General features: G+C 42.7%; 1 long non-coding RNA gene and 1 pseudogene across 2 annotated transcripts; both read right to left on the bottom strand.

The window, feature by feature from the left end:
* Nucleotides 1-12,470: 12,470 nt before the first annotated feature.
* LOC147965234 (protein FAR1-RELATED SEQUENCE 5-like) lies at nucleotides 12,471-52,349 on the bottom strand (annotated as a pseudogene).
* Nucleotides 52,350-62,867: 10,518 nt separating this feature from the next.
* On the bottom strand, nucleotides 62,868-63,695 carry LOC147965235 (uncharacterized). 2 transcript variants are annotated; one of them, XR_015607392.1, is made up of 2 exons: nucleotides 63,295-63,695; nucleotides 62,868-63,151 (listed from the first exon to the last, which is right to left on the bottom strand). It is a non-coding gene; the product is annotated as an uncharacterized LOC147965235 (long non-coding RNA). The 2 variants fall into 2 exon arrangements; XR_015607391.1 differs by having other exon boundaries at nucleotides 62,868-63,176.
* Between the last annotated feature and the right edge of the window lie 8,394 nt (nucleotides 63,696-72,089).

A 72,089-nucleotide genomic window follows, 5' to 3' on the forward strand; every position in this document is an offset into this window, starting at 1 on the left:
TCATTAAAAACTGAGAATTACTATCAAACGGTACAAAGAAAAATAAAACAATATTAACACAGTGGGCCGCAGTGCAAAACTAATACAGAGGCAAAGAACAAAGATATTGTGTACACAATCATGTGCATCCATGCTATCTGGACCAGTCGCCAAGAAGTACTTCCTCACACGGGAATCCAATTGACCTCTGAAAATCTTGTCCTAAAATAATGTAGACAAAACCAACATATGAAAATAAAAAAATGAGACAAAAAAGTTTTAACTAAAATGATAAGGAACAATACAGAAAAGAAAGCACTATATGGTTGACTTACACAAACCCAGTACGGCAGGATGAGTTTATCCGATCCCTGGTACTTCGCACGTAGACAGTAGAGTGCAACCTCAGCCACATTAGATCGAAGCATTCTGCGAGGAGCAAAAGATATTGTGAGATCCTCAACACAAGCTTCACACTCCTTGTTTTGGAAACATAATCATTGATCTAAAACAAAGCAATAGAAAGTAAAAGAAGTTCAGCTACGTCACAACAAGCAGTTCAAAAAGGCCAGAAGTTCAGCACCAGAGAAGTAAAAAAAATTAAAAGTTCAGCAACATAGAGTAAAGAAGTTCACGTATGAAACCACAGGCAGTTCACAGGGGGTAGATGGGTGTAAAATATTGACCACCTGCACTCACCTCTTGGAACGATCATTCTTAAGCCTAGTTACACTAAAATAAAAGTCATCAACCTTCTTTCGGACGATAGCAAAGTCATTATCTGCTCAACAAAAAAATAGAAATTAAGAGCAACATTCAAGCACATAGATTCACCACAGTTCAATTAATAGCAACATTCAAGCACAACATTCAAACACAAGCACATCTCAGCTGCTACACCAGAAAACATCACAACACATGCATTACAAACCTTCCCAACATAAAAAACATGTTCAGTTAACTTTATTTACAACCCACACGACAAAGCATTAAACTAGAAGTTCAAATTGCACCACACAGGCAGTTCACAGGGATATCATGGATAAAAAAACAACAAAAGGGAAGGGGATGGGGAAAGAAGAGAGACGCATGCTCCTCTCTTTATGGATTCTTGCCTAGACCAGTGGCAGCACAGGAATGATCAACCTCCTCTCCATAGCTATCACTGTCAGTCTCTTCATCGTCATCTCCAGTAGACATTGCAGCCTCATCGGGAAGGACACCAGCAGCAACTGGAGCAGCTGGAGAATCAAAAATAACAAAAGCCATTGGTTCTCCTGCACTAGGAAGAGCTAGAGAACCAGCATCAACAGTAATTGATGGCTCTGCTGCAGGAGACTTCTCCGGGCCTGCAGCAGCACTACCACCGGTCTCAACAGCAGCCTCGGCGGGATCTTTCTCCAAACTGATATCTCTAGCTATCTTGCCCTGCTCAGCATCATTAACCTCAGTTGTCTTGCCATGATCAGCATCAGAAACCTCGGCACCAATGGATGACTGAGGTTCAGTCGGGTCCACCCCGTCGTAGCAGCCGGTGCCTGACACAGACTTGTCTGCAACCTTCTCTGGAGGAACACTACCATCATCATTTTGTGGCAAGAACAGAAAGTCATTACAAAGGGCCACATAGTGATAAAATTTCACAAACAAGTAAAATAAAAAAATGAGACAAATGGACAAGAAAAATGGTACCTTATTTTCACTGCCATGAACCTCATCAACTAATACATCACTAGCAGGAGCAGGTTCATGCACAGGGGCAGCTTCATGCACAGGTAAAACATCCTCCTCAACCCTAGCACCATCATCAACAGCCTACAAAACAATCATGTAGAAAACAAATACCTAATCAGCAGAAGTTCACATTACATAATCAGAGAAGGTCAGCTATCACAACTGACACATAATGGAAGTCCAAATACAGTAAACATAGCAGGTATGATATCAAACTACTCTAAGATACAAAATGGAACAAAAAGGGCCAATCATAGAAGTTCAGGTGCTGTAGCACTTGAAGTTCAAGTTCTATAAACAGAGAAGGTCACCTAGGAAACACTAGTACTAAAAAGAAAATGTTTACAACACATGAAATCAATAAGGGTCGCCTATGACTAAAAACAGTAATAGCTGAAAGCTAACAATGGACATTAGTCTAAACAAATATCAAAAGCCAACATAAACAAACCTCTTCGGTATGCTCCATGTGGCCTCCTTCATGACCCAAACGAAGAGAATCCTACCTCTGAATCTGTCTCACAACAACACTTGCCTCATTTTCAAAAGGCTTGCAACGAGCATCCTGCATTTCAATAGCACAAAGCTAGTCTGCAGGTGGGAAGTGCTCTAACGAAGCTCTTCAAGAAATTTAGCTTCAATTGACAAGACCTCCTTCAAAAACTCAGCACCAAATCCGTGTCCGGGAGGAAGAATCCCATCAACGCGACTAAGATGCTCAACGGTTGAAGGAACACGGGCCAACTCCCCACAAACAGTTTCGGGAAGACCGTCAATCCTAACCAGGGAAACATTGGCAGCTTCAAACAAACTCTCGGAAGACACGCCACCTGCAGCACTCACACAGGCAGAAGAACCTCCTGGATCTACAGGGGGCACCAGTATTAACATCCCGAGAGAATTCAAATCTCGGAGAAGTTCCACTACCTAGGTCGGCGGCATGAGGCATAGTAAGAACAGGACGTTTGATACGCCTAAAGAACACAACCTCAGCCTGTGTCTTCCACTGCATACAAAAACAAAAGTCAACGCGTCAGAAAACAAATGAAGGAACATGGGAACAAAAATATAGAAGACAATACCAGAAGTTCAAGTTAAACTACACAGGAAAGAATGAAGCATATAAACACTCATAGGCAGTCTCCCAAACACCCAGTTGGCTGGGTCATCATCACCCTTCTTGACCAAGTCAGCCGCAGCAAGCTCAAGAAGCTTGACCTGATCCATGAAATTGATGCGAGGGGTCCTCAAGTCAATATTAGGCATCTTGCCAATGATAAGGCAATCCAGATACATAAGAAGCGGTGTGATGGCACAGCCTGTGACAGCTTTTCCTCTGCTAGTACCTTGCTGATACCTAACAACAGCACTTCGAATATCATCAACAACCAACTGGCAATAGTCCATATCTGCCATATCCTCAAACACAAGATTCTCAGCCATTGCTGCCTCCCTAGACACTCGTGTAGATGTTCCAGGGATAACCACCTTCATGAAAACAATCAGGTAAAACACCTGCAGAGCAAGATCATCCTTCGTCTCATCCTTCACAAGTTTCGCGAGGATATTCCGCAGATCCTTTGTCTTGATGTCATCACTCCTAGCGTACCCAAGCTTGCCCTTCAACCTCATAACAACATCATCAAACCCATCATTCGAGGGCCTAGGAGGGGTACGATTACCTTGAGGGAATCCAAACAGATGGTGAATAGCATCACTTGTAATACGCAGAACCTTGTTCGCCTCACCCATGTCCGGAATCATGGTTGTAGGGTCAATCCTCATGTAGATGTTGCCCATCAAAGGACGAGAAATGTTGGAATCAACCTTCAAGTCAAACACACAACCAAAACCAGCCTTGATAACCCCCGTCTTGTGCCTAAGTTGTAGCATTTTCGCACACGTCTTGACCTCTCCTAGTGAGCAGCGAACCGTCTTGTTAAAATGTTTCGCCTCACCTCCTCCTTGGCCACCTTCTTCGGGCGCTTTGCCTCCTCTCTTCCTCCTCTCAAGCCGCTCCACAAGCTGATACGGAAAAAAATGCAATGACAAGGAAAAAAAGGCAGAACAATAAGATACACAAGCTTCACCAAAATTCCACTAATGCCTACATACGCAATACATTTTAGAAGTCCAACTATGTCTACATAGGCAGTACAACCATGTATGACCACAAGTTAACATGCTTTCAAAATGTTGGAAATTTTCAAAGCAGAAGTTCAACCATGTACACCAAGGCAGTAATAAAACATGTATTTCAAAAGTCCAACTATGTCTACATAGGCAGTACAACCATGTATGACCACAAGCTAACATGCTTTCAAAATGTTGGAAATTTACAAAGCAGAAGTTCAACCATGTACACCAAGGCAGTAATAAAACATGTATACCAACAAGTTAAGCTAATTTCTTCATGTATATATCCAGAAGTCCAACTATGTACACAAAGGCAGTAATACCATAATAGCAAAGCAGATCGGCTAATTTATTCGTCTATATGGAGCAGAACGTCAACTATGTACGCCAAGGCAGTGCTAAAGACACAAAAACTACAACAATAGCGTCAAATGCTCTAAAAAGCGGTAAACATGAGATATTCATACATGATTAGCGGTAGCATCATCATCGTCATCGTCCTCGTCATCAGCGTTGAAATCAACATCATCATTAACCTCTGGATTAACACGAGAACGCCTCTTCTCACCCTTGTCGACCTTTGCAGGTGCAACCTTAAGCTTGACGCCGCATTTCTTCCCCTTACCAGATGCACCAGCACCAAGCGGAGAAGGTGTAGGCGCGGCAGTGGCAAGCACACGAGGACTACGGCGTGGCATACCACCGAGGCCTAGCCCTTCATCTTCAGCAAGTTCTGCAGGCCTTAAAACACGTGGGCTCCTCCGAGGACTAACTTCACCAACTAAATGCTTCCTCGCAGCGGTCTTCTTGATTTTCTTCTTAACAGGGACAACCATGTGCTACCTCTTGAGCACTGTGTTGGTTTTCCCATGAAGAGGAAAGGGTGATGCAGCAAAGTAGCATAAGTATTTCCCTCAGTTTTTGAGAACCAATGTATCAATCCAGTAGGAGGCCGCGCACGAGTCCCTCGAACCTACACAAACAAATAAATCCTTGCAACCAACGCGATAAGGGGTTGTCAATACCTACACGGTCACTTACGAGAGTGAGATATGATAGGATAATATTTTTGGTATTTTTATGATAAAGAGAAATAAAAGCTGCAAGTAAAATAAATGTCAAAGGAAATAACTAAGTATTGGAAGATTAATATGATGGAAGATAGACCTGGGGGCCATAGGTTTCACTAGTGGCTTCTCTCAAGAGCATAAGTATTTATGGTGGGTGAACAAATTACTGTTGAGCAATTGACAGAATTGAGCATAGTTATGAGAAGATCTAGGTATGATCATGTATATAGGCATCATGTCCGAAACAAGTAGACCGACTCCTGCCTGCATCTACTACTATTACTCCACACATCGACCGCTATCCAGCATGCATCTAGAGTATTAAGTTCAAGAGAACATAGTAAGGCTTTAAGAAAGATGACATGATGTAGAGGGATAAACTCATGCAATATGCTATAAACCCCATCTTGTTATCCTCGATGGCAACAATACAATACGTGCCTTGCTTCCCCTATTGTCACTAGGAAAGGACACCGCAAGATTGAACCCAAAGCTAAGAACTTCTCCCATTGCAAGAAAGATCAATCTAGTAGGCCAAACCAAACTGATAATTCGAAGAGACTTGCAAAGATAACCAATCATACGTAAAAGAATTCAAAGAAGATTCAAATATTGTTCATAGATAAACTTGATCATAAACCCACAATTATCGGTCTCAACAAACACACCGCAAAAGAAGATTACATCGAATAGATCTCCACAAGAGAGGGGGAGAACTTTGTATTGAGATCCAAAAAGAGAGAAGAAGCCATCTAGCTAATAACTATGGACCCGTATGTCTGAAGTAAACTACTCACAGTTCATTGGAGGGGCTATGGTGTTGATGTAGAAGCCCTCCGTGATCGAAGCCCCGTCCGGCGGAGCTCCGGAAAAGTCCCCAAGATGGGATCTCGTGGATACAGAAAGTTACGTTGGTGGAATTAGGGTTTTGGCTCCGTATCTGGTAGTTTGGGGGTACGTAGGTATATATAGGAAGAAGGAGTACGTCGGTGGAGCAACGGGGGCCCACGAGGGTGGAGGGCGTGCCTGCGGGGTAGGCGCACCCGCTACCTCGTGCCTTCCTCGTTGATTGCGTGACATAGGGTCCAAGTCCTCTGGATCATGTTCATTCCGAAAATCACATTCCCGAAGGTTTCATTCCGTTTGGACTCCGTTTGATATTCTTTTTCTGTGAAACCCTAAAATAAGTAAAAAAACAGCAATTCTGGGCTGGGCCTTCGGTTAATAGGTTAGTCCCAAAAATAATATAAAAGTGTATAATAAAGCCCAATAATGTCCAAAACAGAATATAATATAGCATGGAACAATCAAAAAGTATAGATACATTGGAGACGTATCACCGTGCCATCAGTGCCACATGGCACGTCTTCCTCAGCAACAGAGCAATGCCCAACCGTGAGCTCAGCAACATCAAGAGATTCAGGAACATTAGAACCTTGCTGAAGGTGGGTTGCGCTCTTCTCATCAAAATCTTCTTGCTTCTTCCTCTTGCGTTGGTCCTCTAGAAGAAGCTGAAGAGGCACATCCTCAGGTTGCGTGATAGGTTCAGTGCCATCAATAGACTTTGACTACGTCTCTGACATCTGAAGAGAGGACAAAGGATCTGGAACGGAATCACAACCTTCGACTGATGGAGCACCCTGCTCAGCAGCAGCAGTGTTTCCTGATAAATCCAACTCAGATAGAACACCGTTGATGGTGTTCACAACTTCCTCCTCTGTGGACACATCTGCAAGAACACAAAAAAGCAAAGAAAAAAATAAAAAAATCAGGAACAAAGTCAAAAACACCCGACGGGAACAAGTTAAAAAACATGGCTCGAGAATTTAAAATGAAAATAAAAGGAGTTGCACATACTAGGTGAAGCAACAGCTGCAGAAGCAAGATCCTCAAGTCTTGAAATATTCTCAAGGCTCGAAGCAACCTCAGCAATCATAGTCAAAGGAAAATTGGGTGATTTAGCCGCATCGGATATTGGAGCATCAGTATTAACTTCTGAAGCTCCATCTTGATCGCAGGCATTTTTTCAGAACTTTTCAATTCATCACCAAGTACAAAAAATGCAAGTAAAAGGCAGTTGAGTTCTCATCCGCAATCCTACACCAAAGGGAGTCCTACTTATACATCAATGTACAATACCCATAAGTTCAACAATACCTAACAAAGCAGTAAACACAATGAACAATCAACAATTTACATACTAAATGTAGAACAATCTACACCAGAGGGGTTACATATGAGATGAATGTACAGAAGTTCAACAATATATAACAAAGTAGTAAAACAAATGCACAGAACAGAAGATCAACCAAATTTCATTACAAACAAGCAATATTTAAAACAAGTAGTTCAACTATGTGAACCAACCAAGTAGCACATAAAAAATATGTAGCATGAGCAGAAATACTTTTTCACACGCAAACTAAATACCAATACCATGAAAATGATCACACAAAAAAAGAAAAGATATACACTATAAATATGAAAACATTTGGGAAGTCCAACAACACTTGGTGACATAGTTCACCAGCAATTCTACAAATAAAAATCAATCGACACTCTACTAACTTAAACTAAGGGTAAAATGCATACACATCACCTCTGCTAGAAGTCCACACTTTTAAGAATGGGCAGTCCAACAAGACAACCAAGTGAAGATATGGGCTGACATATATAACAAAACTTTAACTTAAAATACAAGATGCAACTACATTAAAATACCTGGAGAAGGTTTTGAAGCCATGACAACACAACCCACTTGATAAATGTTACTCCAAACCCTAGATCAACCTACAGAAAACAGAGGAGAAATTACATACAATTACCAAGTACAGAATCATACAACAATACAAAAAAACAACTAAGTCAAACCCTAGGTTGAAACAACTAAAACACATCAACAATTATGATAGATGAACAGAAACACATCTAGGCAAGCACAACAAAAAAAGTACTCATAAACTAATGAAAGCATGTCACAGACACAATCTAAACTACGAAATCAATAGCACTAATGCATTTAGATGCATCAAATCTAGTATCAACCATAGCACCACACCCTTCTTACATGCGTCTAACTGGTGAAATCACTGAAGGGGAAAATGAAATACACACAAGTCTGAAGGAAGAAATAGCACACAAGCATCTCACAGATAAATCTGACCACGGGGAAATGGAATCCACCCACCACAAGCACAAGAAACCTACCTAATCTCCAACCCAACCATTAGAACAAAGGGGATGAGGCGGATGCGAGAGCACAGAAGAAACAGAGAGCACTTGTCAGATCTGGCGAACACTAAGAGCAAGGATTGGGGGTGGGAGCATTTGTACCTCTCCAAACTACCCCCGCATGCACGAATCTGGGGCGGTTCTTCCACCCCCACGAAGCCACACGGACTTTGCAACCGCGCGGGCAGTTGCCGCCCTCGCTTTAGAGCAGAACAGAGCGGGTTGCGCGAGGGAGAGCGGGCAGCGCGAGGGAGAGCGGGCAGCGCGAGGGAGAGCGGGGCATGGGGGAGAAATAGGAATGTCACGGGCGCCGGCTACTGCACGCACGACCGCGGGGGATGGCGGCGGAGAAATCAGGGGGAGTTGGAGGCAGCGGAGCGACGGAGAGGGAGAAGAGAGCGAGCGAGAGGGAGGGGGGTTTTCTGACAGGTGGTGGCGAGGGAGAGAGACACTTAATGGCTCTCTGTAGTGGGGCGTTGCAGCATCGTGGTAATTACATTTTTACCCCCCCCCCAACAATTTAAAAAGCAAATGCATCTATTAATAAATGAATGCACTGTTTGAATGCATCTATTTTAAAAGTTAAGATCACATAATAAATCTGCTGGTATCATTAAAAACCAAAAATTGGTTGCAAGCACAAAGTTCAAGTACTCTACTAAGGGAAGAAAAATACATACACAAATAAGCACCTACAAACAAGAGAAAGAAGTTCAAAAAATAAAGAACAGAAGTTCAAGTACACTAATCAGAGAAGTAAAGGCATATGAATAAATAAACTATAAGAAACAAAAAGAAGAAGTTCAAGTACAAAAACAGATGAATTCCATATCTAACTAAAATACACAACTTAAAAACAATATAGAAGTTCAAAATTCAAATACACACAAAGTACACATGCGGCTCGGCCTCGCGCTACCGCATTCCTACGCGCTAGGTTCTGACAGGACGCAATGCGGTTATTCTATTTCCACCCCCACCGCATGCACCCTAAACCCTAAACCCCTAAGATAGATAGTGGGGTCACGGATGTGATGGACTTGCCTCCGCATGCGATAATGCGACACGCCGCGTCGTCTCCTGCTCCGGCTTGTTCCTGTCTTGGTCTCGCAGGGGGCAGGAGGGGGGTCGTGACCCCCCCTGCTCGGCCTCGCGCTACCGCATTGCTGTGCGCTAGGTTCTGGCAGGACGAAGTGCGGTTATTCTCTTTCCACCCCCACAGCACACACCCTAAACCCTAAAACCCTAAGATAGATAGTGGGGTCATGGATGTGACGGACTCGCCTGCTCCGGCCCATTCCTGTCTCGGCCTCACAGGGGGAGGGGAGGGGGTCACGACCCCCCCCCCTCCCCCCTGCTCGGCCTCGCGCTACCACATTGCTACGCGCTAGGTTCTGACAGGACGAAATGCATTCATCAATGATTTAAAAAAAATTAAATCCAAAAAAAATTATCAAAAATTACTGGAGAAGTTCAAGTTGTAAAAGGGAGATAGGGATGAAAAGAAGTTCAAGTTGTAAAAACATAGAAGTTCGGTGTTTTGAAAAAACATCAAATGAACATGTAGAAAAACAAATTACACAGAAGTAAAAATCTTGTAAGTTCAAGTTAAACACATGCTGAAGTTCTACCACTGTTCGAAGTATGCAAACATGTTACAAAAAAATAAAGTAAGGTATGCATGCATATTTGGGAATAATCCCATAGTTGCCCATGGAACAAACTCAAACCCAAATTCAAAAAATGAAAATTACAAAAAAACAAAAAGAAAAAAGAAAATATAGAGTGCGATGCTGCACCGCCTTCCAATGTGGAAACCAGAAAGTTCAATCACTGGTACCATAGAAGTCCAACTACTACCACAGAATGTGGATGATCCAAAAAACTAATCCCGAAGACAGAATAAATATAAAAAAGATGATCCGTGTGTCTATGGACCATCTCCACATTTACATATATGAGTACTCTGAAAAACAAAAAAATGTACACAAAATTTTTATAACAACACCAACTGAACAGATTGTATTGCAACATCACCTAAAAAACATGCATAAAAACGACGGAAGTTCTAGCAGAAAAGGTGCAGAAGTCCAACTCGTAAGACAGACAGTACAATCTTTGGAAAAATACACACTGTCGAATTTTTTTTTTAGATTCAATCACTTGGGTGACTACGCCTTCTTAGTGCGCGACCTCGAACGATATCCTACTACGTCCTAACATCAAAACGATAAAGATGCCAAGTTGTCTCATCGAAGAACCGGAACCAACACGGGCAGACACGAGATCCAATCGCCTGATTTCAGGGGTGTATTCACCTGGCCGATCAAATTAAAAATGCATGAACGATCCAATCTCACTACTGCAATCAAATTCGCCCTCTATGTTCACAGAAAAACAACAAATCCATAGAAGTTGCGGAAACCACTCTCGCGGACGAAGAACACAGAACCCGAAATCAAATCCATTGAAATTAATGACAAATTGTCCATGAAACTCGTACCTACACCAAATTCCCATCATGTTAGAGGTTCTAGAACATCCAATGAATGCATTAAACTTGTAAACAGACACAAGTTCATCGGCCCCGAGAGTGAATCCGCCAAAATGCAAAATTACGATTCAAAACGAGCATTTAGATGCAGGTATGGGTATCTGGATTACAGTCACATCCCATACAACACTACCGACCAGAATAATTCACGGCGGAAGCCACGGTTGCGAAGATAGCCAGAAGTTCGGGTTTGTACACACGGAAGTTCAGGCACGTTACTCGGGAAGTTCAGGTTGTGATCAGAATATTATTCTGATCCCGTGATCAGAATGGTGTGTGTGTGTATAGGTGTTGTATCCTATGGATCCACATATGTTTGTGAATCCTTGCATCCGCTTCTGGTGAGCCGATCGATCAAAATCTTGTGTCTCACATGTGTCTGCACTCCTTTTGCACAATCACACCCGCATCCAGCCCAGGTGTCTCTGTGAATTTTCCAAAAAGGTCCTCAGCCCATTACTCCCCAATCCCCAATCGTATAGCTTCCGATCTCTAATCAACGTTGCAACCTACACCGCGCCGGCGGCCACGGCGGCCCAATCCCAGTAGCAGGCAAAATATGTATCTACACGTGTGGTTGCTGCGATGGTGCCGACAGCCTGCCGTGTGGGTGGCCGTCGCAACGGCAACCTCGGATGGAGACCCATATTGATTTCCGTTGCATCGGCAACCTGGGACGGCAGCCTCGGACATGTTGATGACCATCGCATCGGCAGCCTGCGCCGAAGGTCCGCGCACAAGGCGGCTACATGCCGGCAGCGATGGCCTGTCATGGAGACAACAGCAGGTGACCACCACACTCTGGCTACCGCCGCGAGCAACACGTTTGGACGAAGACGGTGACCATGACATCCCGACGATGATGGCGATGGCGACCTCAACAGCACAACCCCGTAGATGACCACCACTACGACCACATAGCTAGTTTTATTTAGATGAAACCCTCTTGCCGATTGTAGTAGCAGTTCATGTTGTCTGGAATGCAAAATTCATAAATACTGAATGTCATTTCTCTGGATTTGTTTTTCAGAAAGTTGGGAGAGAGAGACATAGCAACTGCGCAAGATCATGTGCTGGCTGCCTGGGCTAGAATGGACAGTATATCTTGTACTAAAAATGACAATATAAACATGTTTGCTAGAATGAATGAAAGCTTTACTCTCCAGAAAATAGTATTTTGACTTTCCAAGTCTGATATGCTGCGAACACACTTCTACACCTGATAGATGCTAGATCTACTATTAAGCAGCCAACATCCCAAGCTGATGAGTGGTTGAATTGAACACTACTTGTACAATAGAATAAATGGATGAGCTATTAGTTTGACAAAGTTTCCTATACATGAAAGTCTCATATGTGATAGCAGTTGCTCCTTGCTATAAATCAGAGCATGTCTCCCTGGTATAAAAAAAGCAGAGCATACTTATAGTTATGTGCTCTATGGTATAACAAAACTAGAGCATGTTCAGTGTTATGCACTGCTTGGTATAACAAAACCAGAGCATGTTCAGGTTTATATGGTCCTTTTTTTTGCGGGTGAGGTTTATATGCTCCTTGGTATGACAAAATTAGAGTTGTTCAATATATCATGGTCTCCTGCTACTTGGTACACCCCAGTGAACTCAACACTGGTCAAAGAAAATAAGAGAAAGACAGTTTGACAGAAGACATATTCTCTTTGAATACAAGAGTTCAGTACCTTAAAAAATCAAATAACAACTCAAAAGGTGTATAAATTCATGAATTTTGAAGACAATCGAGGGCCATCATGGAACACCATTTCCCTTCACCTCTTGCACAATCTCAACCCATTTTCCTTTAAATTTTTTGCTAGGACAATAGCGACTATCATGAAATACTATTTGGTTGCACGTCTTGCACAAGCATGCGACCTTTAGCTTGGCTTCCTTCTTCTTATTTTTCTGATCCTCCTGACTCGTTTCCTTTCCATTTTTTATTCTTTTGCATTTCCCCACAGTACGAACTTGTTTAGTTGGCCTCGTACTCTTCTTGTCTAGTGTGCTTCAGACCTGATGCAGGAACCATTTCATCTAAAGGTGCTTCAATTTTCAATACACTTGATGATAAAAAGTCCATGCCTTCATCCGAGTGTTTCGCGTTTTGAATTAGATCTTCCAACTTATTGCGTACAATCGAAATCTTCTTCTTCGTAACATCATTCAAGGAGTCGGTGGCCTTCTCTTCTAGTAAATTTCCATGCTCATCATAAACATTCTCCCTGTAAATAAAAGAAAATTATGCCAACCATTAGATTTCCAAATAGATATGAATGGCAATTGTATAAACTCTTATACCATTTGCATCGCTTCTCCCATCTTTTCATAATGTAGTAGGATGGAAGTACATTTTGATTTTCAACTCTCAACACCTGGATAATATGGCGGCATGGGATTCCAATTGCCTCAAATAACTTGCATGAACAAGTAGCTATCACCGTTGTCGTGTCGCACTGAACTTCCCTAATCTTGTGGGATGGACCTTTCAAGGTCACAATTTTTACTGCTCCATCTTGTGAAATGCCTTGAACGCAACAGTGGTCTCTTGCTGCAACAATCTCTTTCTGAAATCTCTCAAATACTTCATATGTAAACACTTCCTTACCTTGTTTTTCTATTTCCCATGGTGTCAATAGTTGCGGCGTCCTATGAATGCTTGAGTTGTCTGCAATCAACTCCTCCTCGCGTTGGCATTCTAATGTCGTGTCAAACCTGAGCCAGAACTCAACAAAAGCAAGCTTGTGATGAATGAAACGGTTAAAAATGAATTTGCACTTTCAGACCTTGAAGTGGTTCGGAGAATGCCCGCCAATGGTATGTCCATAAAGTAAGCAGGTATCCATGACTCACGAATGCTAAATCTATTAGCCAACTACTCATTCTCCTCCAGGTGATAGTCTGAAATGATGGAATTCCATTGCAACTCAAACTCGCCCGGAATTTCTGAACCCCATACACACGAATTCATCCTCTCCCTAAATTCAGGTTCTTCTCTAATCACTGGTTCAATCTTCTCAGGAACTTTCTCCATTATGTGCCACATGCATAACCTATGCACAATGTATGGAAATACTTCATCCATTGCATTCTTGACGCTACAGGCTTCATCTGTTATGATTAGTTTAGGTGCTGCCCCACCCATTGCTAGAAGAAAGGTCTCAAACAACCAAACATATGACTTGGCCTCCTCATTCGGCAAGAATGCCGCACCAAAAACACACTTTGTAAGTGATGATTGACCCCTGTAAACGGTGCAAAGATCATGTTGTATTGATTAGTGGCGTATGTAGAATCAAATGATACCACCCCATTAGCACCGAAATGACTGTAATTCTTCCTACTCATGGCATCTGCCCAGAACAGATACATTAAATTCCCCTCTTCATTTATAACAAAATCATAGAAAAAGGCTGGATTGACTTCTTGCTTTCTAGCTAGTTGGGCAACAAATATTTGAGCATCGGCGTTCTTGATTTTATACCTGAGGCCACGGTAATAATTTTGCAAGTCCCTCTTTGAGAATCCAACATTCGGAATCCCTCCTTCGTTGACTTGAAGGAGCATGTATGCTTGGCATGTACCTATGCTTGCTTTGTGGCAAGTGTATAACGTATTTTTTGCCCTCTCACTAACTCTACGATTCGATCTGATCAAGTGAAGTTTATGTCACGCCCAATATGCGACACTATCCTAAAGGGACTCGAAGGTCCCACCAAGGATAGAACCGCATATTGACACGCTTTTGCAAGGTGGATATCATTACATTGATCCATTACATAATAGATAGGGATACATACAAGACATACAAATGCCGCAAGAATACATCAATACATCATATATAGAACAGCATCTGACTATGGATGAAACACAAACAGAAGCTCAAACGACATCAACCCTACTAGCCCAGGCTGCCGACTAGGAACCTAACCCAAGATCGACGAAGAAGAAGAAGAAGAAGAACTCCAAAACATGCAAAAATCGCTCTCACGTCATGATCATCGCATTACCTGTACCTGCAACTGTTGGTGTAGTAATCTGTGAGCCACGAGGACTCAGCAATCCCATTACCCTGGGTATCAAGACTAGCAAAGCTTAAAGGGATATAGAAAGGATAAGTGGTGAGGTTTCAGCAGCGACTAAGCAATGTATGGTGGCTAACTCATGAGTACAAGAGTAAGATGAGAATCTACGCAAACGGTCATAAACTAGTGATGATCAATAAGCGATCCTGAACTACTTACGTTCAAACATAACCCAACCGTGTTATCCTCTCGAACATCCCCGAAAAGAGATAGTCACGGTTACGCAACGCAGTTGGTGTATTTTAAAAGAGTTTACTTCAAGTCCTCTACAACCGAATATTAACAAATTCCCATCTGCCACATAACCGCAGGCACGGCTCTCGAAAGTTTAAACCCTACAGGGGTGTCCCAACTTAGCCCATGACAAGCTCATGATCCATGGAGACAATCCTCCATCGCGGGACACCCGATCAGACTCGGAATCCCGGTGCACAAGACATTTTCACAATGGTAAAAACAAACCAGCAAGACCTCCCGATGTGCCGACAAATCCCGATAGGAGCTGCACATATCTCGTTCTCAGGGCTCACCAGATGGGCTAGACATCGGGTTGGCTGAGACCCTGGTTGCCCAGGGGGGGCGGACACTCGAAGGAGCACTGGCCCGGGGGGTTGATTAAAAATCCATGGGGGCCGGCAAGTCCATATGCAAGTTTTTAGTTGTTATTAGGCAAATGGTAAAACCAATGTTGGGCCTTGATGGAAGAGTTTTATTCAAAGCGAACTATCAAGAGGGCCCCATACCCCTCATCGTGTTAGGGACACAAAATCAAGGAACATAACACCGTTATGACGGAAACTAGGGTGGCAAGAGTGGACCAAAACACTAGGCATAAGGCCGAGCCTTCCACCCTTTACCAAGTATATAGATGCATTAATTAAACAACAGATATTGTGATATCCCATGATATCCATGTCCCAACATGGAACAACCTGCAACTGCACCTGCAACTAGCAACACTATAAGAGGGGCTGAGCAAGCGGTAACATAGCCAAACAACGGTTTGCTAGGAAGGGTAAAAAGGTTAGAGGCTATCATGATAATTTGGGAGGCTTGATAAACAAGTGGTAGGTAGTGCGACATAGTGATAGTATCGAGACAACTAGCGTAACAAAGATAGTAGTGAAATCCAAGGTGATGGTCATCTTGCCTGAAATCTCGCTAGGAAGAAGAACGAGTCCGTGAAGAAGGTGAAGCCACGTAGACGAATGAATCCTCACGATCGCAACGAAACAGGGACTATCGAGAAGGAGCACAACCGGAAAGAAGCAAACAACATGGTAAACACACAACACATAAACAAGACATGATGCTCAACAAAGTATGATGCATGACAAGGCTACATGATGCTACTCAAGGCAAGAGATGATGCATGCAAGAGAAACACATCAAGGCAAGTTTAAATGAGGCTGGAAACAACATATAACAATTCCAGTAAGTCCTGATATGCAAATTTTGAAATTGGTCCAGAACTGAACAAAACATTATGTTGAAGTTGTTAAACATCGAGTTAAAATGCACCAAGATGATCTACACGGTTTTCTAGACAAGTTACATATAAAGTTCGTTTAATTCGGAGCTACGACCTAGAAGATATGAGCAAAACAAGTTAAACATGGCATTGGTGCAAAATGCATTCGAACAACATCACAAACACTCCAAAACATGGACGCAACAAGATAACATGAAACTACATGCAAAACCAAGCAAGTTTCATATAGAGCATGCTCAAAACGAAGCAACCGTTCAACACATACACTCAATACAAGTTTCACTCACAATCTGCCCAAAACAGCAACTAGGAACTTTGCAATCAAGGAAACAACATGCTACAGGTATCACATGGACACAAACTTGATATGCACTCAAATTAGAAGTTACATGCTTCAAATGACATTAAGGTTCAAGTTCATAGGCATTAGGATTAATCCAAGATGATCAATGCAAAAAGCAACTTAATAACACATATTATGACTTTGTAAAAAACAGGGCATACATGTGAGCAGGAATAACATGTTGACATGTTGGACGCATGAAACAAAGATGATATAGTGCAAGGTCATGGCAAAAAAAGCATGGCATTAAAGTGCAGGTCAAACATGGCAAAACATTATTACTAAGCATCTCCATATGACCCATAGATCAATGGCAATCAACAAGACAAGATACAACATGATATAAGCTGATTCTCACACTTAGAGGAAATCTGGAAATGCAAACAATAGCATTATGATGCTAACTTTTGAGGCACATAACAGCAAGCATAACAACTCAAGTAATCATTCAAAAGACATGGGCATGTATTAGACATGATACACTTCAACTTAGTCCAAGGGCACAAGTTCATATGAAGCATGGAGTTATTACTATGATGCTTGCAAAAAGGAACATGTTGTTAACAAGATGATAGATTTAGCATGATGGCAACTTGAGAGCAAAAATGAGACAAGCTATAGCAAGTTATATGGAAACCATGTGCATGGCATCAAAGTACACATAACAAAGAGCAAATAACATCAAGGCATTATATACATATGACTCATGGACTAGTGGGAACCACCAAGACAAGATTGAATATTGTAACAGTTTCAGCAAGTGTAAAACAGCAACATCAACATAGCATGTTTGCAAGCTTGGAACAAACGTCATATGAATTATAAAATTAACAAACTTGGCATGTGGACAAACTACTCATATTAAAAACATGTAATGGAAGCATCTCCAAAAGAGGCATTGATCAAACTATAACAAGCTCATAACATGGCATCATGAAATTAACAGAAAACTAGAACACCATATAGGCATGTTCATGGCAATGAAAACATATGCTACAGGACATATATGTGGCATCAAAAGGAATGGAATGATATAGCATAATATGGACATCAAAACATGTCAACTAGGCATCTCCAGATTATGCATGGAATGGATGGTAGCTTCAAGTTAACAGAGCAACATATTGTAACAGTTACAGACTTAGCAAAAATCACTAAGTCTCAGAAATCAACAACATCAAGTAGCACACTTCACAAACTTGTTCTATTCACCACAAGGCACATAAAAATACATGGATTGCACCACTTTAAATATGGCATGAAGATTCTCCTAAAACATGTAGACATGATGCACAAAAGATCAACAAAAAATGCAATGAAAAAGACAAAACAGCAAGTTATGACAATTTCAGCAGGTTATATCATTTAGCACTTTCGCAATGATGATTAAGGCATCAATATGGACAGTATCATGCATGAAAAAGACACTAGCATGTAGAGAACTCAAAGATGAACATTTTGATATATCATACACTCAATTTGGACACACATGCACAAAGTTGTACCACTCACAAATATGCAGCATGATATAGTTTTCTGGAGACTTAGCAAAAACAGAGGGGCTCACATTGGGCCACTGGGCCAAAAGGTGAGGCAGGCCGAACAAGGCGGAGCTGGGACGAACAAGGCCGGCCCACGTGAGGCAGAGGAGGCCCACGAGGGGCGAGCGGGCGAGGTGCTGCCTCCTCCTCGTGCCTGAGGCACGAGCGGACGCAAGGCGGCGACGGTGGCGCCATGGCAACGGCGAGCAGAGCAGGGAGGCCGGCGACAAGGGGAACCGGGCGGAGGCGGTGGATCCAGAGCGGGGGACGCCAGATTCGGCGAAGGCCGGGCGCGGGGTGTGGAAGGACGGCGGTGGTGGCGACCTCCTACGGCCGGCACGCGGACGGGCCACGGTGGCAGGTCGCCGGCGGGAGGCGCGAGGAGGCGGAGCTCGGCCGGCGGGAGGCTCTCGGGCGCGGCACGATCGGGATTAGGCGGCGGGGACGCGGGGCTCCATCGGGCCCGGTTCGGCCCGGCGCGGGCCAGATCTGGGCTCGGCGGGCCCGCGCGGTGGGAGGCGTTGACCGGTGGCGAGGTTGGCGACGTGGCGCCCGCGGAGTGGCTCGGAGTGGCGGCGGCGATGACGTGTTGGCCTCTGATTGACCGAAACATGTGGCGGCTGGACATGTCCGGCGAGGGTGGACATGTCCAGCGGCGCAAGGAAGAGGAAGGCTAGGGTTTATCCATGAATTTCGGGGGAGGGGTGTTTATATAGGTATAGGGAGCTAGGGGAGTCCAAATGAGGTGCGGTTTTTTCCCTCACGAACGTGATCCAATGACGGAGAGCATGGAGGGAGTTTAGATGGGCTAGTGGGCTGTTCTGGAGGGGGGGCTGGGATGCAAAGGGAAGGGACGTTTCGGTCAACGCCGTTAACCGTTGGGGCATCAAAGGACCTCCAAATGGAACAAAATTTGACAAGCGGTCTACCAGTGATATATCAAGACCACTCGACAAATCTCGGCCCATTCCAAGAACATTTTTCTCCCGCTCATGAAACAAGGTCTGAGAGGTGCAACGAGTGCATGGGAGAGTGTCGGATTTCAAAACGAGCAACGGAGAAGTGACCGGATCCAAGAGACGAACATGAATGCAAATGATATGCACATGATGATATGGCAAAGATGCAACACGCAAGCAAATGACATGGCAACGACAACAAATAAATAGCAGACACCTGGCGGATCGGGCTCGGAGCGTTACAGTTTATCAGAAGATACAAGGCCATGGTGTGGCACTCAACCGATGAGTGTATCATGTAGGTGTTTTCGCCACACAACTTGTGTAACATCCCAAATTTTCAATTTGGAATGTTATACATTAGGGCATCATGCATATCATATTTTATTTTGCATTTTGGTTGATCCTAGAAATTCTACGCAACTCAATGACCCATGGAGAGAGTTGGGGATTTCGTTATTTTCATATTTGAGTTTTCTCAAATTTTGAGAATAGGATCATTTGATTTTATTTATTTTATCATCAATTATTTCTAATACAAAAATATGAGAGAGGGAATAAAATGACTTTCCCAAAATAAAGAAATATTGAGGATTTAATAATAAAATCAAATAAGATTTTATTTCGGAGTTTTTCGGTGTTTTATTTGAATTTAGGAAAAAAAGTGCGTTTTTCAAAATTGCATTTAGGTCCCAAATAAATGTTCACCTTGTGCGGCTTGATTTTAGAAGCCCGTGAAAATTTATTTCGGAATTTTTGGAGTACGTTTATTATTTCTTTTTATTTTTCTTCCGAGCGGAATAATTAAAAAAAACGAACCGACTTAACGGCCTGTGTCCGACCGGGAGGCCTTTATAAGCCGAGGCCCGGCCCCGGGGGGAAACCCTAAAGCGCCCTAAGCCGCCTCCGCCCTAAGAAGCCGCCGCCGACGTCCGCCGCCGCCGCCGCCGGATCTCGCCGCCGAGGTTCGTCGCGCCTCGTTTTCCATGCCGAAAAAAAATCGGCGTTCGTTGTTTTTCTTTTTCTCGGATTAAATCCGCGATTTTTCTAATCGCGATTCCTGATCCGATTTTCGTTTTAGTATAACTTTTTGCTCGTTATCGGAATCAGGCGATTCAAGCGCCTAGAGATTCGTCTCGAAACCCTCTATCCGCTTAACCAACTTAAACAAGATTTTGCTACTATAAAATTTCCCTAGATCCAGATTACTAGAACGAAGTTGTTTTCTTTCGCCGTTTGATTTTCGTTGCTTCGTTCGATTTGATTCTTTTTGCCAACCGGAGTTCTTAAGTTGAATCTTCTGGTTAGATCTCTTATTTGAGTTTTACCTGTGCATTAGATGAGTACTTATTGTATGCTTGTTTGTTTGTCTGCGATAGAGTACCCGGAGTGCGCCGCGTGTTACTTCGAATCGTTAGGTTTCGCGGATCATCAGCAAGGCAAGTAACACTTTGATCATACCTTTTCTACTACCCAGTTTTATTGCATTAGATCAATCCTCACACATTGCATGATTAGGATCTAATTAAATTGTGGGATGGGAAGTAGATGAGGTAGTACCTATTACCTGTTATTATCAAACCTTTGGGAGTTACTTCTACGTTTGCTTATTATGCCATGCTATGCTAGTAGACGTGGATTGGGTGAGTGATATCCATGACAGATGTGAGATTGTTAATTAATGGTTTATCTAAGGTGGCAACTTAAACACACATCTGGCTGGATTGAGGCACCTGGGTATTCCAGGACTTGTCTGTTTTCTTTTGGACCGCCACCCAGGCTCAAAGGGATCATGAGACTATTCATACTAGAAACTTCCGTGTGCAGCCACAAGCTATTATGGGCTCTAGCATAGTTGACTAAGTTGTGCGAACTCTTAAAGTGGTAGACTAGCAGATGTAGGGGATGTAGGTGGTACGGTCTACCCGATCGTAAGGTGCTAGCGCTTCTGAAAGACTATGTCTCGGTTATCCGTCTTCTCAAACACCCTGTAGTGCGAGAAACCAAACGGAGGCGATCGAGTCTTGTGGGGAAAGTGCGCAAACCTCTGCAGAGTGTAATAAACTAATCATGGTTAGCCGTGTCCCCGGTTATGGACATCTTGAGTATCTAGTACCTGGATTTTCATGTGAATCTCAACATGTTACTCTAAATTAATTTTGTTGGGTTATGTTTAATGATGATGCTTAATTGGGATTGAGAATGTTGTCAACCGTTCTCAATGTTTAACAACCACCATGGTAGTAATTAAATTTTATTCCTTTGAAGTAGGGAAAAATTGGCTTTACGCAAAACTGTAACCATAGAGCTTTCCACCAGCCAAATATGCATATAGTATAGTTGTTTCATTCCATTATTCTCTATGTGTTACCTTGCCAGCATATTCCATGTGCTGACCCGTTTTCGGGCTGCAACGTTAATGTTGCAGACTTTTCAGACGATGATTAAGGAGTTTTTAGGTCATGGTTCTATACTCAGTGATGCCATTGGAGTTGATGGACTCACTTATCTTCCAAGCCTTCCGCTGTTATCGTTATTAGATGGCCTTAAGCCATATTTATTGTAATAAGTTCTCTTTTGAGACACTCGATGTAATAAGTGTATGATTGCTACTCTGCTATAAATCCTCCGAGTACTATGTGGTGTCAGCATTACTGATCCAGGGATGACACCGGAGCACAGAGATCAGACTGTTTGAGGTCTGGTCGCTACAGAGATGGTATCAGGGCACACGCTGACTGTAGGACACGACCACTAAGTTAGAGACCTAGATCACTGTTCACTCTCTTCTCTTCTGACCTCTCATCTTTTCTACTCTTTAGGATGGCGGATGCAAGGAACAAGTTCACACAACCGGATGAAGATACACCCTTTGGACGACACTTGAAGGAAGTCACTAGATACCTGAACATAGGAGTACCAAGCTTCACAGGAACCTACAACGCCACTTTACCTGAAGAAGAGCGCTGGATGATTCAAGTTCAAGTTCCAGGAAGGACGTTCATGCCAGTCACTGAGCCCATAGAGTTTTCTTTTGATGCACCAACTTGGAGTCTAGGAAAGAGCATGGCAGTTCACATCGCCATGGGACGCATTGGAGAAGTCTACCGCAATGATCTCAAGGATACTATCTACCAGATTTGTGGGCGCCGAGATGAACACTGGGAGATGATCAGCACCAGGAAGGATAGATCAATTGCAGCTTTTATCCAGGAGCTAAACCAGCACATTCGACGACAGGAGAACCAGATGTGCGCCGACATGATAGATCTGAAGAAGGCTAAGACTAGAATCAAGGAACTGGAGGAAGAACTCAAGGCTACACGTGAAGATTATGAAGAGGAAATTGAAGTATTGGTGGAGAACAATGACGACCTGATCAAGAAGATTGGAATATTTGTGGGAGACCCTACGCCAGTAGATGAAGACGAAGAACCCAAGGAGATTAGCCCGGAAGACTACATCATCATCGACGGCACCGACTCGGAAGCGGATAGTAGCGATGATGACTATGTTGATGAAGCTGGAGCAGATATCATGGAGTCAACGACCGAAAAATATTTCTAGTAGACCACCTCATCAGTAGTAGTAGTCCACCATGTAAATATAGTAGTCTGAGCACTTTTGCGATAGGTAGATCGATTGTATGCCCTTGTTTGATTGATTCAAGTGAATTGTTTGTTTTGCCTCATGTGCATATGGGTAGTGTTTTCTCTTTAGACCCCCTCTATTCTTATATCTCATCTTTTCTAAACCCTCAGATGCCTCCGAGACGTGACCCCAGATTTGCCTTTCCACCAGAGCTCACTCAGTTGATCCAGCAGCAGAACACATTGATGCAGTTGCTAGTCCAGAATCAGAATCGGGGGAACAATAACAACAACCCACCACCACCACCACCACCTGTTGACCACTTAGCCCGTTTTCTTAGGCTGAATCCGTCGGTGTTTTCCAGTAGCACCGAGCCGATAATAGCAGATGATTGGCTCCGCAAGACAGCTAGGGAGTTGACCACAGCAGTATGCACAGATGCGGAGAAGGTGAAGTTTGCCGCACATCAGTTAGAAGGACCCGCGGCATCATGGTGGGAGAATTTCACAGCCACTTTCCCTGTAGACACTGTCACATGGGACCAGTTTCAGCAGGCTTTTCGTACTGCCCATGTTTTAGCAGGAGCTATGGCCATGAAGAAGCATGAGTTTCGCAACTTGCGCCAAGGAGGAAGGACAGTTGGCCAGTATGTGGAGGAATTTAGTAAGTTAGCACGTTATGCCCCAGATGACGTCGCTACGGATGCAGCTAAGCAGGAGAAGTTTCTGGAAGGACTGAATGATGAGTTGAGCATGCAGTTGATGGTAGCAACCTTCAACAACTACCAGGAGTTGGTAGATCGTGCTCTTATGATTGAAGCGAAGCAGCAGCAAATTGAGAATCGCAAGAGGAAGTATGGACAAGGAAAGTACAATTCAGGAGCTCAGCAGAAGCCACGTTTTACCCCTAGACCGGGAGGACATTTTCAGCATACCCATGGAGGAGGTAGCTCGCACAATCACAATGGCACCAAGAATGGTAATGTCAATGGAGGAAGCAACGGCCAGAACCGCACCAACCCCTCAACCCCAGCCAAGAAGGACTTGAGCCAAGTCACTTGCTTTAAGTGTTCGAAGACAGGACATTATGCAAATGAATGTCCTGAATTGCAAAATGGAAATAGCAATGGAAGTTGTGGGAAGAAGCCGAACCCTTTTAACAGGGGACAGGTGAACCACGTTAGCATGGAGGAGGTTGAAGCTCAGCCCGATGCAGTAATAGGAAAATTTTTGGTTAAGTCAATTACTACACTCGTTCTTTTTGATACTGGTGCATCGCATTCATACATCTCAAGGGGATTTGTGGATAAGTATAACCTACCAACCCAAGCCCTTAGGTCACCCATGTTAGTAACCTCGCCCGGAGCAGAGTATGTGGCTAGTCTATGGTGTGATAGGTTACCATTAAGGATTGGTAACTATGTTTTTCCCTCAGACCTAATAGTGTTGGAATCCCAAGGATTGGATGTGATATTAGGCATGGATTGGTTATCAAAGTATGAACGGAATATTGAATTTTCTAGTAAGTCAATTTTGCTTACCACACCAGAAGGGAGAAGGATCAAGTATGTATCCCGGCATGAGCCAAAGAGGACTCAAGTAAATTTCCTAACAGGAGTTGTGCAGGAGGAAGTACCAGTGGTAAGGGATTTCCCTGATGTATTTCCAGAGGAGTTGCCAGGCATGCCACCGGATAGAGATATTGAGTTTTTGATTGAGCTATTGCCAGGCACAGGGTCAATATCAAAGAGACCATATAGGATGCCAGCAAAGGATTTGGTGGAAATTAAGAAGCAGATTAAGGAGTTACTGGATAAAGGTTATATTCGCCCAAGTTCTTCGCCTTGGGGATCGCCAATACTTCTAGTGGAGAAGAAAGATGGATCGTTAAGGATGGTTGTTGATTATCGAGGATTGAATGAAGTAACAATCAAGAACAAGTACCCACTACCAATGATCAATGATCTGTTTGATCGATTGCAAGGAGCTAAGGTATTTTCCAAGATCGATCTGCGATCAGGATACCACCAATTGAAGATTCAAGAACAGGATATTCTAAAGACAGCTTTTACCATCAGGTATGGGCTGTACGAGTATACCGTTATGTCATTTGGTCTGACTAACGCACCTGCCTATTTTATGAACATGATGAACAAAGTGTTTATGGAGTTTTTGGATAAGTTCGTCGTAGTGTTCATTGATGATATCCTGGTTTATTCGAAGAATGAAGAGGAACATAAGGAGCATTTGCGTTTGGTACTTGGAGAGCTCAGAGAACATCAATTATATGCCAAGTTCAGCAAATGTGAGTTTTGGTTGAAGGAAGTAGGATTCCTCGGACACGTTATATCTGGAGAAGGTATAGCAGTAGATCCCGCTAAAGTTGAAACTGTGACCAAGTGGGAAGCCCCAACAACAGTTGGAGAGATCCGGAGTTTTCTTGGACTCGCAGGATACTACCGGAGATTTATTGAGAATTTCTCAAAGATTGCGAAGCCTATGACTGAGTTGTTGAAGAAGGATACCAAGTTCATATGGACGGAGGAGTGTGAGGCTAGTTTCCAGGAGTTGAAGAAATGTTTGGTTACCTCACCAGTGTTGATTTTGCCAGACCAGACCAAGGATTATGAGGTGTATTGCGACGCTTCACGTCGAGGACTTGGAGCAGTGCTTATGCAGGAAAGGAGAGTTGTTTCATATGCCTCAAGACAACTGAAACCTCATGAGTTCAATTATGCCACGCATGATTTGGAGTTAGCAGCCGTAGTGCATGCATTGAAGACATGGAGACATTTTCTCATTGGAAATCATTGTGAGGTGTACACGGATCATAAGAGTTTGAAGTACATTTTCACACAGAAGGAGTTGAATCTCAGACAAAGGAGATGGTTGGAGCTTATCAAGGATTATGATATGAAATTGCATTATCATCCTGGAAAGGCTAATGTAGTAGCAGACGCATTAAGCCGCAAGAGCCATGTCAATACGTTAATGACGGGAGAAATACCCAAGGAGTTAGCAGAAAATCTTCGCGAACTATGTTTGGAAATAGTTCCAAGAAGTTATGTAGCAGCACTAGAGATTCAGTCAACTTTGATGGATAGATTCAGGGAAGCTCAAAAAGCTGACAAAGAGATTGCCGCTATAAAGGAGAAACTGAGCAAAGGAAAAGCTAAAGGATTTCATGAGGATGAGCACGACACCCTATGGTTCTAAGACTGCGTTTACGTGCCCAATGACCCGGAGATCAGGAAGTTGATTTTGCAAGAGGCACACGATTCACCCAGGAAATACCAAGATGTATTTGGATTTGAAGGATATTTTCTGGTGGACCGGAATGAAGAAGGATATTGCGGAGTATGTAGCAGTTTGTGATGTATGCCGGAGAGTAAAGGCAGAGCATCAGAAGCCAGCAGGATCGTTACAACCATTGCCGATACCCAAATGGAAGTGGGATAAGCTAGGCATGGATTTTATCACGGGGTTGCCTAGGACTCGTTCAGGCTATGACTCAATTTGGGTTGTTGTCGATCGATTTACGAAAGTAGCTCATTTCATCCCAGTAAAGACCACTTACACCAGTGCTAAGTTGGCAAAGATATACATGACCAGAATCGTATGTCTGCATGGAGTTCCAAGGAGTATCGTATCGGATAGAGGAACCCAGTTTACCTCAAAATTCTGGAAGCAGTTGCACGAAACTTTGGGTACCAGGCTAGAATTCAGTACAGCTTTTCATCCACAGACAGATGGACAGACCGAAAGAGTCAATCAGATTTTGGAGGATATGCTGAGAGCTTGTGCGCTAGATTATGGATCTAGTTGGGACGATAATTTGCCATATGCAGAGTTCTCTTACAACAATAGTTATCAAACCAGTTTAAAGATGGCCCATTTCGAAGCTTTGTACGGAAGGAGGTGCAGGACACCGCTGTCATGGGACGAAGTTGGAGACCGCCAGTTGTTTGGACCTGACTTGATTAAAGAGTCTGAACAGAAGGTGAAGTTGATTCGCGATAGGCTCAAGGTAGCCCAGTCCAGACAGAAGAGTTATGTGGATTCTAAACGCAAGGAGACGGTTTACGAAGTTGGAGATAGAGCTTATCTTCGAGTATCTCCACTTCGTGGAACAAAGCGTTTTGGAGTTAAAGGGAAGTTAGCACCACGATTTGTAGGACCATATCGAGTTTTGGAGCCTATGGGAGAAGTAGCCTACAAGTTGGAATTGCCCGAAGGATTGTCAGGAGTTCATGATGTGTTCCACATTTCCCAGTTGAAGAAGTGTCATGCGGAGATGGCTGACATACCATTGAGAGATACAGTGCCTTTGGAAACTATTCAGTTGGATAACGATTTGACCTACGAGGAGAAACTAATTAAGATCCTCGAGTTTGCCAACCGAGTTACTCGCAGCAAGGTTATCAAGTTTTGCAAAGTTCAGTGGAGCCACCACACGGAGGATGAGGCCACCTAGGAGCGAGAGGAAGATTTGCTCAAAGACCACCCTCACCTATTTTCTAGCCAACCCGAATCTCGAGGGCGAGATTCATCTTAAGGGGGGTAGGTTTGTAACATCCCAAATTTTCAATTTGGAATGTTATACATTAGATCATCATGCATATCATATTTTATTTTGCATTTTGGTTGATCCTAGAAATTCTACGCAACTCAATGACCCACGGAGAGAGTTGGGGATTTCGTTATTTTCATATTTGAGTTTTCTCAAATTTTGAGAATAGGATCATTTGATTTTGTTTATTTTATCATCAATTATTTCTAATACAAAAATATGAGAGAGGGAATAAAATGACTTTCCCAAAATAAAGAAATATTAAGGATTTAATAATAAAATCAAATAAGATTTTATTTCGGAGTTTTTCGGTGTTTTATTTGAATTTAGGAAAAAAAGTGCGTTTTTCAAAATTGCATTTAGGTCCCAAATAAATGTTCACCTTGTGCGGCTTGATTTTAGAAGCCCGTGAAAATTTATTTCGGAATTTTTGGAGTCCGTTTAGTATTTCTTTTTATTTTTATTACGAGCGGAATAATTAAAAAAACGAACCGACTTAACGGGCCGTGTCCGACCTGGACACCGACCGGGAGGCCTTTATAAGCCGAGGCCCGGCCCCGGGGGGAAACCCTAAAGCGCCCTAAGCCGCCGCCGCCGCCGGATCCCGCCGCCGAGGTTCGTCGCGCCTCATTTTCCGTGCCGAAAAAAAAATTCGGCGTTCGTCGTTTTTCTTTTTCTCGGATTAAATCCGCGATTTTTTTGATCGCGATTCCTGATCCGATTTTCGTTTTAGTATAACTTTTCGCTCGTTTATCGGAATCAGGCGATTCAAGCGCCTAGAGATTTGTCTCAAAACCCTCTATCCGTTTAACCAACTTAAACAAGATTTTGCTACTATAAAATTTGCCCTAGATCCAGATTACTAGAACAAAGTTGTTTTCTTTCGCCGTTTGATTTTTGTTGCTTCGTTCGATTTGATTCTTTTTGCCAACCGGAGTTCTTAAGTTGAATCTTTTGGTTAGATCTCTTATTTGAGTTTTACCTGTGCATTAGATGAGTACTTATTGTATGCTTGTTTGTTTGTCTGCGATAGAGTACCCGGAGTGCGCCGCGTGTTACTTCGAATCGTTAGGTTTCGCGGATCATCAGCAAGGCAAGTAACACTTTGATCATACCTTTTCTACTACCCAGTTTTATTGCATTAGATCAATCCTCACATATTGCATGATTAGGATCTAATTAAATTGTGGGATGGGAAGTAGATGAGGTAGTACCTATTACCTGTTATTATCAAACCTTTGGGAGTTACTTCTACGTTTGCTTATTATGCCATGCTATGCTAGTAGACGTGGATTGGGTGAGTGATATCCATGACAGATATGAGATTGCTAATTAATGGTTTATCTAAGGTGGCAACTTAAACACACATCTGGGTGGATTGAGGCACCTGGGTATTCCAGGACTTGTCTGTTTTCTTTTGGACCGCCACCCAGGCTCAAAGGGATCATGAGACTATTCATACTAGAAATTTCCGTGTGCAGCCACAAGCTATTATGGGCTCTAGCATAGTTGACTAAGTTGTGCGAACTCTTACAGTGGTAGACTAGCAGATGTAGGGGATGTAGGTGGTACGGTCTACCCGATCGTAAGGTGCTAGCGCTTCTGAAAGACTATGTCTTGGTTATCCGTCTTCTCAAACACCCTGTAGTGCGAGAAACCAAACGGAGGTGATCGAGTCTTGTGGGGAAAGTGCGCAAACCTCTGCAGAGTGTAATAAACTAATCATGGTTAGCCGTGTCCCCGGTTATGGACATCTTGAGTATCTAGTACCTGGATTTTCATGTGAATCTCAACATGTTACTCTAAATTAATTTTGTTGGGTTATGTTTAATGATGATGCTTAATTGGGATTGAGAATGCTGTCAACCATTCTCAATGTTAAACAACCACCATGGTAGTAATTAAATTTTATTCCTTTGAAGTAGGGAAAAATTGGCCTTACGCAAAACTGTAACCATAGAGCTTTCCACCAGCCAAATATGCATATAGTATAGCTGTTTCATTCCATTATTCTCTATGTGTTACCTTGCCAGCATATTCCATGTGCTGACCCGTTCTCGGGCTGCAACGTTAATGTTGCAGACTTTTCAGACGACGATTAAGGAGTTTTTAGGTCGTGGTTCTATACTCAGTGATGCCGTTGGAGTTGATGGACTCACTTATCTTCCAAGCCTTCCGCTGTTATCGTTATTAGATGGCCTTAAGCCATATTTATTGTAATAAGTTCTCTTTTGAGACACTCGATGTAATAAGTGTGTGATTGCTACTCTGCTATAAATCCTCCGAGTACTATGTGGTCTCAGCATTACTGATCCAGGGATGACACCGGAGCACAGAGATCAGACTGTTTGAGGTCTGGTCGCTACAACTTGACGAAGATATGTGCATTACAACCACATCGCATGGTCGTAACCTTATGACTTTTCAGTGATGGATCTTTAATATCCTTGCTTTTCTGAAACACGAAACCTTCCCTACTGCACATGAAACACTTTGTCCGGACAACGTCCTTGTTCAACTTTTTTTGTTGTCCAACATGAACTCCAAAACCCACTTGATGTGCATAGGGCTTGTAGAACTCCTCCACAGCCTCGAGCCCTTCAAATCTCATCCCTGCTTTAGGTTTCAGTTTCTCGTCACATCTCAGTGTAAAAGCTGAGCACTGAAACATAAATAATAAATAATAGTAAGCATCGTCATGCATAATTCTCTTAAGTTGAAAAATAGCATGGCGAAGGTAAGTTTGTTAAACTCACAAATAGAGGAATGTTGGCTTTCTTTCTCAGCGTAGCAAATTCTTCCTCATTTACTTCATCATGCGAGCTATTGCCCAATCCCATAGCTGCACATGCATCTACGTTATAAGTCATCCAAATCTAGACAACAAGTATACATGCACAGCGCACGCAAATATTTACTTCTTTTCAATGTGTCACCTGAAGCCCCATGTCTTGTACTGAAGCACAGTTCATGTTCTGTAGTTGTAGCACTTTGGACGACCACATCAAGGCATGTGAGATGGGTTTGCTGACAGCTAGATGCGGAGGCAAATGCAGAGTAGCCTCTTGGTTTACGGAAGGAGGGTGAGCAGGTTCCTTCCGTTGAAGTCGAAGCAGCTTCCATAGCAGCAGTAGCCGGCTTAAAGGGGTATCAAGACTATCAAAGCTTAAAGGGGTATGGAAAGGATAAGTGGTGAGGTTTCAGCAGTGACTAAGCAATGTATGGTGGCTAACTCATGAGTACAAGAGTAAGATGAGAAACTACGCAAACGGTCGTAAACTAGTGATGATCAATAAGCAATCCTGAACTACTTATGTTCAAACATAACTCAACTGTGTTATCCTCTCGAACATCCCCGAAAAGAGATAGTCACGGTTACGCAACGCGGTTTGTGTATTTTAAAAGAGTTTACTTCAAGTCCTCTACAACCGAATATTAACAAATTCCCATCTGCCACATAACCGCAGGCACGGCTCTCGAAAGTTTAAACCCTGCAGGGGTGTCCAAACTTAGCCCATGACAAGCTCACGATCCACGGAGACAATCCTCCATCGCGAGACACCCGATCAGACTCGGAATCCCGGTGCACAAGACATTTTCACAATGGTAAAAACAAACCAGCAAGACCTCCCGATGTGCCGACAAATCCCGATAGGAGCTGCACATATCTCATTCTCAGGGCTCACCAGATGGGCCAAACATCGGGTTGGCTGGGACCCTGGTTGCCCAGGGGGCGCCGGACACTCGAAGGAGCACTAGCCCAGGGGATTGATTAAAAGTCCACGGGGCCCAGCAAGTCCATATGCAAGTTTTTAGTTGTTATTAGGCAAATGGTAAAACCAATGTTGGGCCTTGATGGAAGAGTTTTATTCAAAGCGAACTATCAAGAGGGCCCCATACCCCTCATCGTGTTAGGGACACAAAATCAAGGAACATAACATGGTTATGACGAAAACTAGGGCGGCAAGAGTGGACCAAAACACTAGGCACAAGGCCGAGCCTTCCACCCTTTACCAAGTATATAGATGCATTAATTAAACAACAGATATTGTGATATCCCATGATATCCATGTCCCAACATGAAACAACCTGCAACTGCACCTGCAACTAGCAACACTATAAGAGGGGCTGAGCAAGCAGTAACATAGCCAAACAACGGTTTGCTAGGAAGGGTAAAAAGGTTAGAGGCTATCATGGTAATTTGAGAGGCTTGATAAACAAATGGTAGGTAGTGCGACATAGTGATAGCATCGAGACAACTAGCGTAGCAAAGATAGTAGTGAAATCCAAGGTGATAGTCATCTTGCCTGAAATCTCGCTAGGAAGAAGAACGAGTCCATGAAGAAGGCGAAGCCACGTAGACGAATGAATCCTCATGATCGCAACGAAACAGGGACTATCGACAAGGAGCACAACCGGAAAGAAGCAAACAACATGGTAAACACACAACACATAAACAAGACATGATGCTCAACAAAGTATGATGCATGACAAGGCTACATGATGCTACTCAAGGCAAGAGATGATGCATGCAAGAGAAACACATCAAGGCAAGTTTAAATGAGGCTGGAAACAACATATAACAATTCCAGTAAGTCCTGATATGCAAATTTTGAAATTGGTCCAGACCTGAACAAAACATTATGTTGAAGTTGTTAAACATCGAGTTAAAATGCACCAAGATGATCTACACGGTTTTCAAGACAAGTTACATATAAAATTCATTTAATTCGGAGCTACGGCCTAGAAGATATGAGCAAAACAAGTTAAACATGGCATTGGTGCAAAATGCATTCAAACAACATCACAAACACTCCAAAACATGGATGCAACAAGGTAACATGAAACTACATGCAAAACTAAGCAAGTTTCATATAGAGCATGCTCAAAACAGAGCAACGGTTCAACACATACACTCAATACAAGTTTCACTCACAATCTGCCCAAAACAGCAACTACGCACTTTGCAATCAAGGAAACAACATGCTACAGGTATCACATGGACACAAACTTGATATGCACTCCAAGTACAGGTTACATGCATAAAATAACATTAAGTTTCAAGTTCATAGTCATCAAGATTAAACCAAGATGATCAATGCAAAAGGCAACTTAATAACACATATTATGACAGCGAAAAACCGGGCATACATGTGAGCAAGAATAACATGTTGACATGTTGGAAGCATTAAACAAAGCTGATATAATGCAATATTATGGCAAACAAAAGCATGGCATTGAAGTACAGGTTAAACATGGCAAAACATCATTACTAAGCATCTCCATATGACCCATAGATCAATGGCAATCAACAAGACAAGATGCAACATGATATAAGCTGATTCTCACACTTGGAGGAAATCTAGGAATGCAAACAATGACATTATTATGCTGACTTTGGAGGCATATAACAGAAAGAATAACAAATTAAGTAATCATTCAAAAGACATGGACATGTAGTAGACATGATACACTTCAACTTAGTCCAAGGGCACAAGTTCATATGAAGCATGGAGTAATTACTATGATGCTTGCAAAAAGGAACATGTTGTTAATAGGATGACAGATTTAGCATGATGGCAACTTGAGAGCAAAAATGAGACAAGCTACAGCAAGTTATTTTTGGGTGTCGTGGCAGAAATTTAAAATTTTCTATGCATCACCAAGATCAATCTATGGAGTAATCTAGCAACGAGGGGAAGGGGAGTGCATCTACATACCCTTGTAGATTGCTAAGCGGAAGCGTTGCAAGAACACGGATGAAGGAGTTGTACTCGCAGCGATTCAGATCGCGGTTGATTCCGATCTAAGCGCCGAACAACGGCGCCTCCGCGTTCAACACACCTGCGGCCCGGTGACGTCTCCTACACCTTGATCCAGCAAGGGGAGAAGGAGAGGTTGGGGAAGACTCCATCCAGCAGCAGCACGACGGCGTGGTGGTGGTGGAGGAGCGTGGGACTCCAGCAGGGCTTCGCCAAGCACTACGAGAGACGAGGAGGGAGAGGGGTAGGGCTGCGCCAAGAGAGAGATCGAATCGTGTGTTGGGCAGCCCCCATACCTCAAGTATATATAAGGGGAGGGGAGGGGGTGCGGCAGCCCCTGATCCCATCTAGGGTGGCGGCCACAAGGGGGAGAGGGGGAGGCGCACCTGGGGTGGGCCTTAGGGCCCATCTGCCCTAGGGTTTGCCCCCCTCCCCTCTTGGAGGCGCCTTGGGCTTTGGTCGGAGGCGCCCCAGCCCAACTAGGGGCTGGTCCCTTCCCACTATTGGCCCATGTAGGCCTCCGGGGCCGGTGGCCCCTCCCGGTGGACCCCCGGACCCCTCCGGTGGTCCCGGTACACTACCGGTGATGTCCGGAACACTTCGAGTGGCCAAAACCATACTTCCTATATATCAATATTTACCTCTGGACCATTCCGGAACTCCTCGTGATGTCTGGGATCTCATCCGGGACTCCGAACAACATTCGGTAACCGCGTAGATACTTTCCCTATAAACCCTAGGGTCATCGAACCTTAAATGTGTAGACCCTACGGGTTCGGGAGTCATGCAGACATGGCCGAGACAACTCTCCGGTCAATAACCAACAGCGGGATCTGGATACCCATGTTGGCTCCCACTTGCTCCACGATGATCTCATCGGATGAACCACGATGTGAAGGATTCAATCAATCCCGTATATAATTCCCTTTGTCTATCGGTACAATACTTGCCCAAGATTCAATCGTCGGTATCCCGATACCTTGTTCAATCTAGTTACCGGCAAGTCTCTTTACTCATTCCGTGACACATCATCCCATGATCAACTCCTTGGTCACATTGTGCACCTTATGATGATGTCCTACCGAGTGGGCCTAGAGATACCTCTCCGTTTACACGAGTGACAAATCCCAGTCTCGATTCGTGCCAACCCAACAGACACTTTCGGAGATACCCATAGTGCACCTTTATAGCCACCCAGTTACGTTGTGACGTTTGGCACACCCAAAGCACTCCTACGGTATCCGGGAGTTGCACAATCTCATGGTCTAAGGAAATGATACTTGACATTAGAAAAGCTTTAGCATACGAACTACACGATCTTGTGCTAGGCTTAGGAATGGGTCTTGTCCATCACATCATTCTCCTAATGATGTGATCCCGTTATCAAAGACATCCAATGTCCATGGTCAGGAAACCGTAACCATCTATTGATCAACGAGCTAGTCAACTAGAGGCTTCCTAGGGACATGGTGTTGTCTATGTATCCACACATGTATCTGAGTTTCCTATCAATACAATTCTAGCATGGATAATAAATGATTATCATGAACAATGAAATATAATATAATAATAACTAATTTATTATTGCCTCTAGGGCATATTTCCAATAGTTTCCCACTTGCACTAGAGTCAATAATCTAGTTCACATCGCCATGTGATTAACACTCACAGGTCACATCGCCATGTGACCAACATCCAAAGAGTTTACTAGACTCAATAATCTAGTTCACATCACTATGTGATTAACACTCAATAAGTTCTGGGTTTGATCATGTTATACTTGTGAGAGAGGTTGTAGTCAACGGGTCTGCAATATTCAGATCCCTATGTATTTCGCAAAACTTTATGTCATAACGTAGATGCTGCTACCACGTTCCACTTGGAGCTACTCCAAATTGTTGATCCATTATACGTATCCGTTATCTCTACTCAGAGCTATCCGAATAGGTGTTAAGCTTGCATCGACGTAACTCTTTACGTCGAACTCTTTATCACCTCCATAACTGAGAAACATTTCCTTATTCCTCTAAGGATAATTTTGACCGCTATCTGGTGATCCACTCCTAGATCACCTTTGTACCCTCTTGCCAAACATGTGGCAAGGCACACATCAGGTGCGGTACTCACCATGGCATACCGTATAGAGCCTATGACAAAAGCATAGGGGACGACCTTCGTCCTTACTCTTTCTTCTGACATGGTCAATCTTCGAGTCTTACTCAACTTCACACCTTACAACTCAGGTAAGAACCCCTTCTTTGACTGATCTATTTTGAATTCATTCAAAAACATGTCAAGGTGTGCGTTCTTTGAAAGTATCATCAGGCGTCTTGATCTATCTCTATAGATCTTGATGCCCAATATGTATGCAGCTTTATCCAGGTCTTCCTTTGAAAAACACTCTTCAAACAACCGTTTATGCTTTCCAGAAATTCTAAATTATTTCGAATCAGCAATATGTCATCCACATATACTTATCAGAAATGTTGTAGTGCTCCCACTCACTTTCTTGTAAATACAAGTTTCTAGCAAACATTGTATAAACCTAAAAGCTTTGATCACTCCATCAAAGCATATATTCCGACTCCGAGATGCTTGCTCTAGTCCATAGAAGGATTGCTGGAGCCAGCATATCTTTTAGCATCCTTAGGATCGACAAAACCTTTTATTGTATCACATACAACTTTTTCTTACAAAAACTGGTAAGAAAATTTGTTTTGGACATCCATCTGTCAGATTTCATAATCGAAAAATATAGCTAATGCTAACATGATTTCGACGGACTTAAGCATCACTACGGGTGAGAAATTCTCATCGTAGTCAACTCGTTGAACTTGTGAAAAGACCCTTTCCCACAAGTAGAGCTTCATAGACGGTAACATTGCCGCCCTCATCCGTCTTCTTCTTAAAGATCCATTTATCTCAATGGCTTGCCGATCATCGGGCAAGTCCACCAAAGTCCATACTTTGTTCTGATACATGGATCCTATCTCGGATTTCATGGCTTCTAATCATTTGTCGAAATACGGGCCCACCATCGCTTCTCCATTACTCGTAGGTTCATTGTTGTCTAACAACATGATATCTAAGACAGGATTACCGTACCACTCAGGAGTAGTACATATCTTGTCGACCTACAAGGTTTGATAGCAACTTGATCCGAAGCTTCATGATCACTATCATTAACTTCCTATTCAACAGACGTAGGCGCCACAGAAACTCATAAAGTTCGACAACCTCATAAAGGTTCGACAACCTCATAAAGTTCTATCTTCCTCCCACTCAATTCTTTCGAGAGAAACTCCTTCTCGAGAAAGGACCCATTCTTAGCGACAAACAATTTGCCCTCGGATCTGAGATAGAAGGTATACCCAACTGTCACCTTTCGGTATCCTATGAAGATGTGTTTGTCCGCTTTTGGGTTCGAGCTTCTCCGGCTGAAGCCTTAAGCATCGCATCCCCAAACATTAAGAAACGACAACTTTGGTTTCTTGCCAAAACAATGTTCATATGATGTCGTCTCAACGGACTTAGATGGTGTCCTATCTAAAGTGAATGCAGCTGTCTCTAACACATAACCTCAAAATGAAAATGGTAGATTGGTAAGAGACATCATAGATCGCACCATATCTCATAGGGTTCGATTACGACGTCCGGACACACCATTACCTTGTGGTGTTCCAGGTGGCTTCAACTGTGAAACAATTCACAATGTCTTAAGTGTTTGCCAAACTCATAACTCAGAAATTCTCATTGATCAGATCGTAGGAATTTGATCTTCTTGTTATGATGATTCTTAACTTCACTCTGATATCGCTTGAACTTTTCAAACGTTTCAGACTTGTGCTTCATTAAGTAAATATACCTATATCTACTCAAATCGTCAGTGAAGATGAGAAAATAGCGATATCCACCGCACGCTTCAATTCTCATTGGATCACGCGCATCAGCATGTATGATTTCCAATAAGTCACTTGCCCATTTCATTGTACCTGAAAATGGGGTCTTAGTCATCTTGCCCATGAGGCATGGCTCGCATGTGTCAAGCGATTCAAAATCAAGTGACTCCAAACATCCATCGACATGGAGTTTCTTCATGCATCTTACGCCAATATGACCTAAGCGGCAGTGCCACAAGAAAGTGGTACTATCATTATTAACTCTACATCTTTTGGCGTGAACATGTGTATTACCACGACCGAGATTCAATGAACCATTCACATAGGGTGCATGACCATGAAAGGTATTATTCATGTAAACAGAATAACCATTATTCTCTAACTTAAATGAATAACCGTATTGCAATGAACATGATCTAATCATATTCATGCTCAACGTAGACACCTGATAACATTTATCTAGGTTCAATACTAATCCCGAAGGCAGATGGAGCATGCGATGGTGATCTCATCAACTTTGGAAACACTTCCAACACACATCGTCACCTCGCCCTTAGCCAGTCTCCGTTTAGTCCGTAGCTTTTGCTTCAAGTCACCAATAATAGTAACTGAACCGGTATCCAATACCCAGGTGCTACCAGGAGTAAGTGAGGTACACATTAATAACACGTATATACTTTGTTGAAGTTGCCAACCTTCTTATCTACCATGCATTTGGGGTAATTCCGCTACCAGTGACCGTTCCCCTTACAATAGAAGCACTTAGTCTCGGGTTTGGGTTCAACCTTGGGTTCCTTCACTGAAGCGGCAATTGGTTTGCCATCCATGAAGTTTCCCTTCTAGCCCTTGCCCTTCTTGAAACCAGTGGTCTTGTTAAACCATCAACACTTGATGCTCCTTCTTGATTTCTACCTTTTGCGGTCTTAAGTTCCGCGAATAGCTCCGGGATCAACTCCATCCCTTGCATGTCATAGTTCATCACGAAGATCTAGTAGCTTAGTGATAGTGGCTAGAGAACTCTATCAATCACTATCTTATCTGGAAGTTTAACTCCCACTTGATTTAAGTGATTGTAGCACCAAGACATTCTGAGCACATGCTCACTAGCTGAGCTATTCTCCTCCATCTTGTTGGCAAAAGAACTTGTCAGAGGTCTCACACCTCTCAACACGGGCATGAGCCTGAAATCCCAATTTCAGCTCTTGGAACATCTCATATGTCTTATGGCGTTCAAAATGTCATTGGAATCCCGATTCTAAGACGTAAAGTATGGTGCACTAAACTGTCAAGTAGTCATCAGGATGTGTCTGTCAGGTGTTCACAACATCCACAGACGATGTTGGAGGGGTTGGCACACCGAGCGGTGCATCAAAGACATAAGCCTTATGTGTAGCAGTGAGGACACTCCTCAGACTACGGACCCAGTCCGCATCATTTCTTACAATATCTTTCAACTTGGTCTTTCTCTAGGAACGTATTGAAACAGGGAGCTACAACGTGAGCTATTTATCTACAACATATTTGCAAAGATAATTTAGACTATGTTCATGATAATTAAGTTCATCTAATCAAATTATTTAATGAACTCCCACTCAGATTGACATCCCTCTAGTCATCTAAGTGAAACATGATCCGAGTCAACTAGGCCGTGTCCGATCATCACGTGAGACGGACTAGTCAACATCGGTGAACATCTTCATGTTGATCGTATCTTCTATACGACTCATGCCCGACCTTTCGGTCTTCCGTGTTCCGAGGCCATGTCTGTACATGCTAGGCTCGTCAAGTCAACCTAAGTGTATTGCGTGTGTAAATTTGGCTTACACCCGTTGTATTCGAACGTTAGAATCTATCACACCCGATCATCACGTGGTGCTTTGAAACAACGAACCTTCGCAACGGTGCACAGTTAGGGGGAACACTTTCTTGAAATTATTGTGAGGGATCATCTTATTTAAGCTACCGTCGTTCTAAGCAAATAAGATGTAAAACATGATAAACATCACATGCAATCAAATAGTGACATGATATGGCCAATATCATTTTGCTCCTTTTGATCTCCATCTTCGGTGCGCCATGATCATCATCGTCACCGGCATGACACCATGATCTCCATCATCATGACCTCCATCATCGTGTCTTCATGAAGTCATCTCGTCAACTATTACTTCTACTACTATGGCTAACGGTTTAGAAATAAAGTAAAGTAATTACATGACGCTTAAGTTGACACGCAGGTCATAAATAAATTAAGACAACTCCTATGGCTCCTACCGGTTGTCATACTCATCGACATGCAAGTCGTGATTCCTATTACAAGAACATGATCAATCTCATACATCACATATATCATTCATCACATCCTTTTGGCCATATCACATCACACGGCATAAGCTGCAAAAACAAGTTAGACGTCCTCTAATTGTTGTTGCAAGTTTTTACGTGGCTGCTATAGGTTTCTAGCAAGAACATTTCTTACCTACGCCAAAACCACAATGTGATATGCCAATTTCTATTTACCCTTCGTAAGGACCCTTTTCATCGAATCCGATCTGACTAAAGTGGGAGAGACAGACACCCGCTAGCCACCTTATGCAACTAGTGCATGTTAGTCGGTGGAACCAGTCTCACGTAAGAGTACGTGTAAGGTCGGTCCGGGCCGCTTCATCCCACGATGCCGCCGAATCAAGATAAGACTAGTAACGGCAAGTAAATTTAAAAAATCGACGCCCACAACAACTTGTGTTCTACTCGTGCATAGAAACTACGCATAGACCTAGCTCATGATGCCACTATTGGGGATCGTGGCAGAAATTTAAAATTTTCTACGCATCACCAAGATCAATCTATGGAGTAATCTAGCAACGAGGGGAAGGGGAGTGCATCTACATACCCTTTTAGATCGCTAAGCGGAAGCGTTGCAAGAACGCAGATGAAGGAGTCGTACTCGCAGCGATTCAGATCACGGTTGATTCCGATCTAAGCGTCGAACAACAGCGCCTCCACGTTCAACACACCTGCAGCCCGGTGATGTCTCCTACGCCTTGATCCAGCAAGGGGAGAAGGAGAGGTTGGGGAAGACTCCGTCCAGCAACAGCACGACAGCGTGGTGGTGGTGGAGGAGTGCAGGACTCCAGCAGGGCTTCGCCAAGAACTACGAGAGACGAGGAGGGAGAGGGGTAGGGCTGCGCCAAGAGAGAGATCGAATCGTGTGTTGGGCAGCCCCCATACCTCAAGTATATATAAGGGGAGGGGAGGGGGCTGCGCCCCCTCTAGGGTTCCCACCCCAAGGGGTGCGGCAGCCCCTGATCCCATCTAGGGTGGCGGCCACAAGAGGGAGAGGGGGAGGCGCACCTGGGTGGGCCTTAGGGCCCATCTGCCCTAGGGTTTGCCCCCCTACCCTCTTGGAGGCGCCTTGGGCTTTGGTGGGAGGCGCCCCAGCCCACCTAGGGGCTGGTCCCTTCCCACTATTGGCCCATGTAGGCCTCCGGGGCCGGTGGACCCCCGGACCCCTCCGGTGGTCCCGGTACACTACCGGTGATGTCCGGAACACTTCCGGTGGCCAAAACCATACTTCCTATATATCAATCTTTACCTCCGGACCATTCCGGAACTCCTCGTGATGTCTGGGATCTCATCCGGGACTCCAAACAACATTCGGTAACCGCGTACATACTTTCCCTATAAACCCTAGCGTCATCGAACCTTAAGTGTGTAGACCCTACAAGTTCGGGAGTCATGCAGACATGGCCGAGACAACTCTCCGGTCAATAACCAACAGCGGTATCTGGATACCCATGTTGGCTCCCACATGCTCCACGATGATCTCATCGGATGAACCATGATGTCAAGGATTCAATCAATCCCGTATACAATTCCCTTTGTCTATCGGTACGATACTTGCCCGAGATTCGATCATCGGTATCCCGATACCTTGTTCAATCTCGTTACCGGCAAGTCTCTTTACTCGTCCGTAACACATCATCCCGTGATCAACTCCTTGGTCACATTGTGCACATTATGATGATGTCCTACCGAGTGGGCCCAGAGATACCTCTCCGTTTACACGGAGTGACAAATCCCAGTCTCGATTCGTGCCAACCCAACAGACACTTTCGGAGATACCCGTAGTGCACCTTTATAGCCACCCAGTTACGTTGTGACGTTTGGCACACCCAAAGCCCTCCTACGGTATCCGGGAGTTGCACAATCTCATGGTCTAAGGAAATGATACTTGGCATTAGAAAAGCTTTAGCATACGAATTACACGATCTTGTGCTAGGCTTAGGATTGGGTCGTGTCCATCACATCATTCTCCTAATCATGTGATCCCGTTATCAAAAGACATCCAATGTCCATGGTCAGGAAACCGTAACCATCTATTGATCAACGAGCTAGTCAACTAGAGGCTTACTAGGGACATGGTGTTGTCTATGTATCCACACATGTATCTGAGTTTCCTATCAATACAATTCTAGCATGGATAATAAACGATTATCATGAACAATGAAATATAATATAATATAATAATAACTAATTTATTATTGCCTCTAGGGCATATTTCCAACAGTTATATGGAAACCAAGGGCCTGGCATCAAAGTACACATAACAAGGAGCAAATAACATCAAGGCATCATATACATATGACTCATGGACTAGTGGGAACCGTCAAGACAAGATTGAATGTTGTAATAGTTTCAGCAAGTGTAAAAACGCAACATCAACATAGCATGTTTGCAAGCTTGGAACAGAGGTCATATTAAGTCTAAAATTAACAAATTTAGAATGTGGACAAATTACTCATGTCATACTTCAAAACATGTAATGGAAGCATCTCCAAAAGAGGCATAGATCAAACAATAACAAGCTCACAACATGGCATCATGAAGTTAATAGAAAACTGGAACATCATATAAGCATGTTCATGGCAATGTAAACATATGCTACAGGACATATATGAGTCTTCAAATGGAATGACATAATATACAATAACATGGACTTCAAAACATGTGAACTAGGCATCTCCAGATTAGGCATGGAATTGATGGTAGCATCAAGTTAATATGGCAACATACTGTAACAGTTGCAGACTTAGCAAAAATCACTAAGTCTCAGAAATCAGCAACATCAAGTAGCACACTTCAAAAGCTTGTGCTAGTCACCACAAGGCACATAAAATACATGGATTGCACCACTGTCAAGATGGCATGAAAATGCTCCTAAAACATGTAGACATGATGCACAAAAGATCAACACACAAAATGCAATGAAAAAGATAAAATAGCAAGTTATCACAATTTCAGCAGGTGTATCATTTAGCACTTTTGCAACGATGTTTAAGGCATCAATATGGACATTAACATGCATCAAAAAGACACTAGCATGTAGATAACTTAGAGATAAATATTTCGATATATCATACACTCAATTTGGACACACAGGCACAAAGTTGTACCACTCACAAATATGGAACATGATATAGTTTTCTGGGGACTTAGCAAAAAACGGAGGGGCTCACATTGGGCCACTGGGCCAGAAGGTGAGGCAGGTCGGACGAGGCGGAGCTGGGCCGGGCGAGGCCGGCCCACGTGAGGCAGAGGAGGCCCACGAGGAGTGAGTGGGCGAGGCGCTGCCTCCTCCTCGTGCCCGAGGCACGAGCGGACTCAAGGCGGCGACGGCGACGCCATGGCGATGGCAAGTGGAGTAGGGAGGCCGGTGGCGAGGGGAACAAGCGGAGGTGGTGCATCCAGAGTGGGGGATGCCAAATACAGCGAAGGTCGAGCGTGGGTTGGCGCTAGGGCACGCGGGCGCACGCGAGGAAGGACGGCGGCGGTGGCGAGCTCCGGCGGCCGGTGCACAGACGGACCGCGATGGCAGGTCGCCAGCGGGAGGTGCGAGGAGGCGGAGCTCACGTGCGATCGGGATCGGGCGGCGGGGCACGGGCCGGATCTGGCCTCATCGGGCCCGTGCGGTGGGAGGCGTTGACCGACGGTGGGGTTGGCGACATGGCGCCCGTGGAGTAGCTCGGGGTGGCGGCGGCGATGATGTGTTGGCCTCTGATTGGTCGAAACACGTGGCGGCTGGACATGTCCGGCGAGGGTGGACATGTCCGGCGGTGCAAGGAAGAGGAAGGCTAGGGTTTGTCCGCGAATTTCGGGGGGAGGGGTGTTTATATAGGTAGAGGGAGCTAGGAGAGTCCAAATGAGGTACGGTTTTCGCCCTCATGATCGTGATCCAACGATGGAGAGCATGGAGGGGGTTTAGATGGGCTAGTGGGCTGTTATGGAGGGGTGCTGGGCTGCAAAGAGAAGGGGGGTTTCGGTCAACGCGGTTAACCATTGGGGCATCAAACAACCTCCAAATGGAACGAAATTTGATAGGTGGTCTACCGGTGATATACCAAGACCACTCGACAAATCTCGGCCCACTCCAAGAATGTTTTTCTCCCTCTCACGAAACAAGGTCTGAGAGGTGCAACGGGTGCATGGTAGAGTGTCGGATTTCGAAATGGACAACGGAGAAGTGACCGTATGCAAGAGATGAACATGAATGCAAATGAGATGCACATGATGATATGGCAAAGGTGCAACACGCAAGCAAATAACATGGCAATGATAGTGAATAACTAGGAGACACCTGGCGCATCGGGCTCGGGGCATTACAACTCTCCTCCACTAACAAGAGATCTCGTCCCGATATCTTAGGACTGAGACAGAAGAAAAGAGGATGAGGTGAAACAAGAGCAAAGAGAGAAGATGAACAAAGTTAAGAGCACTCGGGTAGAAAAGAGGAACGACGATTATGACGAGAATCAAAAGCTCAAGCAACAAGATAGTCCTGAAACCACTCTGGTTAGAACAAGATAGAAAAGGAATAAGAACGAAATAATTAGGATAGCAACCCAGTTGAACATGGAATGGAATAGAACATGAACTTGACAAGATGTAACGATGCTCGACAAGAGGGATAACACAACGCCTCCGGAAGAATTGAAATAGTGGAATGAAAAGAATGGAGAAGAATATGACAACTTCTACCACCATCGAGTTTGAAAGGCATCCTTAGAAGGAAGGATTGAACGGAGTTGTTGGAAGAATCAACAACAAAAGAATAAGCTTGTTTTGGACTTATTGAAAACATCTCGAAATTATGAGGTGATAACCGGCCACAAACGGAAATGATTGAATAGCTGATAAGAACAAAGAAATGCAAAACTCCACTCCAAAAGAATACGGAGAATTAATTGCACTTCAAGATGTAAGAAGAAAGATAATTGAGCTCCAACAACAATCTTGATGAACACTTGAAGAACGAATTAAATCCTTACGAATCACCCTGAAGAACTCTGGTAACAAAAGGATGATGAGATCGAATTAAAGGATGAAAGAATAAGATTAAAAGCTTACGATGATTTAGATGGAGCTTCACGACGAGACAAGCGAGAAAAACTTGGAACTCCGGAAAGAAAAGATGAACAACTTAGAACCAAGAGATTATTCCTCACGAACAATCTTCGAAGGAAGGAATAAATCTACTTGATGAAGAAGAATAAGAATTATGTTATGCTTATCCTCCATCAATTAAATCGATGAGAAGCAATGGATTTGTATAATAGTTATTCTCATTGGAAAAGATTAAGGGGAGATATAGCATGAAATTTGGGAAGGTCTTCATGAACCACCGGTAGGATTGGAAAGAACGAATGAATTGATATGGTAAGAACGGGAGTGAAATTCTTAAACGAACCACCATGAGAATTTGAGATGAAGTAAGAGAATGAATCGCCGGAAGAATTAGAAAACGAGTGAAGATACTTGAGTGAATCAAGATGCAAGAGAAAGAAGAGATCGCGAACTAATTAGAGAATGCTTGAACGAAGCACAGGTACAAATATGGGAACGAACGAAGCTGAAAACTTGGAACAAAGGAATATTCTGACATGAAGGCCTCCGGATAATCAAAACTGAAAACAACCCTTGAAGTGCTCCGGATGAGTAAGAAAAGAATCGCACGATTGGAAACAATTTGAGACGATAACATGAAGTAGAACCACAAATCTTCAAGAGAACGGACCAAGATTTAGGAAAAAATCTCCTTTGGTCTTCAACGCTAAGAATGACAACGAGAACCCCCACCAAAATTGTTGAGGCACTCCGGGAGAATAAAAAGTGAAGAGGTTGAACCAACATGAAAGAATTCGAAAGCGATCTTGGAGAAGGCATATGACTGATGGAATCCATACTTACGTCATACTTCGGAAATAATTTGAGATAACACCGGGAAAAATTAGAAGAGTCAGGTAAGATCTTGTGAAAAGACCTATGGGTTAGGGCCCACTAAAAAGAAGCATCATTGGAAATTATTGTTTGAAAGAGAAATGATGCACCGGAACGACTGAAAGACTCGAATGAGGTGACAACCTCGAATTGATTGAATGCAAACATGAATCTTTTGAGATGTCTTCATCACTCTAGAATGATAAACTGGAGAGAGGCGAACAAGCAAAGGAAGCACTTGACTCGAGGAAAAGAATATGATCAACAACGAAAAACTTGAATTGAATCCACCGGAAAGAAAGCGAGAGGAACCATGATGAACTAGACGAGAAATCACCGGTTGAGACAATTGGGAACAGAATGAAGAGGCTCCGCACGAATGAAATTGCTGCTTGAATAGAGGCTCAGACTCCGGGAATAAAAGGGATGGGAGGGCGGGTAAAACAAAGGCAACTTGGAACAGGGAACTGACGAATAACTTGAAGAGAAAACATCGGTTGAAATACTTGAGGAAGGAATGCAAAGGCTTCGCACAAGTAGGATGGATACTCGATTACAGACTCTAGCTCCGAGAAGAAAAAGGGTGGGTGGGTGGGAAAAAGAAAGACAACTTCACACGGGGAAACAACGTCGTTGAGAAAGAACCGAGGACTGATCTTGCAAAAGACAAAGAGGATCGAATCAGCTTGAGGAGAAAACCACCAAATGAAAAGAGCTGACATCGCAACAAACGAACAACCAACTACGTGATCCTAAAAATTGAAGGGTAAGAGGAGTAATGAAAACACCTAAGACAAGATTTCTCACCAGAGCGACGAAGGGGCAGAGGAGTAAAAGAATTCCTACTCTCCGATATAACTAGACTCCAAAAAGTTTTTTTCTAGACTCAACAACGGCCAAATTATACTATCAAACAAGGGGGCTCCTATGGTCGGTCGAGGCTCTGATACCAACTTGTCACGCCCAATATCCGACACTATCTTAAAGGGACTCGAAGGTCCACCAAGGATAGAACCGCATATTGACACGCTTTTGCAAGGTGGATATCATTACATCGATCCATTACATAATAGATGGGGATACATACAAGACATACAAATGCCGCAAGAATACATCAATACATCATACATAGAACAACATCTGACTACGGGTGAAACACAAACAGAAGCTCAAACTACATCCACCCTGCTAGCCCACGCTGCCGACCAGGAACCTAACCCAAGATCGACGAAGAAGAAGAAGAAGAAGAAGAAGAAGAACTCCAAAACATGCAAACATCGCTCTCACGTCATGATCATTGCATTACCTGTACCTGCAACTGTTGGTGTAGTAATCTATGAGCCACGAGGACTCAGCAATCCCATTACCATGGGTATCAAGACTAGCAAAGCTTAAAGGGGTATGGAAAGGATAAGTGGTGAGGTTGCAGCAGCGACTAAGCAATGTATGGTGGCTAACTCACGAGTACAAGAGTAAGATGAACTACGCAAAAGGCCGTAAACTAGTAATGATCAATAAGTGATCCTGAACTACTTACGTTCAAACATAACCCAACCGTGTTCTCCTCTCAAACTTCCCCAAAAAGAGACAGTCATGGTTACGCAACGCGGTTGGTGTATTTTAAAAGAGTTTACTTCAAGTCCTCTACAACTAGATATTAACAAATTCCCATCTGCCACATAACCGCGGGCACGGCCCTCGAAAGTTTAAACCCTGCAGGGGTGTCCCAACTTAGCCCATGACAAGCTCACGATCCTCGAAGACAATCCTCCATCGCGGGACACCCGATCAGACTCGGAATCCCGGTGCACAAGACATTTTGCCAATAGTAAAACAAAACCAGCAATACCTCCCGATGTGTCGACAAATCCTGATAGGAGCCGCACGTATCTCGTTCTCAGCGCTCACCGGATGGGCAGACGTCGGGTTGGCTGAGACCCTGGTTACTAAGGGGGCGCCGGACATCGCCCGGTTTGGACCAACACTCGAAGGAGCACTGGCCCGGGGGGTTGATTAAAAATCCACGGGGGCCGGCAAGTCCCTATGCAAGTTTTTAGTTGTTATTAGGCAAATGGTAAAACCAATGTTGGGCCTTGATGGAACAATTTTATTCAAAGCGAACTGTCAAGAGGGCCCCATACCCCTCATCGTGTTAGGGATGAAAAATCAAGGAACATAACACCAGTATGATGGAAATCAGGGCGGCAAGAGTGGAACAAAACACCAGGCATAAGGCCGAGCCTTCCACCCTTTACCAAGTATATATATGCATTAATAAATAAGAGATATTGTCATATCCCATGATGTCCATGTCCCAACATGGAACAACCTGCAACTGCACCTGCAACTAGCAATGCTATGAGAGGGGCTGAGCAAGCGGTAACATAGCCAAACAACGGTTCGCTAGGAAGGGTAAAAAGGTTAGAGGCTATCATGATAATTTGGGAGGCTTGATAAACAAGTGGTAGGTAGCGCGACATAGCGATAGCATCGAGACAACTAGCATAGCACAGATAGTAGTGAGATACAAGGTGAAGGTCATCTTTCCTGAAATCCCACTAGAAAGAAGAATGAGTCCATGAAGAATATGAAGCCACGTAGACGAACGACTCCTCACAATCGTAACAAAACAGAAACTACCAAGAAGGAGCACAACCGGAAAGAAGCAAACAACATGGTAAACACACAACCAAGTATGATGCATGACAAGGCTACATGACGCTACTCATGGCAAGAGATGATGCATACAAGAGCAACACATCAAGGCAAGTTTAAATGAGGCTAAAAACAACATATAACAATTTCGATATGTCCTCATATGCAAATTTCAGAATTGGTCCAGAACTGAACAAAACATTATATTGAAGTTGTTAAACATCAATTTAAAATGCACCAAGATGATCTACACGGTTTTCTAGACAAGTTACATATAAAGTTCGTTTAATTCGGAGCTACGACCTAGAAGATATGAGCAAAACAAGTTAAACATGGCATTGGTGCAAAATGCATTCGAACAACATCACAAACACTCCAAAACATGGATGCAACAAGATAACATGAAACTATATGCAAAACTAAGCAAGTTTCATATAGAGCATGCTCAAAACGAAGCAACCGTTCAACACATACACTCAATACAAGTTTCACTCACAATCTGCCCAAAACAGCAACTAGGAACTTTGCAATCAAGGAAACAACATGCTACAGGTATCACATGGAGACAAACTTGATATGCACTCAAATTACAAGTTACATGCTTCAAATGACATTAAGGTTCAAGTTCATAGGAATTAGGATTAATCCAAGATGATCAATGCAAAAAGCAACTTAATGACACACATTATGACTTTGTCAAAAACAGGGCATACATGTGAGCAGGAATAACATGTTGACATGTTGGATGCATGAAACAAAGATGATATAGTGCATGGTCATGCCAAACAAAAGCATGGCATTAAAGTACGGGTCAATCATGGCAAAACATTATTAATAAGCATCTCCATATGACCCATAGATCAATGGCAATCAACAAGACAAGATGCAACATGATATAAGCTGATTCTCAGACTTAGAGGAAATCTGGAAATGCAAACAATAGCATTATGATGCTGACTTTGGAGGCACATAACAGCAAGCATAACAACTCAAGTAATCATTCAAAACACATGGGCATGTATTAGACATGATACACTTCAACTTAGTCTAAGGGCACAAGTTCATATGAAGCATGGAGTTATATGATGCTTGCAAAAAGGAACATGTTGTTAACAGGATGATAGATTTAGCATGATGGCAACTTGAGAGCAAAAATGAGACAAGCTACAGCAAGTTATATGGCAACCAAGGGCATGGCATCAAAGTACACATAACAAAGAGCAAATAACATCAAGGCATTATATACATATGACTCATGGACTAGTGGGAACCATCAAGACAAGATTGAATGTTGTAACAGTTTCAGCAAGTGTAAAACAGCAACATCAACATAGCATGTTTGCAAGCTTGGAACAAACGTCATATGAATTATAAAATTAACAAACTTGGCATGTGGACAAACTACTCATATTAAAAACATGTAATGAAAGCATCTCCAAAAGAGGCATTGATCAAACTATAACAAGCTCACAACATGGCATCATGAAGTTAACAGAAAACTAGAACACCATATAGGCATGTTCATGGCAATGAAAACATATGCTACAGGACATATATGTGGCATCAAAAGGAATGGCATGATATAGCATAATATGGACATCAAAACATGTCAACTAGGCATCTCCAGATTATGCATGGAATGGATGGTAGCTTCAAGTTAACAGAGCAACATATTGTAACAGTTGCAGACTTAGCAAAAATCACTAAGTCTCAGAAATCAACAACATCAAGTAGCACACTTCACAAACTTGTTCTATTCACCACAAGGCACATAAAAATACATGGATTGCACCACTGTAAAGACGGCATGAAGATTCTCCTAAAACATGTAGACATGATGCACAAAAGATCAACAAAAAATGCAATGAAAAAGACAAAACAGCAAGTTATGACAATTTCAGCAGGTTATATCATTTAGCACTTTCGCAATGATGATTAAGGCATCAATATGGGCAGTATCATGCATGCAAAAGACACTAGCATGTAGAGAACTCAAAGATGAACATTTCGATATATCATACACTCAATTTGGACACACATGCACAAAGTTGTACCACTCACAAATATGCAACATGATATAGTTTTCTGGGGACTTAGCAAAAACAGAGGGGCTTACATTGGGCCACTGGGCCAGAAGGTGAGGTAGGCCGAACAAGGCGGAGCTGGGCCGGACGAGGCCGGCCCACGTGAGGCAGAGGAGGCCCACGAGGGGCGAGCGGGCGAGGTGCTACCTCCTCCTCGTACCTAAGGCACGAGCGGACGCAAGGCGGCGACGGCGAGCAGAGCAGGGAGGCCGGCGACAAGGGGAACCGGGCGGAGGCGGTGGATCCAGAGCGGGGGACGCCAGATTCGGTGAAGGCCGGGCGCGGGGTAAGGAAGGACGGCGGTGGTGGAGAGCTCCTACGGTCGGCACGCGGACGGGCCGCGGTGGCAGGTCGCCGGTGGGAGGCGCGAGGAGGCGGAGCTCGGGCGGCGGGAGGCTCTCGGGCGGCGGCGCGATCGGGATCAGGCGGCGGGGACGCGGGGCTCCGTCGGGCCCGGTTCGGCCCGGCGCGGGCCGGATCTGGGCTTGGCGGGCCCGCACGGTGGGAGGCGTTGATCGGCGGCGGGGTTGGCGACATGGCGCCCACGAAGTGGCTCGGAGTGGCGGCGGCAATGACGTGTTGGCCTCTGATTGACCGAAACATGTGGCGGCTGGACATGTCCGGCGAGGGTGGACATGTCCGGCGGCGCAAGGAAGAGGAAGGCTAGGGTTTATTCGTGAATTTCGGGGGGAGGGGGTGTTTATATAGGTATAGGGAGTTAGGGGAGTCCAAATGAGGTGTGGTTTTCACCCTCACGATCGTGATCCAATGACGGAGAGCATGGAGGGAGTTTAGATGGGCTAGTGGGCTGTTCTGGTGGGGGGCTGGGATGCAAAGAGAAGGGAGGTTTCGGTCAACGTCGTTAACCGTTGGGGCATCAAAGGACCTCCAAATGGAACGAAATTTGACAAGCGGTCTACCGGTGATATATCAAGACCACTCGACAAATCTCGGCCCATTCCAAGAACATTTTTCTCCCGCTCATGAAACAAGGTCTGAGAGGTGCAACGAGTGCATGGGAGAGTGTCGGATTTCGAAATGAGAGTGTCGGATTTCGAAACGGGCACCGGAGAAGTGACCGGATGCAAGAGACGAACATGAATGCAAATGATATGCACATGATGATATGGCAAAGATGCAACACGCAAGCAAATGACATGGCAACGACAGCAAATAAATAGAAGACACCTGGCGGATCGGGCTCGGGGCATTACAGTTTATGAGGAGATACAAGGCCATGGTGTGGTGCTCAACCCATGAGTGTATCATGTAGGTGTTTTCGCCACACAACTTGACGAAGATATGTGCATTACAACCACATCGCATGGTCGTAACCTTATGACTTTTCAGTGATGGATCTTTAATATCCTTGCTTTTCTGAAACACGAAACCTTCCCTATTGCACATGAAACACTTTGTCCGGACAACGTCCTTGTTCAACTTTTTTTGTTGTCCAACATGAACTCCAAAACCCACTTGATGTGCATAGGGCTTGTAGAACTCCTCCACAGCCTCGAGCCCTTCAAATCTCATCCCTGCTTTAGGTTTCAGTTTCTCGTCACATCTTAGTGTAAAAGCTGAGCACTGAAACATAAATAATAAATAATAGTAAGCATCGTCATGCATAATTCTCTTAAGTTGAAAAATAGCATGGCGAAGGTAAGTTTGTTAAACTCACAAATAGAGGAATGTTGGCTTTCTTTTTCGGCGTAGCAAATTCTTCCTCATTTACTTCATCATGCGAGCTATTTCCCAATCCCATAGCTGCAAATGCATCTACGTTATAAGTCATCCAAATCTAGACAACAAGTATACATGCACAGCGCACGCAAATATTACTTCTTTTCAATGTGTTACCTGAAGCCCCATGTCTTGTACTGAAGCACAGTTCATGTTCTGTAGTTGTAGCACTTTGGACGACCACATCAAGGCATGTGAGATGGGTTTGCTGACAGCTAGATGCGGAGGCAAATGCAGAGTAGCCTCTTGGTTTACGGAAGGAGGGTGAGCAGGTTCCTTCCGTTGTAGTCGAAACAGCTTCCATAGCAGCAATAGCTGGCATGCTGCACAGTTGTGGCGTATCGCGCGAGGAGACTTGGCCTGCTGTGCAGATCGGGAGTTGGGAGATGCTTTCCGTTGTGTTCATCGTGATGACGTTCGCCGTGCAGGTAGGCACTTGGTAGATGCTTTTCGTCGTGTCTGTCACGGCGACGTTCGCCGTGCCGATCAGGACTTGGGACATGCTTCCCACTGTGCCTGTCGTGGCGACGTCCGTCGTGCTGATTGGGAGTTGGGTCATGCTTCTCGTCGTGTCCGTCATGGTGACGTCCGCCATGTTGATCGGGAATTGGAAGGTGCTTTCCGTAGTGTCCATCGTGGCGTTCATTGGTAGATGGTCATGGCCGCCGGCGAGGTGTAGGTTGCAACGTTGACTAAAGATCGGAAGAGATACGATTGGGGATTGGGGAGTAATGGGCTGGGGACCTTTTTGGAAAATTCACAGAGACACCTGGGCTGGATGCGGGCGTGATTGTGCAAAAGGAGTGCAGACACATGTGAGACACAAGATTTTGATCGGTCAGCTCACCAGAAGCGGATGCAAGGATTCACAAACATATGTGGGTTCACAGAATACGACGACATATATATATATATATATATATATATATATATATCTGGGCTATTCTGTTACGCGTAACAAAATATTATTCTGTTACCCTTCTTGAACTGATGGTTTCAGGCGGTTGTACTGATGAATTCGAGACGGTTGAACTGATGCTTTCACCTAATAGAAAAATATATACCCCCTCCTCTTCCTTCCACCGACCACCTCGCCTGTGACTAGCCGCGCCGCCCCACCTCCCCGCACGTAGCCTCCGCGGAGGCCTCTACCAGTTCCGGCGCTCCGCTCTCATGCGCCGGCACGAAAGGACGTCACGGTGGCCGAGGCGGCGGGTTTGGCTTTTCCTGCCGCACGCGCGCGGTGTAATAGCTCGCTCCGGCGACCTCCGCCTCGGCTCTTGCTACTTTTCTAGAAGCTTCGAGGAGGTTCTACAGCTCCCCCCGCTGAGCTTCTCGTCTCTTTCCAGGTCATTGAGAGCAGCACGCGCCGCGGAGCGCACTAATTTTTCTGGAATTCCGAGAATCTCACACACGGGCTAGGCCTGGAGCTCCGTTTGTTTCCAGGCGATTGGTGGATTTGTTTGGGGAATCCAGTGCCTCTTATGCCCGAATTTTGTTGGCGGAATCGGTTGGCCAGAGGAGCAAGGTAATGCCCCGCCTTCTAGAACCTTCTGGAGTTATCTCGATGTACTATATGCTCAGCTCCGCATCTGTGTGTTTGCGCATGTGCTCCCATTCAGGTTAGGGGCAGTGACAGGAAGAGAGGCTGGTCGCGATAACGTCCCTGTCGCGGATGCTCTCCCTGGCCGGCCCGATGCAGCCGTCGGGGCCTCGCCGGATTTTGAGGACGTAGACCGCCATCAACCTCGGCGAGCCCATCTTCGACAGTGAGGTGTTGCCGTCGTCGCTCGTGGAGATCGCGCCCATCCTCCGTGTCGCCAACAAGGTCGAGGCGGCCAACCCCCGCGTCGCCTACCTCTTTAAGCTACCATTCCTCTCCTCTGCTTTTTTCAGCACTGCTACACGGATACTGTCAGTCAACACAACACTCTGCTAAACTGTACTGCCTTCTTCTATCGTGAAAGTTAGCCTGTGTTACAAATTGCTTTTTCTGTAAAATGAACCTAACCATATTTTGTGCCTACTTATGTCATGCCTCAATAGTCAATACTAGTCATGTGCATCAGCTTATAGGACTACAATTGCTCATTTTTTATATAAAGCTCTATGAATCGCACGCAGCTTTTGCCAAAATTACTGCTAGAAACCCACACTTCTCTTTCCCGAAGCCACACTTCTGAACTTGTGGTATGACAAATCTTCGAGCTGCTTGAGCGCTGCGGCGTGGGGTTGTTGGGGGTGAACGGTTTGAGCGCTGCGGAGTTGAACAGGCTCTGGTGACCATGGTGAACGGCCTGGGGTGGCGTAGGTGAACGGCCTTTGCGCTGAGGCGGCGACATTCGAGGAAGCCGTGGCTCACTAGCCTGTTCGGGTCATTGAGGATCAATGTTTGAACTCGCATATGTAGAGCATGTATAACGTCCATGTGCAATGTTCTGAGCTATTTCACGGCTGGAACAAACAGAATCAATCATCGCGTACGTGGTCACTTGTGATTTTTGAAGAAACAGAACCAGTCGAACTTTAGCTTTCATTAGAAGTGAATGTCACCTGTAAGTGAATAGATACAGTTTTCTGTAAATCTGGTTAGACTGCAAATTTGGACACAGGAAGGCTGCGCCAAGGAACTGACCATGTTGCTTTCTTTATTATAGTTTTTCTGGCAGTTTGGGCCTTTTCTAATTAGTGAAGCTCAACTCGTATTGTGCATGTTATTTATCCCTTTTTTATCTCAAAAAAATTTATCCCTTTTTGTGTTTTTTTCAAATATAATCTGGCAGCACATTGTTCTAAATAGAAAAGAAGTGTCATAATTTGTTTCCCTAATTTTCAACTTTTTTGTGTGGCTGTGGCCGTGGGGTAGGTGTGTGAGAGGGCAACATTTTTAATAAACAATATGTTTTTTGTGAAGTTCAATTTTTTAACACCATTTTTTTGAACCTTCGAACTGTTCCACCTAAAGAGTTTGAACGTTTGCTGGAATTGAGCAAAAATCGTTTTCCAAACTTTTCAAATGCTTCAAATGGAATCTTTTTTTTTATTTTGAACTTACTGGGATTTTGCATTAAAATCTTTTCAAAACACAGAACTGATCATTTTTTTAAATTCAGACTTCTATGTTTCTATTTTTTGAAACCGATTTTTCTTGTTTTTAATTTGAATATATCATTGTTTTTAATTCAAAATGTTTTTTAATTCGAACTGGTCATTGTTTTTTATTTGAACTGATTACTCTCTCTAATTTAAAATGATCATTCATTTTTTAATTTGAACTAACCATGGTTTTTAATTCAAATTGACCATTTATTTTATTTCAAACTGATCATTGTTTTTAATTTGTACTGATCAATGTTTTTAATTCAAACCATTTTGTTCATTCTTGCACGCACATCAAACTGTCATGTATACCTTCTTTCAAGAAGTAGCAATTATATCATCAGACATAAAATTTTCCATATATAATACACGTACAAGAATGACATATACACCGCATAGACCGCACATTTTCATACATGAATGACATAACACGCTCCCTACTATTCAGATTGATGCGGAACTTGATGCACCATAGTGTACATGATGCACCTTCCCTACTGTTCAGATTGGGTAGATCATTCGGTTCCATAACATGCTCATCCACGCGACGCACGGAGGCAGACACATTAGTCACCTGGAAGACAGAGCAGGAGCAGTTGCGCAAGGCGGAGCTCCGGAGGACGCCGCACCCAGCGGACCATGGGACGGCGTGCCTTGGGGCCCGGTGGGGTGGCACGTCGTGGGTGCCGGCAAGTGCGGCTGCAAGTGGCTTCTAAGGTCTGATCTACCTACAATAATCAATAATGTATTAATCCTGCAGTCATGTATCCAAAGTGATATTCTAACAAATTACTGGAGTTCGGCTGCTCCCTTACATAGCAATACTGCTACTACTACTACTACTACTACAGATTAAATGTCATATACATGTAGCCTATACTAACATAGAAGAGATTAAACATTGTCAATTTGATGTAACTTTTTTGTTCTATGTACTGACATAGCAGTAATATAAGGCAAGACATTTGAAGGATTGCTCACACTAAAATAAGAAATTGTACTAAACTTAAAATAAGATTTGCACTGAACTAAAACTAGAATTTGAACTGAACTAAAATAGATCTTTGTTTAGGCATTTAAGCAAACACCTAACGGCAAAAAAAAGTGACTGACATTTAGAAATAAAGACGATGGTATAGAAAAAATTCATGCAAGAATGAGAAGTACGACTCCGACATTTTAGCAACAAACAAATGACTAGGGTAGCAAATGTCCAAACTGAAACAGACCCATCTCTCTCTCATATTAACTCTTTGTCCATGGATCCATGTGTTGTAGCATGTGAACTCCAAAGCTAGCAATAGTAGTAGCTTCCATCTTGTATATCCCAATCCCAGGCTGCATGACTACCATGGACTCATAACAAACCACTTATGCATTTTAAACAAACACCTAGAAGGCACGACAATGGGAAAAAATCAATTGTTGAGTTGCAGACTAGTGAGCCAACCATAGAATAGAGCGAATGGAAGAGCCTGAACAATCCACAACATATACACACGAGAATTGAGTTTCTGAAAAGAATTTTAGTTATGATGTACTGAACTAAAACCACGTCAACAATTTGCAAACAGAGGTAATAATATACTATAGGAGGAATTTATTTCAATGTTTTTCAATATTTTGAACTTAGGGTTCTCGCGATTCCAAACATCTATATTTCTGTTCTGCGAAGATCTTGACTTTTTCCTGGTGACAAATAAAATTGCTATAAGAAGTAGTACTGAATTCCTGCATCACGCCTTCAAGGGTGAACCACACTGGAAGCTTGACCAAAATCCTCATGGGAGTTTATATTTGAACTAGCTACGGTTTATTTTTTGAACTTACCTGGCAATAATACATGAACTCTAGCACCCAATACAAGGATCATGCGACAATCTGTAAACAAAAAAAAATATGTAGGTTAAAACAAAAGTTGAAATAGCAGACAAACTCAAAGAAGCTAGCATCAACGATCTTCTAAGTGAAGCACCATAGGTTCCCAATTTAATACCACTAAAGAGTACTACAATAATTCTGTCAAAATTAAGTACACAAAGAACCTTCACATCAATCCATCACAGGATCATCCATTTTACATTCCATCCCCAAATATGCATGGCAAGTTTCAGAGTTGGAAGCTATCTAAATTAAGCCATCTAAAAACTAAGTGATACATATATGCAGGAACAAAACTAGCTCTAAATGAGTAAAAACAGAGTATCAAGAAGATTCATCAAATTCATACCAAAAATGCTGAAGAAGGGAGAAAGTTGAGCTGGATGAGGAGGTGAAACACAGGTGGCCTGCACGCGGCTCTTTGAGTGACCGGCGTCGGAGCAAGAAGTTGGACTGATGAGCGGGAGGGGAGGCTGGGCTAGCTGCTGGAGTAAGCCAACAACCATGTACTGCTGCTCGTGACGAACTCGACCTTCCTAATGCCATTGGGTTGGACTGAACACATCTCAACTGTGCATGTAGAGACTACAATATACACACCCATTCCTCATATTGCAATAAATAGTCACATATTACATCTGGGTGATATCTCTGTACTTAGAAAGTTATCGAAGGTGAACTATATTAAATGTTTATAGTCCACATGTCCATGGTTGTGGCGAAGATACTTAATTATATATATGAATCTGTTGTTCATATTGTAATATACAGTCCGCATGTCCATGATTAGCAGAAAATGCTAATCTTTTGACACATGGAAACCAATAGCTGTGGCGAAGATACTTAATTATATATATGAATCACAACACACACAGTGTTTGTTCTTCTATAACACATATGGAACTGGGTATGTGCTAACATTTTTGAACTTAGATATAAACTTGAGCAGTACCAACTACTAAACAAAAAGTTCGGTATATTGATCTTAGAGATTATATATTGGTGAACTTTTTCTCCCTACAGAATCGTTAATCAAATAGATGTACTGTTCGTGAGGTTTTATCAACATGATAAGTAGTAGCAGTACTACCCTAGGTGGCAAAGTAATAGCGGCACAAAAGAAGGCCACCATCAACAGTGAGTACTACCGCGACACCTAAACTATGTGTTGTACACGCTTGCTTTACATAGTACTACAAGATTTTTATGGAAAAAGGTACTAAAACATTTGTGAACACGAGGGCATACAGAAGTTGTACTAAGGGTGTGAATTAGAGCGACCGGAAGAGGATGCAGCAGCCGCACACACCACCAGATAAGTTCTCCTGTCTCCAGAACACATGTGTACATACACACATCTCCATGTACAACAAACAAAAGAAATAGTTGACCTCCAGAGTTTTTGCAAAGTGAATTATTTTTTGCAACTAGAGAACTTGCTACACTTAGCAAAGGTTAACTACTAATTTCCAAAAACTGCAGGATGTCTACTTCCCTGAAACTAGAACTTTTGAACTTCACGTATGCTCATATATGTTGTTTCTTTTGAATTCCCTATCAAATGATCGGTTTAAGTAGCTGAGAAAATTGGCTCAACCTCATAGCTACGAAAATGAATTTGACTGAACCTTCAAACATAGAAAGTTTGAACTTCGCTCAAAAGCTAAATAGTTCAACCACATACATACAAGCATAAAACATGTAAATTTTGGTCCTGTTTAGACATATATCAGGAGAATATCTAGAGACCTCCGCTCAAATTTTTGTGTATGAACTGTCAAGCGAGCAGCAATTGAACACACGGGAGATGTGGGGATGAGATGATGAAACACGACCTTCAGGTGTTGGTGAAGAAGAACTGTCGTCGAGCCAGTAGTGGATAGAGGAAGAAGGCCACATGGGAGGAAGCAGGGGGCAGCTTCGATCGACGGTCAGCCATGGATGGGGTGGAGCAGAGGTGTACCACCACCCATTACCACCATCTTGCGTCACGCGTCGTGCGTGTCCTCTGGATCCCTAGCGCGGACGTGACCGCTGCGTCCTCTGCCTCCTACCCCACAGAAGATATCGCCGCCAGGAATCGTCACGCGGAGGATGTCGGTGGTTGAGGCGTAGTTCTCCATGGGGAGGGGGCCACCGGCGTGCGGCGACAGGGCAAGGGGTGGTGGCTCCTGACGGCGGGGCGAAGGATGGTGGCGCGCGGCCATGGGGCGAGGGGTGGTGGCGCGTAGCGGTGGGGCGAGGGATGTTGGCGCGCGGCGGCAGCTGAAGGGGTGGTGGCGTGCGGCGATGGGGCAAGAGGTGGTGGCGCACGACGGCGGGGCATGGGGCGGCGGCGAGATGGGATTGGGAAGTGGGTGGTTTGGGGGGAGGCGGGTTAGTGTGTTATGCGGGATCGAGCTGGTGGGCTGGATTCGGGAAGCTGTAGCTATGTCGCGCGCGCTATATAGGGCCGAGGGGTAACAGAATAATATTCTGTTACTAGTAACAGAATAGTCCAGCCCTATATATATATATATATATATATATATATATAGTGTTACTATTCACCTCCCAGGGTGCAGAATAAGTTATTCTTTACCCGAGGTAATTTTACGATCGCTTTCTAAATAAATTACGTTTAGAATATAAATAGTTACGTGTAGATTGATTCAATATGTAAAATTTGGTTTTAAAAAAATAAAAATATAGGTTATAAGACCAGAAAAGTCACATTTTATGTATGTTTTACACTATGGTTTTACATTCGTAATTTTACGTAACATAAAATAGTTTTTACGGCGAGTACATATTTTCTTATGTTCTCTTTTTATGTATGAAATAAGACAAAATTTACGAAACATAAAAATACGGTGCATTGATATTAAAATAAAGAAGGGTGAAGAATAACTATTCCTCACCCAGGATGACGAATAGCGTGACCCTATCCATCTTACCACCCAGTGATAGTTACCCCACATATCTCATATACTACCATATGGTATTCTATATACTATTTTATCATTATAAGTATGTTCATATATTATATATAAGATAATCCAAAGTGGGTAACTTGAAAAAATTGCAAGTTTGCCCGTGATTTTTATTATATTTGTGAAATACGTATATATTTGTACGTAAAATAGAGCGTATTGAAAATATGATACATACTACCTAAAAAGTACTATATATACTACCTAAATATTCTTATATACTAGATACTAGGCGGACATACTCTTCAATTTGGTAGATACTACATACAACATACAAATCTCAAGTGGTGGTGACTACCACTGGTGGTAGATAAAATTTGTCATATATATAGAACAAATTTTATCTACAAGCATTGGTAGTTACCACCTACTTGTATGGCCTCCACGTGTCCCCAAACGATCGGGTGTTGAGCTATCGAACGTGGGCAGAATCCTTTAACCCGCGAGCAGCCGCACGTAATTAGGAGATGGAAAGAGTATTTTTGTTTGGATAAAGCAACTCCTGATTTTTAGGTGGGATGGTACGTCAAAGAGTCAATTACACTCGTGATACCACAATTTGACGTAAATGGTCAGTTTGATGCTAGAATTTGTGGTGTACATTGAAGAGGTGCAAAAACTTGGCTCGAACGTGCAAATACGGTTATTATGCCGTTTGTATATGGAATCCATGCTGACTAGGTGTGTGGACCCCGCTGTCAACGACTAGACCATGGACAAGGGGCATGTGGCCTGTTTTTTTATAAAAAAATCGGAATATTTTTTTAACAAGGAAGTCCACATGGACGTGGAATTCTTCAACTCAGTGGCCAGCCACCTGTCATAAAACAAAATCAAAAATGGTGGCGCGCTCAGGTTTCGAACCCGCGACCATCTGCAACAAAAGATGCGTATCTAATGACTATACCATAAGTTTTATGCTTTCTACTATGGATAACAACGTTTATATATCGCCATTACGCAGGTGGAGCTTAAATGGGCTGCAAATATTGCGGCCCATTTGCACCAACTATTTTTTAAAAGATATTTGTAAAACATAAGTAATAAAACTTATATTCAAACATTTATGTGTTATAAATATTATACAAACAAACGATGATTAGTAAATATACAATCGTGTATTATATTAAAAACATTTAATTAATATGGATATTTCTGTGTTATATATTTCGATAATACAAACATTTTAATAATAATATAATTAACATGATGAATTATAAATGTGCATATATGTATTAACTTAAATAATATACATGATTGAATATTCAAATCAAAATTGTAAATGTTAGAATATGAATATTTTTAATTATACAAACATTGAACTATAAAATGTGCATATAATTATTAAAATGCTTGTATAAGTGAAACAATATTTTAGTGGTAGTTTATGAAATATTTGTATTATATAAAATTATAACTTTTTATACTTGACCATGTCAATTACTCCCTCCGTCCCACAATATAAGATGTTTTTGCAAGCTAAAACAACTTGCAAAAACGTCTTATATTGTGAGACGGAGGGAGTACATAATAGGCAGCCGAAAATGTATGGCAGAGTGGTTTGGCTTGTATATGGTATAGCAAGTGGTTTTTGGTTCGAATCCTAGCGGCACCTAGTTTTTTGTTATTTATTTTTAACAGGAGGGACCCGCTGGTCACTGAGGAGAAGAATTCCACGTCTACATGGACCTTTTTTTAAAATCAAAATTCTGATGCCTATTTTGTGAAAATCAGGCCACACACTCTTTCTCCTTGGTCTGGTCACTGACAACAGGGTCCACATGCCTAGTCAACGCACATTTCGTATACAAACGGGATAAGCAACCGTATTTGCATATCTGAGGCAAGTTTTTGCACCACTTCAATGTACACCACAACTTGTAGTACTAAAGTGACCATTTATGCCAAGTTGTAGCACCACCAGTGTAATTGACTCTACGTCAAACTTTTTAACTAATCACGGTGAAGCTAGCTATAAAAAAGGGCATACCAGACGCCAGTAGAAACATCCTAGAAGTAAAAAAAATTGCGTAGCATCCTAGAAGTTTTTTTGCATGGATCCTAGAAGTATATACTATTTCAAGAGTGTATGGAGTATTTTAATAAGAGAGTATATATGATATTGTATTTAAAAATAAAGAGTACAGAGTAACGAGTATACTTCACCGGTGTAGATGAAGTATAATTCAAAAATAGTGTGTGATATGGAGTACTAATTCTTTGAAAGGTATGAAGTATGTAGTATTTTAGAAAGCAAAAATGTAGTATTGAGTATGGACTATGTCATTAAAAAGAATGTATATTAGCGCGTATGGGTGGTCGGTGAGAATGATCTATATGTTAGCGTCCATCCATGAATTTTTGGAAGGATATGTGCATTCTTTATTTTAACCAGAGTATATTTACATAAACTCCTGACTGATTTATCTGGTATAAATTAGAAGATATAACACGTACATGACGCAGGAAAACATGATGTCACTAATGCATCATATGGGCGTCTGCCATACATGCATGTATGCTCTTATCAATGGAGTTGGGCGAGTAAATCTGTTGCAGCTGTACGTTGTTATAGTCGTCGTGCACTGCTGCCGCCGCGCTCAAACAGAAACCCTTGGTAGTATGCAGTATGGAGTATTTCTTCTTTCTAAAGGTGAGTATCAATTATGGAGTATGTACATCCACTGAATTCTTTTGAGCAAGGGAGTATATATACGCAAAAGTGTATGGAGTATGGAGATTATGGAGTATATATACTTCTAACTTGTATGAAAGGTAGTATGGAGTATCTTTTTTTAGTGGGAAGGTCGTATGGAGTATTTGGAAAGGTAGTATGTTCTATGAAGTATGAAAGTTCATATATACTACTGAAGAAACTATGGTGCATATGCATTGCCACTTATAGTTTGTGTATGGGAGGGAGGGTGTATATACGGATTTCATGAATGGAGAAGTGGGATGTTTAGCTTAGCAGTATATGGATCTCCTAAATAAAAAAATACTGCCCGTAAAAAATATACTGGGTAATAAATCTACTTCATCATATGCATGTCAGCCATGCTTGTCCGTGTTCTTAATTAGATAGAAGAAGTTTGCCATCACGTACATACATGCCATGCTCCAAAATCAAAGTTATATCTTCCCCATGAGGACATAAGACCCCAACATATGTATCTTCATTTACAGGGAGTGGTATGAAGTAAAAAAAATAAGTAGTATTATGTATGAAAATTATGTTACAGACTATACGCTGTCACACGGTCCTACTTCATTGATGAATCCATTGATTCATGAGTGTTTGACTGATGTTGAGACAAATGGCGGAGTTTGATCCAGCCGTGGTTGATGTTGAATCCGATCATGCATGTTCCAAGCAGTCGGTCGATGCAGGCATCAGTGTGCATGTGCAACGCTAACAGAGAGTGAATCCACGTCATCACGAGTTGGTGGCCGCAGCTGCAGGTCGGATCGCCAGAAAAAAGCACTGGTGAGAAGAAACAAGAAGCTCGCTGGTGACCGTTGAAACGCAAAGGAAGAAATTAGCATGGTGTATATACATGAAAAGCACGGAAGAAGGAAGAATCCCGTCGGATGCATGCATGGAAACATTTGAGTGATGCCACATACCTCTATTGTTGTTGACAATTGCTCCTGATCCAATTATTTTGGTTCAGGTCTGCACCCATTACACGTTTAGAAATGCACTGATCTAATGCAGTAGCAAGGTGAAAGAGGTGGAAGTCTGATCATCCTATGATCTTGCTAATCCAACTAAACAGTAAATAAAAGCAATGGGACATCGGCACTCTCGTGGGAGAAGAATACTCATGATGACGGCGCTCCGCCAACTCCAGCCGGTGGGACTCACGACGATGCCGTGGGTGAGGGAATTGTCACCCAGGCAGAACGGTAGATAGAGAAAAATAATTATGTTTGTTGTTGGTAACAAGAATATATAAAGAAAGCTATTTCTACGGGGATGAAATGGCTAGGTTGGTTAGTAGGCGAAGGATGTACGAGCCGATAGAATTGCATTCAAATTTCAGGATAAGCTCCCGATGAGAACGACCTGGATAAGCTCCAAATAAATGGGTCGGGTGGACCTCATCTAACCCATTTGATTCTGTAGGTCATCTAGGATTCTGTACCACGCTCGATCTAGTCACGTGAGATCAACGGTGGATTTTTAGGTGGTAACTACCACTAGGTGGTAAGATGGATTTTCCCTATATATATGGGATTGACTATTCGTCACCCTGGTCAAGGAATAGTTATTCTTCACCCCCCCCCCTCTATTTTACCATCAATGCACCGTAATTTTACGTTTCGTATGTTTTGTCTTATTTCCGACGTAAAAAGAGACCGTAAGAAAATATATAATCATCGTAAAAATATTATGTTATGTAAAATTAAAAATGTAAAAACATAATGTAAAATACACATAAACTGCAAATTTTCTTGTCTTATGATCTATATTTTTATTTTCTTATGCCAAATTTTACGTAGTGAATCAATAGGAATTTAACTATTTGAATTCCAAACGTAATTTAATTATGAAATGATCGTAAGATTACCTCGGGTGAAGAATAACTTATTATGCACCCTGGGTGATGAATAGTAACACTATATATATATAGAGAGAGAGAGAGAGATTGACTATTCATCATCCTAGGTGAGGAATAGTTATTCTTCACCCACCTCTATTTTAACATCTACGTATCATAATTTTACGTTTCATAAATTTTGTCTTATTTTAGACATAAAAAGAGAACGTAAAAAACTGTAATCATCATAAAAAATATTTTATGTTACGTAACATTACAAATGTAAAAACATAGTGTGAAATGTACATAAAATACAATTTTTGACCTATATTTTTTTTGTTAAGCCAAATTTTATGCAGTAAATCAATATGAATGTAACTATTTGTATTTCAAATATAATTTATATTTATGAAATGATCGTAAGATTACCTCGGGTGAAAAATAACTTATTATGCACCCTCGGTGATGAATAGTTACACTATATATATATATATATATATATAGTCGCGCTATTCGTCACCCTGGGTGAGGAATAGTTATTCTTCACCCCCTCTATTTTACCATCAATGCACCGTAATTTTACGTTCCATAAGTTTTTGTCTTATTTCCGATGCAAAAAGCGACCGTAAGAAAATATATAATTGCCGTGAAAAATATTTTATGTTATGTAAAATTAAAACGTAAAAACATAGTGTAAAATACACATAAACTGCAAAATTTCTTGTCTTATGACCTATATTTTTATTTTCATATGCCAAATTTTACATAGTGAATTAATAGGAATGTATTTATTTGAATTCCAAATGTAATTTAATTATGTAATGATTGTAAGATTACCTCGGATGAAGAATAACTTATTATGCACTCTGGGTGATGAATAGTATCACTATATATATATATTCAAAAGCATAACAAAGAATTTTGCTCATTTATCTATAAAATATGATTTACAAATGCAATGATCTCAAATTCATTAGGTTGAATTCAAATTTTCAAACCAAATTATGTTCAACTCAAATGTATGGATCACTAATATCAAGAAATTAATACATGTGCGCAAATTCAAACGAGTATGCATGTTTGATAGATCCATTTTGGCTCGAGCATCAATTACATGTATCATCATCTCTAATTCAAATATTTAAATCTCTTTTATGTTGACATCTTTTATACACACAACTAAATATTTGAATCTCCTTTCATGCCCATCTCTCTATAGGTCTCTCTCGCGTGCTCCTTCATGTAGCTATCACTCTCTTTTCTCCATCTCACCCGCACGCTCACTACATGTTTCTCCCTTTTTCACAAACACGATCTCTCACTATCTCTCTCGAGAGGTTTCACACTCTCTCTATCTTTATAGATTACTCGTATTTATTATCTCTCACGCCTATATCGTTCTTTGGTATCTCTCTAGCTACCTAGCATTCTTTTTCACCACCACACACACTCTCTCACTCTGCTTTCACTTTGTCTCTCTCTAGGGATCTCTCACGCACCCTATATCTTTATAGATATGACTCCTACCTCTAAAATTTCTCTTCCTCGCACACAGTGTCTGTCAGGGTCACCTTTCCCTCTTCAACTCCATTCCAAAACTGGCACTATTCCTTTGTTTACTAATCAGAAAAACTCTCTCTCACACACACTCACTCACTCTCTCTCTCTCACACACACACACAACTCTCGCTTCACTCCCCCTCCCGACTCCCGTCTCTCACACACACACATAAAACTCTTGCTTTCGCACCCCCAACTCCTATCTCTCTCACAAACATTGATCGACTAGCCTCCAGATAGGTTTATCCATCTATCGCACACTCTCGCTTCCACACCCTCATATATGTCTCTCGCGCGCTCCTTGTATCTGTGTAGATATCTCATCACTTCTTGAAACAGGCCCTCCCTATGTAGTCTCTCCCGCGCTCCCTATTTATTTGTGTAAGAACTCTCTTTATCCATAGCACACATACACACGCACTCGACACTCTTTCTACCACCCTCTCTTTATGTCTTTCTCGCATATATTTTGTAGGCCCCTTCGTTTCACGCACCCAGTCTCTCTAGGCTTCCATCGCACACAATGTAACTCACTCCCTAACATTTATGTGTACTTCATGTGACTTTTCCCATTCTCTCTCTCTGTGGCACACACACACACACACTCCATCAATCACCGATCCTTCTTCCGTGCCTCTCTCACACACGCATACTCTGATGTATCTCTTTGTTCCTCGATCTTTTGTGTACCTCTGTTTCTCTCGATCATGAACACAGACACTGTTACCTCATTTTATGTCGATACCTCACACACACACACACACACTCTTTGTGACACACACACACTCCATCCTCCTCTCTCACACACACACACGGGCTTTTTACAACAATATCCCACTTCTTTGCTCCACTTTACAGAAAACCCCTTAGTACTTGAAACCAACCACATTCCTCCCTTACCTCATCAAAAAATCCCACAGAATATATTTTGAGTGAAACATAAGATATTTTTGGTGATATATGTATATCAAAACTACACTGTTTTCTTTCAAATTTGTGAATATGTATTATTCTACTTTGGATCCATTGCGACGCACAGGCACATTGCTAGTTATTATTATTTTTTGCACATTACACAAACGTTGGAGTACATATACGAAGAGAAGATACGCACGCACACAGTCGGTCTCTAACTGTCTCGCACACATGAGAGTTATGTAACGCACCGTAAACAAATAAACCCATACGTGCATGATTGCTGCATGCGCGGGTAGAGGGTATGTGGTGGAGTGCACTTCTATATGAAGAGTCAGCTTGCGTGATAATTTGATCTGCAGGAGTTGATGGTCGGGGACCACACGTGAACGACCTGGAGGTGGCATCTTGCCAGTCGCCACTGATCGAGTTACCACATCTAAAAAAATCATTTTTTAGCGGGGTAAGAGTTCCAATTTTCAATGGCACATCATACAATTTATTAAAACGATTGGTATGGAGAGAAAAATGAAAATCTTCACTATACACGTTGGCTAGAGTTTCAGTGCTTGCTACTAGCCAGGGTTGCTCCCTTCACACACTCTCACCCTCTCCTGATCTAAACATGATGGGCACTAGTAATTTTCTCTCTCGTCACTGGCGATGAAAGATCCTATCGGATCCTGTCCGCCATGGAACGACGGCAATGCAGCATGGATGCGGTTGCCATCGGTGAGGGAGCAGACACACTGCTGGCGCATCCCGATGTGTGGACCATGCCGTCCTCTCTCAGAGCATGGTGTTGCCATGTCACTTAAAGCCAACCTAATAGCACACTCATACAACAACTAGTATATGACACACCTGTTGGGGAACGCGGTACTTTAAAAAAATCTGACGCACACGCAAGATCCATCTAGGTGATGCATAGCAACAAGAGGGGATATGGTATTGTCTACATACCCTCGTAGACCGTAATCGGAAGTGTTATGACAACGCAGTTGATGTAGTCATACGTCTTCACGATCCGACTGATCCTAGTACCGAAGGTACGTCACCTCCGCGATCTGCACACATTCATCTCGGTGACATCCCACGAACTCTAGATCCAACTGAGGTCGAGGGAGAGTTTCGTCAGCACGACGGTGTGATGATGGTGATGATGAAGTTACCGACATAGGGCTTCGCCTAAGCACTACAACGATATGACCGAGGTGGAAATCTGTGGAGGGGGCACCGCACACGGCTAAACAATCAACTTGTGTGTCTATGGGGTGCCCCCTCCCCCGTATATAAAGGAGGGTAAGAGGAGGCCGGCCGGCCCTCGAAAGCGCGCCAAGGGGGGAGGAATCCTCCTCCTAGTAGGAGTAGGATTCCTCCTTTCCTAGTCCTACTAGGAGGGGGAAGGAAGGAGAGGGGGAGGGAGAGGGAAAGATGGGCCGTAATGACCCACAAGTATAGGGGATCTATCGTAGTTCTTTCGATAAGTAAGAGTGTCAAACCCAACGAGGAGTAGAAGGAAATGACAAGCGGTTTTCAGCAAGGTATTCTCTGCAAGTACCGAAGTTATCGGTAACAGATAGTTTTGTGATAAGGTAATTCGTAACGGGTAACAAGTAACAAAAGTAAACAAGGTGCAGCAAGGCCGCCCAATCCTTTTTGTAGAAAAGGACAAGCCTGGACAAACTCTTATATAAAGGAAAGCGCTCCCGAGGACACATGGGAATTATCATCAAGCTAGTCTTCATCACGTTCATATGATTCGCGTTCGGTACTTTGATAATTTGATATGTGGGTGGACCGGTGCTTGGGTGCTGTTCTTACTTGAACAAGCATCCCACTTATGATTAACCTCTATTGCAAGCATTCGCAACTACAACAAAAGTATTAAGGTAAACCTAACCATAGCATGAAACATATGGATCCAAATCAGCCCCTTACGAACCAACGCATAAACTAGGGTTTAAGCTTCTGTCACTCTAGCAACCCATCATCTACTTATTACTTCTCAATGCCTTCCTCTAGGCCCAAATAATGGTGAAGTGTTATGTAGTCGACGTTCACATAACACCACTAGAGACTAGACAACATACATCTCATCAAAATATCGAACGAATACCAAATTCACATGACTACTAATAGCAGGACTTCTCCCTTGTCCTCAGGAACAAACGTAACTACTCACAAAGCATATTCATGTTCATAATCAGAGGGTAATAATATGCATAAAGGATCTGAACATATGATCTTCCACCAATTAAACCAACTAGCATCAACTACAAGGAGTAATTAACACTACTAGCAACTTACTTGCACCAATCCCGGACTTGGAGACAAGAATTGGATACAAGAGATGAACTAGGGTTTTGAGATGAGATGGTGCTGATGAAGATGTTGATGGAGATTGCCCTCTCCCGATTAGAGGAGCGTTGGTGATGACAATGGCGATGATTTCCCCCTCCGAGAGGGAAGTTTCCCCGGCAGAACAGCTCTGCCGGAGCCCTAGCATAATTTCTTTGAGAATTGTCTAGAGTCTTACTAGCATAATGGATAACATTTAATTTATTATCAACTCTTTGCCCTAGAACAGCACCTACAGCAAAATCGCTAGCATCACACATAATTTCAAAGGGTAAATTTCAGTCTGGTGGCTGAACAATAGGTGCAGAGACTAATGCTTTCTTAAGTATTTCAAATTCTTCTACACAATCATCATCAAAGACAAATGGTATATCTTTTTGTAATAAATTAGTCAGAGGCCGAGAAATTTTTGAGAAGTCCTTAATGAACCACCTATAAAATCTGACGTGACCAAGAAAACTTCTTATACCTTTGATGTCCTTGGGACATGGCATCTTTTAAATAGCATCAACCTAGGCTTTATCCACTTTAATAGCTCTTTTAGAAACTTTATGCCCCAAGACAATACCCTCATTAACCATAAAGTGGCACTTTTCCCAATTCAAGACAAGATTAGTTTCTTCACATCTCCGCAAAACTCGATCAAGATTGCTCAAGCAATCATTAAAAGAAGATCCATAGACGGAAAAGTCGTCCATGAAAACCCCAGAAATCTTTTCACAAAAGTCAGAGAATATAGCCATCATGCATCTTTGAAAGGTAGCAGGTGCATTACATAAACCAAAAGGCATACGTCTATAAGAAAAAGTACCAAAAGGGCATGTAAAAGTAGTCTTTGATTGATCTTTAGCCGACACAGGTATTTGAGAGAAACCAAAATAACCATCTCGAAAGCAGTAATGTGTATGTTTGCATAATCTTTCTAGCATTTGATCGATAAAAGGTAAGGGGTAATGATCTTTCTTAGTAGCCTTATTTAATTTGCGGAAATCAATTACCATCCTATAATCTGTAATAATTCTTTGTGGAATCAATTCATCTTTATTATTAGGAACAACAGTAATACCTCCCTTCTTAGGGACACAATGAACAGGACTTACCCACTGACTATCAGCAATGGGATAAATTATACCTGCCTCCAGAAGCTTTAGTATTTCTTTTCTTACCACTTCTTTCATTTTAGGATTCAGACGTCGTTGAGGATCACGAACTGGTTTGGCATCTGCTTCCAAATTTATTTTATGTTGACATAGAGTGGGACTAATGCCCTTAAGATCATCAAGAGTATATCCAATAGCAGCACAGTGCTTCTTCGGAGTTTTCAATAATCTTTCTTCTTCATGCTCTGAAAGGTTAGCACTAATAATAACAGGATATGTCTTCTTTTCATCAAGATAAGCATATTTAAGATTATCAGGCAACGGTTTAAGCTCAAACACGGGATCACCCTTAGGTGGAGGGGGATCCCCTAGGATTTCAACAGGCAAATTGTGTTTCAGCATAGGTTCCTGTTTAAAGAGTACTTCATCTATTTCCCTTCTTTCATTCATAAACATATCATTCTCATGGTCTAGCAAATATTGTTCTAAAGGATCACTAGGAGGTACGGCAATAGAAGCAAGACCAATAATTTCATCCTTACTAGGCAATTCTTCTTCACGGTGTTGTTTACCAAATTTAGAGAAATTAAATTCATGAGTCATATCATCCAAGCCAATAGTAACAACATTCTTTTCGCAGTCTATCCTAGCATTAACTGTATTCAAGAAGGGTCTACCAAATATTATGGGACAAAAGCTATCTTGTGGGGAACCAAGAACAAGAAAATCAGCAGGATATTTAGTTTTCCCGCACAAGACTTCAACATCTCTAACAATTCCCACTGCTGAAATAGTATCTCTATTAGCAAGTTTAATTGTAACATCAATTCCTTCTAACTCAGTAGGTGCAATTTCATGCTTAATTTCTTCATATAAAGTATGCGGTATAACACTAGCACTAGCACCCATATCACATAAGCCATGATAACAATGATCTCCTATTTTGATAGAAATAACAGGCACGCCTACCACAGGTCTATGTTTATCTTTAGCACAAGGTTTAGCAATTCTAGCAGTTTCACCGCAGAACTGAATAACATGCCCATCAATATTATCAGACAAGAGATCTTTAACAATAGCAATATTAGGTTCTACTTTAACTTGCTCAGGAGGTGTATATGTTTTAATATTGCTTTTACGAACCACAGTTGAAGCTTTAGCATGATCCTTTATCCTAACAGGGAAAGGTGGTTTCTCAACATAGCAAGTAGGAACAACAGGATCATTATAAGTGACAGTCTTTTCCTCAACTTTAATTGGTGCAGCTACTTTTACTTCTATGGGAGGTTGATATTTAAACCACTTCTCCTTAGGGAGATCAACATAAGTAGCAAAAGATTCACAGAAAGAAGCTACTATCTCAGAATCAAGTCCATATTTAGTGCTAAACTTACGGAAAATATCGGTATCCATAAAAGATTTAACACAATCAAACTTAGGTGTCATACCTGACTCCTTACCATTATCGAGGTCCCAATCTTCAGAGTTGCGTTTAATTCTTTCCAATAAATCCCATTTGAATTCAATAGTCTTCATCATAAAAGATCCAACACAAGAAGTATCAAGCATGGTGCGATTGTTACCAGAAAGCCGAGCATAAAAATTTTGAATAATAATTTCTCTTGAGAGCTCATGATTGGGGCATGAATATAACAATGACTTAAGCCTCCCCCAAGCTTGAGCGATGCTTTCTCCTTCGCGAAGCCAAAAATTATATATATAATTGTGATCATGATGAACAAGATGCATAGGATAAAACTTCTGATGAAATTCCAATTTCAACAGTTTGTAATTCCAAGACCTCATATCATCACATAGCTTATTCCATTTCGATGCATCTCCCATCAAAGATAAGGGGAAGACCTTCTTCTTAACAACATCTCCGGGTACACCTGCAAGCTTAAATAATCCACATATATCAGATGTTCATCAGGATGTTTTG

The sequence above is a fragment of the Triticum urartu genome, chromosome 6A (assembly GCF_056163025.1).
Source record: "Triticum urartu cultivar PI428250 chromosome 6A, HENAU_Tu73, whole genome shotgun sequence".
Taxonomy (NCBI): Eukaryota; Viridiplantae; Streptophyta; class Magnoliopsida; order Poales; family Poaceae; genus Triticum; species Triticum urartu.